The 60,948-nt window shown below is 57.2% G+C and overlaps 10 protein-coding genes and 1 long non-coding RNA gene across 17 annotated transcripts; all 11 read right to left on the bottom strand.

Annotated features, from left to right (window-relative positions):
- Nucleotides 1–1,996: 1,996 nt before the first annotated feature.
- Nucleotides 1,997–4,331, bottom strand: LOC141967831 (phosphoribosyl pyrophosphate synthase-associated protein 1-like). 3 transcript variants are annotated; one of them, XM_074921998.1, is made up of 3 exons: nucleotides 3,745–4,331; nucleotides 2,898–3,044; nucleotides 1,997–2,221 (listed from the first exon to the last, which is right to left on the bottom strand). In XM_074921998.1, the coding sequence occupies exons 1-3, from the start codon at nucleotides 3,811–3,813 to the stop codon at nucleotides 2,063–2,065; spliced, it is 375 nt and encodes a 124-aa protein (XP_074778099.1). In that variant the 5' UTR covers nucleotides 3,814–4,331; the 3' UTR covers nucleotides 1,997–2,062. The 3 variants fall into 3 exon arrangements, 2 of the variants coding, with proteins under 2 accessions (XP_074778099.1, XP_074778100.1); XM_074921999.1 differs by lacking the exon at nucleotides 1,997–2,221 and adding an exon at nucleotides 2,500–2,655; XR_012634764.1 differs by lacking the exon at nucleotides 1,997–2,221 and having other exon boundaries at nucleotides 2,500–3,044; nucleotides 3,743–3,816.
- A 3,430-nt stretch (nucleotides 4,332–7,761) lies between these two features.
- LOC141968056 (glutamine-rich protein 2-like) lies at nucleotides 7,762–13,862 on the bottom strand. The gene is made up of 13 exons (XM_074922391.1): nucleotides 13,616–13,862; nucleotides 13,397–13,488; nucleotides 13,166–13,280; nucleotides 12,794–12,997; nucleotides 12,398–12,523; nucleotides 12,096–12,170; nucleotides 11,618–11,782; nucleotides 11,342–11,463; nucleotides 10,386–10,451; nucleotides 10,058–10,159; nucleotides 9,320–9,473; nucleotides 8,787–9,120; nucleotides 7,762–8,453 (listed from the first exon to the last, which is right to left on the bottom strand). The coding sequence occupies exons 1-13, from the start codon at nucleotides 13,805–13,807 to the stop codon at nucleotides 8,254–8,256; spliced, it is 1,947 nt and encodes a 648-aa protein (XP_074778492.1). The 5' UTR covers nucleotides 13,808–13,862; the 3' UTR covers nucleotides 7,762–8,253.
- A 2,122-nt stretch (nucleotides 13,863–15,984) lies between these two features.
- LOC141968055 (uncharacterized) lies at nucleotides 15,985–18,118 on the bottom strand. Its single transcript, XM_074922390.1, has 3 exons — nucleotides 17,575–18,118; nucleotides 16,554–16,658; nucleotides 15,985–16,209 (listed from the first exon to the last, which is right to left on the bottom strand). Exons 1-3 carry the CDS (start codon nucleotides 17,902–17,904, stop codon nucleotides 15,985–15,987), a joined length of 660 nt encoding a protein of 219 aa, XP_074778491.1. The 5' UTR covers nucleotides 17,905–18,118.
- Nucleotides 18,119–28,403: 10,285 nt separating this feature from the next.
- On the bottom strand, nucleotides 28,404–31,521 carry LOC141967856 (phosphoribosyl pyrophosphate synthase-associated protein 1-like). Of its 2 annotated transcripts, XM_074922053.1 has the most exons (3): nucleotides 30,086–31,521; nucleotides 29,238–29,384; nucleotides 28,404–28,562 (listed from the first exon to the last, which is right to left on the bottom strand). In XM_074922053.1, exons 1-3 carry the CDS (start codon nucleotides 30,152–30,154, stop codon nucleotides 28,404–28,406), a joined length of 375 nt encoding a protein of 124 aa, XP_074778154.1. In that variant the 5' UTR covers nucleotides 30,155–31,521. The 2 variants fall into 2 exon arrangements, 1 of the variants encoding a protein (XP_074778154.1); XR_012634772.1 differs by lacking the exon at nucleotides 28,404–28,562 and having other exon boundaries at nucleotides 28,968–29,384; nucleotides 30,084–30,157.
- A 2,794-nt stretch (nucleotides 31,522–34,315) lies between these two features.
- On the bottom strand, nucleotides 34,316–38,089 carry LOC141967895 (glutamine-rich protein 2-like). Its single transcript, XM_074922119.1, has 7 exons — nucleotides 37,955–38,089; nucleotides 37,679–37,800; nucleotides 36,723–36,788; nucleotides 36,395–36,496; nucleotides 35,656–35,809; nucleotides 35,127–35,460; nucleotides 34,316–34,793 (listed from the first exon to the last, which is right to left on the bottom strand). Exons 1-7 carry the CDS (start codon nucleotides 38,060–38,062, stop codon nucleotides 34,594–34,596), a joined length of 1,086 nt encoding a protein of 361 aa, XP_074778220.1. The 5' UTR covers nucleotides 38,063–38,089; the 3' UTR covers nucleotides 34,316–34,593.
- A 161-nt stretch (nucleotides 38,090–38,250) lies between these two features.
- On the bottom strand, nucleotides 38,251–40,199 carry LOC141968054 (glutamine-rich protein 2-like). The gene is made up of 7 exons (XM_074922389.1): nucleotides 39,953–40,199; nucleotides 39,734–39,825; nucleotides 39,503–39,617; nucleotides 39,131–39,334; nucleotides 38,735–38,860; nucleotides 38,433–38,507; nucleotides 38,251–38,259 (listed from the first exon to the last, which is right to left on the bottom strand). Exons 1-7 carry the CDS (start codon nucleotides 40,142–40,144, stop codon nucleotides 38,251–38,253), a joined length of 813 nt encoding a protein of 270 aa, XP_074778490.1. The 5' UTR covers nucleotides 40,145–40,199.
- A 2,164-nt stretch (nucleotides 40,200–42,363) lies between these two features.
- LOC141968053 (uncharacterized) lies at nucleotides 42,364–44,523 on the bottom strand. Its single transcript, XM_074922388.1, has 3 exons — nucleotides 43,980–44,523; nucleotides 42,959–43,063; nucleotides 42,364–42,588 (listed from the first exon to the last, which is right to left on the bottom strand). The coding sequence occupies exons 1-3, from the start codon at nucleotides 44,307–44,309 to the stop codon at nucleotides 42,364–42,366; spliced, it is 660 nt and encodes a 219-aa protein (XP_074778489.1). The 5' UTR covers nucleotides 44,310–44,523.
- Nucleotides 44,524–48,277: 3,754 nt separating this feature from the next.
- On the bottom strand, nucleotides 48,278–50,641 carry LOC141967870 (phosphoribosyl pyrophosphate synthase-associated protein 1-like). 4 transcript variants are annotated; one of them, XR_012634776.1, is made up of 4 exons: nucleotides 49,961–50,641; nucleotides 49,114–49,260; nucleotides 48,537–48,872; nucleotides 48,351–48,438 (listed from the first exon to the last, which is right to left on the bottom strand). XR_012634776.1 is itself a non-coding variant. In XM_074922070.1 (3 exons), the coding sequence occupies exons 1-3, from the start codon at nucleotides 50,027–50,029 to the stop codon at nucleotides 48,280–48,282; spliced, it is 375 nt and encodes a 124-aa protein (XP_074778171.1). In that variant the 5' UTR covers nucleotides 50,030–50,641; the 3' UTR covers nucleotides 48,278–48,279. The 4 variants fall into 4 exon arrangements, 2 of the variants coding, with proteins under 2 accessions (XP_074778171.1, XP_074778172.1); XM_074922070.1 differs by lacking the exon at nucleotides 48,537–48,872 and having other exon boundaries at nucleotides 48,278–48,438; XM_074922071.1 differs by having other exon boundaries at nucleotides 48,329–48,872.
- Nucleotides 50,642–54,346: 3,705 nt separating this feature from the next.
- On the bottom strand, nucleotides 54,347–57,577 carry LOC141968052 (uncharacterized). The gene is made up of 7 exons (XM_074922387.1): nucleotides 57,559–57,577; nucleotides 56,866–56,872; nucleotides 56,602–56,667; nucleotides 56,274–56,375; nucleotides 55,535–55,688; nucleotides 55,008–55,341; nucleotides 54,347–54,674 (listed from the first exon to the last, which is right to left on the bottom strand). The coding sequence occupies exons 1-7, from the start codon at nucleotides 57,575–57,577 to the stop codon at nucleotides 54,475–54,477; spliced, it is 882 nt and encodes a 293-aa protein (XP_074778488.1). The 3' UTR covers nucleotides 54,347–54,474.
- Nucleotides 57,578–57,595: 18 nt separating this feature from the next.
- On the bottom strand, nucleotides 57,596–58,389 carry LOC141967690 (uncharacterized). The gene is made up of 3 exons (XR_012634732.1): nucleotides 58,313–58,389; nucleotides 57,835–57,999; nucleotides 57,596–57,680 (listed from the first exon to the last, which is right to left on the bottom strand). It is a non-coding gene; the product is annotated as an uncharacterized LOC141967690 (long non-coding RNA).
- An 84-nt stretch (nucleotides 58,390–58,473) lies between these two features.
- On the bottom strand, nucleotides 58,474–60,079 carry LOC141968051 (glutamine-rich protein 2-like). Its single transcript, XM_074922385.1, has 6 exons — nucleotides 59,833–60,079; nucleotides 59,614–59,705; nucleotides 59,383–59,497; nucleotides 59,011–59,214; nucleotides 58,615–58,740; nucleotides 58,474–58,515 (listed from the first exon to the last, which is right to left on the bottom strand). Exons 1-6 carry the CDS (start codon nucleotides 60,022–60,024, stop codon nucleotides 58,474–58,476), a joined length of 771 nt encoding a protein of 256 aa, XP_074778486.1. The 5' UTR covers nucleotides 60,025–60,079.
- Nucleotides 60,080–60,948: the final 869 nt, after the last annotated feature.

Below are 60,948 nucleotides of genomic sequence, written 5' to 3'. Positions count from 1 at the left end.
ACTGCTTTTTTGGCTTCTAGTCAGGGTTATAAGGTTTGAAGCAAAGCCTGAGAATAATTCAGGTTGTGGTCCCAAGCATAACTCTCTGCACGCCTGTGCTGTGGTTTCAGTTTCCACACAAATACAGCCCAGTACAAGCAAGCCTGACTGGGGCAAGAGCACTCAGCAAGCCCTGACCGTGCTTCTGGCCGGTCTGACAAGCAGTTTGAGGGGAGAAAAGAGCAACACTGCTCACAGTGTAAGCCAACGTTAAAAGTGTGAAGAGTATGATCCAGTACTGGCTCCGAACAAGGGGACATGCAGACACCTGCAAGGGCTTCACACACTTCAGCACAGAACTGTGTTCCTCCACCCAGCTGAGGACCCACGCTGTGGTCACAAAGTACAGCTGTGATTTGTTCACAGTGCTTTGAAAACGCAGGAAAACAATCAACAGCATCAAGAGCTCATTCAGCCCCAAGCATCCCTCATGGGATCAGGCTCGGAGGTTTAACCCATGCTGGATACTGGAGATGACCCAAGAGCTCTGGGCTTTTGTGTACCCTCACCAGCTACGAGACAAGGCGCTATGCTGCAGAACCAGCTCCCCCAGGCCGAGGCACGCTTGTGTGTCCAGTGTTCAAGGCTTGTCCTTCTCCCAGAGTCGCTGCCTGCTCCTTGGCACTGCGCACACTTTAGATGCTGGAGTGGAAGAGAAGGATGTAGGCAGAAGTTGAAGGATAAGCAAAAAGAAAACAACTGCCTGCTAGAGACAGCCCGTTAGCAGCAGTGCTCTTTTAAAGCTACTGCCTCCAAGCAGGATTTGTTCCACACATCAGCAGGCTACAAAGTGGCATACATTTTACTGAAGTGTGTTTGTCAGCCTCATCAAGGGGGAAGATCACAGTTTGGGAATTTATCCTTGTTTCATCCTGGAGATGAAAGCTTTCACAAGCACCTTGTGCAACTTTCTCAAGTGCCCCTCTAGCCAAGGATTAGTGTCACTCAAGAAAGGAGCAAGCAGCGAGTCCTGCTTCCCCATGGAAGCTCCAAGTGAGCCTGGTGACAGCAACAGCCCCACGGTACAGACAGAGCAGCTGTTCAGGGGGTACAAGGTTCAGGGCAACCACCAAAAACGAAAAATTCTATGCTTTTTGTTGCAGGTTCATTGTTAGTGTTTTGGAGAGCACAGCTGCATTAGAGGCAGATATTGTTCCAACTCCCCTTCCCCGTGAGAGTGCCACAATTCATCAGCTCCATGCTACTCCAGAAACTGCGCCTTGTTTTGCAGTGCAGACAAGTTTCAAGTGAGGACTTAAGACTCTCATGTGACTTGCCACTGAAGAACAATAATGATCCAAGGCTCGTAAAATGAAAAGGCCAGCACATTAACTAGCACCCCTTGCCCTGCTGGGAGACACATGTGAGCTTGTTCCCAGAGCCCCGACACAAGGATGTGAGCAGCCCTGCGAATGGGTTGCCCTAAGCTGCCCTGTCTGGATATTCCGCTAACTTAGTTCTGATGAAAGTCCTTGCTATGCTGTGCAGGAGATGAGAGGCCACTCGGTTGGCAAGGAGCTGCTCTGCTGATCAGCCCTGCCAGCAGCGAGCAGTCCTGCCCAGCTGTCTGAATAAAGCACTCCCTTCTGCGCTCTCTCAGGCGAGTCACAGTCAGAAACAGAAACCCAAAGGCTGTCTCCTCTTGCTGCCCACACGCAGCAACGAGCAGTCTCTATTCCCTTCTCATAAGCTGACAGCTACTTCTTTTTGCTTTGCTTTCCACCCCTATAGGGCAAGAGATAACAACAAAAAAAAAAAAAAAAAAGAGGAACTTAAAAATTCAACACCACCTCATTTCTCCATCTCTCTCACGATATAATCCTCCCCACTGCCAGTGGCCTCTTCTGTTCACCTGTAAAGTGCTGGCCAGGTTGATGTTTTCTATTAGATCTCATGGCTCAAGACTGAAAACCTTCACGCTCCTACAAGAATAAACAGTTGTGTTATGCCTATAATTTATGGTATTGCCGTTTCCTGCGTATTTCCTTCTCTTGTGGAAGCCGGGACGGGGGCAGCGCCAGGTCTAGTCATCGACAGTGATGTTGCGAAAGAGATAGGCCATGGACTCGCCATTGTGGATTCGTCGGATGGCTTCAGAGAGAATCAAACTGATATCCACCGTCTTTATCTTGGGGCACTGCAGCTTCTGTACCTCGTGAGGAACTGTGTTGGTCACTACCACCTATGGAGTGACAAAAAGAAAAGATGGTTAGCTGTGCTGCTGATACGCTTGCTCTCACTGAACAGCCACCCTAGATTAACTCCACGAGAGGTGTGTACCTGCTGTTTCCCAGTTCAGGGGGAGAAATCCTTGTACGTTAGGAACAAAAGATGAAAATAAATGGTCTCCCCCACATGACAGTCAATCTGTTGAGGGGCCCGGCGTAACCAGCACTCTACAACAGCCACATCCACACAGGCTGACGGGTGCGTTTAGAGCGCAGGATCTGACATGTTTGTTCCTAAGGGCGAGGTTTGAAATCTTATCCTCTTAAGGCATCCAACAGCTCGTCATCAGCTGGGGGAGAGGGGCAGGTAGAAGGTCTGTGCAGTGAGAAAGCGATCACATGCACTCAGCTGTGGGAAGGGAAGTGTCCAGGCAGGGATGACTAATATCTGTGCATTAAGGAGAAAATATACACAGAGAAGCATGATCTGAACACGTATTAATCACACACGCTTTTTTTTTTTTTTTTTTTCAGTGAAGAACCAGCTAACTGAAAGCATCTGATGAAACCAGTCGTTTCAGAGATGAGCTACGTGGCAGGGGAAGAACATCAGTTTGTGGGTTTTGGTGCCTTAAATCAACCCAGTTACCAGAGCCAGCCCTTCCCCAGCAGCCCAGAAAGCAGATGCACCTCATCGATGGAGGATTCCTCTATGAGACGGGGGGCATCTGCTGACAGGAGCCCGTGAGTAGCCATCACAAAAATCTTGTAGGCTCCACGCTCTTTCAGGATCTCTGCAGCAGCTACAAAGCTTTCCACATCATCGATGATGTCATCCTGAGAAGAGACAGAAATAACATCAAAACCAGAAGTTTATTGTGCCTGCAGGGCAGGAGTGGATCCGCAAGGTACTGCAGCTTTGGCCACAAACACAGCCAAAAAGAATATAATCTCTGGCTACTTCAGCTGCTGTTGAGATTCAAGCACAGCCACGTGCACAACTTAAATCTGTGGACACCATTTCCCTAATTTACACACCCTTTTGCTAGTGTGCAGAACAAATATTGTGTCTTGGAAACAAATTAGTCCCTGCACATGCTCACAGGCAAACAGAGTTTATCTTCAGCAAGCGTTTTTGTTTTTTTTTTCCACAGTGATAGTAGCTGCATGTTGATTACTTATACTGCAGCATGGCACAGCATGTAAGAAAAGCTCAGCGAGTACTTTGGTTGGTTGGCGGTTTTTTTAAATACTTCAGGAGATTTCTCTGCATGCCCTGGATTTGTTGAGTATTTGCACACATCTGGTATTTGTAGATTCAAGGGAGCAAGGAGATTTCAGGGCTTAAAGCACTGAAATACAAAGGATTTTCAGTGAAAGCTGAAGTAACCAAAGCCACCAGCAAAACTGGAAAAAACAGTGGTGACAATCCTGTTACCACCCCTACATGAGCAGTCCCTCCTACCCTCTGGGATAAAGCAGCTCAAGGAAAGATGCTGGGAGGAAGCCACCCCCCTCCTCTCCATCACACTCACACCACAACGATGGCAATTCTTCCTCCAACGTCTCCAACCACAGTTATTGGCGGTTTCTCCTTGGCCATCATCACTAAAGAAGAAAAAAAAAAAAGCCCAGGTCAGTTAGCCTTGAGTCAAACCACAACAGCTTCACCACACAAGAGGCCCTTAACTGTGTCTTACTGGTGCACAGATACAGGCACGTGCTTTCCATTATCCTGACACCCACCTAAGTGGGGAACCACTCGTTTAACCATTGTTTTCCTCCTTAAATGAATAGCACTGCTGCATGAAAGATGAAACTCAGTTTCTGTGGGGACCTTGTACTGACCTCAGAGACAGTAAGCAAATCCAAATAGTTCACAGATACCTGTGCAAGGAGAGCTACAAAGCAGCACCTAGTTTATGGGAAACATCAGTGACTTTTTATGCTCCAGAACAGGACTTGGAATTTAAAAAAAGAGGGTATTTCATGGCTGGGAACAACAAAGGGACTTCTCTGAGCAGCACCTCTCAAAGGGCATATGCTTTACCAGGTGCAGTTTTTCACCTGCTGGACTCACTAATTCATCTGAAGGATCTGAGACTCACACTGCAGCTTGCTTGCTTTCTCTCACATCACCAAACACAAGGCTCTTTCGGAGGGCATAAGCACCTTCATAATATCTGCTCAGGCAAAGAAAGCTTAAGGAAGCTTACAGGAGCAAATTTGCTAATTTTTTAATTTTTTAATTTTTTTTTTTTAAAGTGGATTAATGGAAAGAGCAGGACAAAATCCAGTTCAAACTCAGTTCTACAAGCTCAGGGCAATCAGCAATTTGAAGCAAAAGGATACCTGGATGAGCTGTGCTATCTGACACACAGTGATGTACTGCGAAATAAGGTTCCACTCCCTCCTGACTCTACTTTTGCACTGACACGGTTCATAGAAAAACTACATGTGTAGCAGCCTTTGTCCTTTATCCTGAAAAACTTCCAGCAGCACTATAAAAAGTAACAGAGAGATGAACTAGGATGCACTGAGAGTGTCCAGACATAACAGAGTCTTCAGGCTTGAACCAAACAGCAACCAGCCTCTGATATGGGCCAGGGACTTGCTGTCCATAAGCCAAACCTCTCGCCTGCCAGAGGTGCTGGTTTATACAGGGAATGCAGTACAAAAACTCCAGCATGGAAATGACACAGTGAAGGGCATGCCCGCGTCATGAGGCGATAATCTGCGCTGATCTAACCACTGAAGCAAAGAGGAACATCCAGCATTTTGGAACACTTACCTGGCCTAAGTGGGGGGGGATGACACACGCTGCCGGGGAGGGCACCAGCCCACGAGAGCCTCTGCAAGAGTCACTAGCTGGTCTTTTCTCCCCCCATTTTTTTAAAAAAAAATATATAATATATAAATATATCTAATGTATATAAATCCAGAGAGAAGGAGCAGCAGCACGGAGGTGGCTGCTGGGGGGGGGGGGGGGGGCGGTTCCCTGTGGCTCCCCGTCCCAGCAGGAGAAGGAAGAGGGCGGGGCAGGGGGGGAGGAAATAAAAAATAAACGGATGGAGGCAGCTGTTGGCACCCCAGATCTTGGCCACGGGCACGGAGCTGCTGGTCCCCCCATCCCTGGCTCTGGATTTCCTGGACACTTGTTGCAGCGCCCAGAGCAAACATGCCTCTTCTCTGGCTTCTGAAATTCAGCTCAGCTTCTTACACAGACCCCCCCCGGACCCCCCCCCCCAACCCCATCCTCCCTCCCTTGGCACCCCCAGGGCATAGGGGGATTTATCAAGGTGATGCCCCCACCCTCTCCCTGCAACTGCCATTCATGGCCCTTCCCCAGAGAGGGAGGAGCTGGGGGGAGGATTTTTTAGTTTTCAAATCAATCTTGCTAAAAAAAAAAACCACAAACCCAAACAAAAAAACAACAACAAAAAACAGGCTGAAGGTTTTTAATTAATTTAAAAATAATTAAAAACAAAAAAATCACTTTTTTAACACCAGCTGTCCCTGCCTTTTCTCTTTGCTGGGAGAACATCCCTGGGACTGAGAATGGGCTTGAGCACCCCCCCAGGAGGCTGCGCCAAGTCCCATGTGCTGCCTGCACCCTGCCCGCACCCTGCCCGCACCCTGCCCGCACCCTGCCCGCAACGCCACCGCTGCCATCCCCAAAGAGGGGGCGGAGGGAAGGGGAGACCCCGGAGCCATGGGGGGGCCATGTGAGCACAGCAAGGACCCCCATGTCCTGGGCTGCAGCGCAGCCCCCATCCTGCACCCTCACAAAACACTGCGGTTTGCAACCCACCCCCCTCCCCAGCCCCATCACCCAGCCATGTGATGAGCCCCCCAGGCCTCAGCCCTGCAGGGACCCCTGCCATAGGAGGGCTGCCAGGCCTTTAGGCAAACCCTGCTTGGGGGGAGGGAGGTGAGCATGATCTTTTTTCAGTGTCCCCCACGGCCCGAGGACATGGGTGGGGGCTCGCTGGCCACCAACTCCTTCCCCCCCTCCCCGGGCCCAGGCGCTGCTCAGCCCCAGGCCCCGACCTCCACCCCCCTTCTAACGGCTCCAAACAACACAGCAGCCCCGGGTTTGTGCTGAAGTATCCAAACGGGATTAAAATTGAGTCAGAACACGGCACCTCCCCCATCGCCACACCGCACACACACCAAGCGACTGGGGTAAAAAACCCCAAAAACCAGAAGGGGAATGCAGCAGCTCCGGAGATGGCAGCAAGGGCTGGGGGGGGGCTCAAGGCACAGCAGCAAATCATCCCCCAGGGAAAGGGGAGACCCCCAACACGGCCCAACCTCAGAAGAAAAAAGGAAAAAAAATGCCCCAGCTGGGGCTACTCTCCTGCTCCAGCAGCGCAGGCAGCACCCAAAAAGGGACATGGGGCTGGGTGCTCATGTGGGGGGGTGGGGGGTGTTTATAGGGCACAGCGGGGTCCCAGCAGCAGCGAATGGGACAGTGGGTGGGAGAGGGGCTGAGCTGGGGGACACACAGACACACACACGTGCACGCAGCAAAGGGCTCAGCCCCAGCTGGGCCAAATCCTGCAAATGCGTTTTTAAGCCCATCAGTGCCTGACCCCCCCTCCTGGGGTGCGGGATGGTCCTTTGCTGGCTCTACTCCAGTGCCCACCAGTTTGCTCTGAGTGCTCCCAGTTATCCCACTGGAGGTGGCACTGAGGGAATCCCAGATCCTGATGGAACCACCTGGGCACCCAAAGCAGGTATTCAGCACCTAGTTTTCCCCTGAAAAACCAAACCCACCAGGGGAAACATCCCCGGCCGGGGGGGGGGGCCTCAGGTGCCAGGAGACTGCAGTGGGGTGGGCAGGGATGGGGTCTGCCATTGTTGGGGGGAGGTTTGGGTGCTTCCTCGCCCCAATTTAGGGAGACGTAGGGGAGCAGTTTTTCCACAGGGCAGCCCCCAGCACACACCATGGCGGGGTGAGGGGATGCTCCCCGGGTGCCTGGGTCCCCCCAGGCTGCCTCTGGGGTTCCCCTCAGGGTTTCCCACCCTCCCACTCACCTGAGAGGTGCCACCCGCTTGGTGTCTGTCCCCCCCCCTCCATGTCACTGCGTGTGTGCATGGGGGAGTTGGGGCTGTCCCCGGCACTTGACACTTTGTGCTGGGACAGCCCCGGCTCCCCCATACACGCAGCCACATGTCCCCAGCTGTGACACCCCCAGGTCCCCCCACCATGTTGCTTCCAGGGACTGCAGTTTCCCTGCCCGGTACCTCTCCATTTGTGACATGACTTATGCCAGGTCTCAGCATGCCATGGGCCTTTCTCCCATCTGATGGTGAGGGGTGGCAGAAAGGGGCTGGGGAAAAGTAGCCCCCAGCAATGGGGGTGGCATCAGAGAAAGGAGGGGATGTGTGTCCCCAGGGCTGGGGGCACAGAGGGGTTATGGTGCTTCACTCCGGAGGTGGGAATCATCAGCTGCCCCGAGCCCGGCAGCAGTGGGGTCAGTGCCTTCCTCCTTCCATCAATGGCAGCATTGGAAGAGGGACGAGGGGGTGACAATCCACGAGCAGATAAGGAAACCTGCTCAGTGATGCTCATCGTGCAGGATAAGCATAGCAAACCAGCGGGCTTGGGGTGGGATTGGCTTTTGGCGTGAAGCCCTGTCCTGCTGCCACCCTTCCCACCGCGGTCCCCATCTCCCACTGTGGTCACCGTATCCAACCACAGTCCCCATCTCCCACCACCTTCAGCAGCAACGGAGCGTAATCCTCCTCCTGCTTTAGTGTGGGCTCCCCCAGACCCTTTTGGGGGCCACGAGCTCCCTGCCAGGGGCTATCAGGGCCAGAAAGGGGTTCATGGAGGCCAGGGGGTGTCAGGGGGAGTGTGGCAGCACGGGGCTGGCACAGACGCCGGGATGGGGGTTGGACAGGGGCTGGTTTCGGCTCCTCTGGCCTCCTGTGGCTGCAGGACAAGGGATGCTGCGACCCCTCCTTATGCATGAAGGGAAGATCCCGGCCCAGGGCCACCCCACTCAGGCCACACAGGTGCTTGGCTGCCCATCGCCCTTTATTGCTGCTGGCCAGAGATGCCTGCTCTCCTGCTTGGTGGCGGAGGTGGTGGGGGTTCGGTCGGGGACCCCCAGTCCTGCCTGGCTTCCGAGGTGCTGGATCTGTCCCACAAGGGCCGGAGGGGCGGGAGGAGCCCCCGTGCCTGGGAGAGGTGGCCGTGGGAGGAGGCTGTCCTGGTCTCTGGCGAGGCGGGGGTGCCTGGGGGCGAGGGGTAGGGGTTAGCCCCCCTGCAGCCCCTGGGGCAGGCACCACCCATGCGCACCTGCCCGGCCAGAGACACCCAGAAACAGGGTCCTGGTCCCCACCCTGAAGCAAACAGGCTGTTGTCCCAGAGCGGCCAGGACCACCCTGCCACATCCCCCCACCTTGCTCTGGCTCCAACATGGGGATCTGGTGACCCGTCTCCCAGTCCTCCCCCTCCAGCCTCCTTCCACCCCACCCCAAACCCCCATCCCACCCTGCTTTCCCCCACCCACTGGGACACAGCAGGGTGTCCTCTCCCCCCACCCCGGTGCCCTGGCAGGGCTGTACCTGGCTGGCTGAGCGAGGACACAGCACTCTGGGGCCGGGAGAGCAGGCGGCCGGTGTCCCTGGCGTCCCGCTGCCTCGGGGACAGGTTGGGCTTGGCCCTGGGGAAGTTCGGCAGGAGGGAGCAGAGGGAGCTGGGCTGGGGGGAGCCAGGGGGAACATGTGGGGGGGGAAAACTGGGCACCCTGCCCACTCCACTGCCCCCTTCACCCCCGCTGGATCCTCTCCCTGAGGGTGGCCCAGCCGTACCCTCCTTGCCCACGAGCACAGACAGCTGCCTGCCCCGCCGGCCCCTGTAGACGTGGCCATCCTGGCCCAACAGCTCCATCTCGTCGTGCTGGGAAGGAGAGAGGGGGCTGGCTGAAACACAGCGCCCAAATCAGCATCCCCAGGCAAACCCCCCCCCAGCTCTCCCTGAGGAAAATGAATCACAGATCATTCCCCGCCCCCCCCCCCCCCCCCCCCCCCCCCCGATGCTCAGCATCACCCTCCCAGCCGCGCTCGCCCCGCCGTATCCCTACCTTCGTCATCCCTACCTTGGTGGGGAGCAGGGTTTGGGGCTGGAGCGGCCGCAGGGCGCCGGGCGGGAGGGGCTGGGGGCACGGGCAGCGCTGCAGCGGGTGGGTGAGGGTGTGCCGGCCCCCGCAGCGCCGTGGCACGCTGGGGTACCCACACTCAGCCGCCAGCTCCCTGTGGGACAGAGCACAGGGATGCTGAGTGCCCAGCACTGTGGCACCCTGTGCGTCACCCTACTACGCCGGGGAGGGGGCCGCGGGTGCTCCCCAGTGGGGTATGTCCCTCCCGGGTCCCCTCCGACTGCTGAAGGAGGCCCACACCCATCCAGCCGTGCTGGATCTGCTCTTTCCCCATGGCCCTGGTAAGCTGGTCATGGCCATGGCAGGTCCCTGCACCCTACGCAAGGGACATCAGGAGGCAGGAGCTGGGCTGTCCCAGCTGCAGTGCTTAATTTCGGCGACTTGTTTCACAGGAGGCAGCTGACTCCCCCCCCAAGCCTGAAGTCAGGCTAAGACCAGACACAACTCATCACATGTGGCTTCAGCACCACTGAGACACAGACCTGGGCTAGACAGGGCAGCGCCGGAAGGGCTGCAAAACCCCACAGACCTGGGACAAGCACAGCTGACCCCTCTGCAGCACTCCCCTGCCCTGCCCAGGCCCCCCCTGCATCCCTTCACACCCACCCTGGGAAGAGCTCTCCCTCGCCAGGGCAGGGCCAACCTGCACCCCAGGGGCCGGGTGCCCACGTCCCCTACCTGTGGCTGTGCTGTGGTGTTTGCTCCACCTCAGGGACAGCATGGGAGCGCCCGGCAAAGTTGGGGGGCAGCGGTGGCATGTATGGGTTGGCCACGATGTGCCTGGGGAGGGCAGGAGATGTGCGTGAGTGACAGGGGACACACAACCCAGCCCAGCTCGGGGCAGTGCCCCAAAACCCACAGGCTTGTACCCCATTCCCATCCCGCTGCCCTCAGGGAGGGGCTCAGGAGGGCTGCACCCCCCAGGCAGACACCCTAACCCCCGTGCCGGGCACAGCGGGGCACCACCAGCACCCATCTCTCCTCCAAATCGCCGGGCGCTACTCACTGGGCAGGCACCAGCACGCTGAGGGGCCGGTCGCAGGACAAGCAGTGGAAATGGGCCAGCACCTGCCTGGGGGGGGAAGAAAAGGGCTGGGTGAGTTCCTGGGGGGGGATTCAGCCCTGCCTGCACACAGGCAGGCAGCTGGCAGGCAGCAGCAAGGTGCTGGGCACTTTATGGTAATGAGTTATGGTATTTGAGGGTGGAACCGCAGGGGTTTGAGCCTGGTTTACTCACCCCCGCCCCCCCCCAACAAGGTCACAACCCACCGGCTGGCTACAAAATCAAGGGGGTACAATGTGGGACAGCGGTTGGTTGTGGGCTCCTGCTTGGGAAAAATCTCCACCTCATCTTAGGCACTGGAGAATCCACTGAGGGGAGCACCCAAAAACCACCATTATGGGAACTACTCCCACGGGCACCCACATGGGAACTGGGGGTGCCGGCAAGGACAAAACGGCGGTGTTGCTGTACCTCTTGCTGGGGTGCAAATGCCGGGCCTGGGGGATGCAGGATTACCACGTTTTTCGGGATGAGTTTTGTCACAGCTGCCCCGAGGACAGGGACACGCTCGCCTTGGCCCTGCGGCCGCCTCCGAAACCTGGCAGCTGCCTGTGGCTGCCCAGGGCGAGCAGGGATGGGAGGTGAAGGGCACAGGCGCCCATAGCTGCCATCCCAACCAGCCCTCACACTGGTTTCATCACTTTGTCGGTGCTAATAACCCCCCTGCACCTTGCCAGGGGGGCAGGTCAAAACGCAGCTCTGTGATGCCGCGTGTCACACCCCTGCCCAGGGGGACGAGTCGCCGTCCCTCACCCTTGCTCCAGAAAACCTTTGCACCCACATCCCCGTTTTGGTTCGGGAGGGCTCCATCCTGCAGGTCCCCCTCCTCGTGCCTTCTTTAACTTCAGGAACCTACTACTGGTGGGAGGAGAAGCCACCGCCACCCCCATCACACTCACTTCTTCGTCCCAGCTGCATCGTCAGCCTCCGTCAGCGGCGCCTTCTCCTCGAGCTGCTCCAGGATGCTCCTGCAGTGCTCCTCCAGCTGCTGCCGGAAAGGGCCCAGCTCCAGGCGGTCCAGCTACGGACAGACACACACCCTCAGCCACTGCCCCGGGTGGGACATCGTGTTCCCCATGAAAAGCCAGGAGGGGGGATCCTCAGAGAGATGCTGCCTCAGGCTGCCAAGCCCCGAAGGCGCCAGTTTGGCGCAGCAGGGACGTGCCACCCCTCACCTTGGAGTCCATCTCTTCACTGAGCTGCTGCTGGACCTGGTGCCAGCCCTGCTCCTGCCCCGTCACCCGGCTCAGCATCTCCTGGATCATCTCACGCTGCCGCTCCATGCTTGCCTCAAACTGGGCGCGACTCACTTTGCCGGCCAGGGCGGTTTTGACTGCCTTCTAGCAGCAGGGAAAGGCAGGAGAAAGGTGAGGAAAGGATGGAGGTATGATGGGCAGGGCCAGCTCGTGGCGGGAGGAGAGGGAGAAGTGGCTACATGGCCCCACTCGCCCCATCACACCCGTGGGGTTGGTCACAGTAGCTGAAGGGACCCGGGAGGAGACAGAGGGACCTGGGGAAGGAGCCACAGCCAGTCTGGAAATCCTCCCTCCCTCCCCCAGGCCAGTTCTGCCACCGAGCCCCCAAGAGACAAGGGGTGTTTGCCACCCTGCCCAGCACCCCCTTGGCTGGTGCCAGGACCCCCCACGGCCATACCACGTCAATTCCCAGCACAAGGTCTTCCTTGTCGGCTTTCTCCTTCTCCAGCCTCTCCAGGGACCGGAACAGAGCCTTCCAACACAGAAAAGCATCCCGTGACACCACGGCAGGGTTGGAGCTGCTTCCTGGCCAGCCGAGCAACCCCCACTCCCCCCACCTCACCCAAACTTCCAGGAAAGGTACACTGAACTTCCACAGGGCTGCAAGGTTTGGGGGGGTGCAGACAAATCCCTTGTGGTTCCCAGCCTGGGGTCTGCCTGGAGGATGCTCTGACCCCGGGGGGGGTTTCTGTCACCTACCTCGATATCTTTCTGCTTCTGGTGCCGGTCATTCAGGAGGCTCTCGGTGACAGAGCTGAGCTTCTCATAGTCCCCTTGCACCTGCGTGATGGTGGCCTGGATGCGCTTCAGCAGCTCCTCGTCCTGCTTCAGGGAGGAAGATGACAAGGTGGTGCCGTGCAAGGGGGGGCTGGCTGCCCCCGTGGGGACAGACCCAGGTTACTCGCCCGGTGACCATGGGCTCAGTGCCAGCAGGACATTTGCATCAAGGCTTTAATTTCCTTCCACGCTGCTCACTTGTATGAACCAATCTGGGGGGCAGCGAGGGGCTCCCCCACATTACAGTAAGTGAGGCACAACCAGCTGTGGGGGTGCTGGCAACCCCCTCCCAAGCCCCCCATGCCGGTATCTCCCTACCTGGCTCCTCCCTGGCAGCTGCCTCACCACCTTGCCCACCGCCTGCCGCGACATGAAGTCGTCCACCAGGTCCTGGAGCTTCTCGTAGCGCTGGAGGAGCTGCCCCACCTGCTTGCTGAGGTCTGTGCTGCAGACGGGGCACGCTGCCTGCACCTCTGCCTGCTCCTGCCCCGTGCTTGACACGGTCGCCCTCAGCTCACCCAGCTGCAGGAAGGGGAGAAGGAATCAGCTCTGAGATGAGGTGGATGCAGTCAACAAGTCTGGGTGCCGTGGAGGCTTGATGGCCCCAGCCAGCCAGGGGATGTGGCTGGGAACCCCTCCAGAACCACCCCACCGAGCTGCAGCGGTGGGAGCGCTGCCCCCAGACCTCACCTGCTCCTGCGGCTTGTCAGCTGTCTTGGCCACCAACTGCTCCAGCGTGGCCTTGGTCATCTGCTGCTGTTCTTCCAGCTCCTTCAGCTTATACTTTATCTCCTGCAGTGTGGACCTGGTCAGTGAGACAGAGGCACAGGCAGGCTTAGCCTCCACAGGGACACTCAGGGGGTGTCCCTTGTCCCCCCAAGCTCCTCCTGCAGGGTAGGAAACCCTGTCCCATCCTTTTACCCCAGTTGCAGGGTGATCTGGTTGCTGACGTCCCCTTTCCAGGTGGCTCCAGCTACCTCCAGCTTTCCAAGGGCATCTTCCAGCTGCCTGATCTGGGAAAGGCAGTGGTGGATGAGTCAGGGCACAGCTCCTTGTGTTGTCCCAGCCCAGGGGCCCTTCAGCTGCCTCCTCCCTGCCCAACTCCCCCGCTGGCAACCCCGCAGCCCCCCAGGGACTCACCTTCCCTTTCTCGCCCTGCAGGTCGCTGGTCAGGCCCTGAAGCGAGGACACCCGGCCCTGGAGGTCGGCCAGGATGCTGGCGATGCTCTCCTTGTCTAGATGTGGTCCAAGGGGACACGCTGTCAGTGAGGGGGTCTCACCTTTGAGGCCAGGCTCTGAGTACAACGAGCCTCCAGCCCAGGGTGTCCCCATGCCTACCCCCCGCCCCGGCCGTCCCCCCACGGGGTCCCCCCTCCCCCTGAGAAGAGTAGGCGCAGCTTCTCAAGCTCAGCGTGGTCTGACTTGGTGGCTTCCAGCTGGGCCACCTGCTGCTTCAGGGTGGCACAGAGGTGGCTGAGCTGCCCGATCTGGCGGAGAGCCTCCACCGTCTCTGCGTAGCGGTCGGGGACACTGCTGGAGCCCGAGGACCCGCAGGGCACGGGAGGCTCTTGTGAAGGGGACGTGGCCCTGGGATCAGCGTCAAGGGGGATCTCTAGCCCCTGGGATGTGGGCAAGGTCCCCACCGCCGGGTGGCCTGTCCAGGCAAGCTGTGTGGTGGATAAAGCCTTGCCTTCCTCCTTGGGACTTGTATCATCCATCTGTGTCCCCAGAGCATCAAGGATCGCTTCACCAGGGATTTTCTCAGCACCAGAAAGGCTGGAGTCCATGCAGAAGGGGCTTGGCTGAACCCCTGCTCCTCCTCCTTGGGTCCCTGGAGGTGTTGGCTGCACCCCTGGGATGGTGGTTTGGGTGCTGGGGGCCCCTCTCTGCACCCCTGCGGTGGTGGTTTGGGTGCTCGGGATCTCTGGCTGCACCCCTGGCGCGGTGGTTTGGGTGCTGGGGGCCCCTGGCTGCACCCCTGGCGCGGTGGTTTGGGTGCTGGGGGCCCCTGGCTGCACCCCTGGCGCGGTGGTTTGGGTGCTGGGGGCCCCTGGCTGCACCCCTGGCGCGGTGGTTTGGGTGCTGGGGGCCCCTGGCTGCACCCCTGGCGCGGTGGTTTGGGTGCTGGGGGCCCCTGGCTGCACCCCTGGCGCGGTGGTTTGGGTGCAGGGGGCCATTGGCTGCACCCCTGGAGTGGAGATCTGGGTGTCAGGGGCCCCTGACTCTGTCCCCAGTTTGGTCGTCTTGATGCCAGGGGATTCTATCTGTGTCCCCACGGTGGTGGCACGGGCATCAGAAGACTTTTTCTCGTCTGAGGAAGTGCCTGCCCCCTTCTCAGTGGCCACTGGTGCTCTCTGTGTCCCCAGGGAGCCAGGCTGTGTCTCTGGAGTCCCCTTGCTTGTCCCTTTGCTGGTCCTGGGTACAGGCTGTGTCCCTGGTCCCTTCAGTCCCAGCACTGAGCTTGCCCCGTGCGGGGTGTCCATGTCTGCAGTGGGAGGCTCGGCGGGGACAGCCTGACCTGCACTGCCATCCTGGGAAGAGGAGGCAAAGGGGAGCAGGTTTATGGGCAGAAGTGCAGCAGCAAGGGCCACCCGCCCTGTCCCCAAACCCCCCAGCTCATGGAGCCAAACTCAAGTACCCCAAAGGCAGAGACTGCCCAGCCCACAGAGACCCCAGAGCACCCACAGCCACCCGGCCCCTCCCCAGCCTCCTTATAGTCCTTTGGCCACATCTGTGCCTGCAGAGTCATTTTAGCAGCCGATCCAGAGGATCCGCAAAGCCCCTGCTGATGCCACCTGACACAACAGCAAGGCATTTTCCTCTCCAGCCATGGGATTCTGTACTCCAGAGCTGCTAGACTAGACCCACTTCCCAGTCTAATGGGCTGCATCTTCCTTTCAGGAGCAGCAGCCCCAGGTAGGATTTGGAAACCATCTCATGGTGGGGTTCACCCCAGAATGTCCCTCCGCTGTCCCCAGCTCCCACCCACCAGCTCCAGAGAGACTATGAGGGCAGGGAGCCATGGTCCTGCCCAACGTTGAGCAAGGACAGGGGGCTGTGCGGCCACTCCAGGGTTTTGGGTACTCGCTTGCCCCACAGAGGGGCTGTTGGGGGCTGTCAGTGGCATAGACGATGAGGAGGTCTCTGTTGGGGCAGCCGAAGAGCTGCCCTGGCTCTGCCAGTGCCAGGTCCTGCCTCCCGGCGGGATGCACAAGGAAGACAAGTGCTGAGTAAACCTCCGCTGAGGGCCCGGGGTGCGCAGCAGCTGGAGGTGCTGGGGGCTGCGGTCCTGCTCAGTCCTGCTCCCACAGCTGGGATGCCCCAGCACTCACCACCGACAGACCTCGACCTTCTCCTTCTCCTCCTCCTTCTCCTACTCCTCCTGCTTTGCTGCCCACCAGGCAATCCTCCAGCACCTCCCAGCGCACCATGTTGCTCACCTCCTCCGGGGCCGGGTAGAGGCTCAGCCTTTCCTTCAGATTTTGCTGGGGAAAAAAGGGATCAGAGGGTCAACCCTGGCCACGTAGCCAGGTGGGGTGGGACCCACAGGAGCACTGACCCCCCCCGGGCCCATGACTTGACACGGAGGGACTGCGTGCACTGGTGCCTCGGGGATGCAGCTGCCTCCATCCTGGAGCAGGATCCGGGTGTGCGTGGGGCCGTACCACGTCACTGTCCAACGCTGTCTGGTCACGGAGGGCCGGCAGCTGGCCGGCAGCATCCTGGAGATTCCCCTGGAGTGGGACAAGGAGAGGGATTTAAAAGGAGCATCCAGGAATCAACTTGGGCACAGGACAGAGGGATGCCAGGCAGGGCTGTGGCTGTGTTGCATCAGTAGATCTTTATCTCCACTCCTTCTCAGCACCCATGTTTCTTTTTTTACAGCTGTTCAAAAATGTCTTAGCTTCTCTTTGGTTGGTGCATGCAGTCACCTCTTCAGCCTTGGGACACCCTTCTTGCTCTTCCCTCCTGGCACCCTTGACACCCAGGGCCGCGGGGCAGGGGCAGCAGGGTGACACAGGGGCAGGGAGGGGGGTGAGGGCCCAGCTGCCTCCCGGGGACAGTGGCAGCAGCTCACCATGCCAAGCGTCTCCTGGATCGTCCGGATGTCCTCTTCCGTGCGGGACTGCGCCGCCTTCATCCTGCCGATCTCCTCGAGGAGATCCTGGGAAAGAGCTACGGCCTGAGAGAGGAGGGTGGCAGGGGTGAGTCCTGGGGGCACTGCGGGCAGCACTTACCATTCATCACGCCTTCAGCAGCTCCCCAGAGACCCCCCCACCCCTGCCCAAGGGGCGTCCACTGTACAGCCCGATTCAGCAGGGACAGATCCATCCCCGCCTGTCCACGTCGGCCGATTCAAAGGGCAAAGAGCTGCTGCCACCCTGTCAACCGCAGCCTGGCCTGGGAGGGCACCGGCAATCGCCGCTAACAAAGCGAGGAGTGATCAAGCAGGGGCCTGCCCCGGGGAGGGTGAGCTCACCCGGCCGGGAAACTCTCCCTGCTGCCTTCTTCCTACGTGTCCCAGCCTCAGCAGGATCCAGCCCTGCAGTGCTGAAGGTGGCCATTTCCTTGAACCTGAGCTTATTTCTTCCCACTGGGGATGTGCGCGGCTGCAAGTGGCTCAGCACTGTGCAGGATGAGGCCCCTCTCCATCCCCACCAGTGCTGGGTTTAGTGCTTGGGCGAGCCAAGGGGATTTAGGGTGGGAGATGAGGCCCAGGAGATGCTGATGGAGCCTCTCAGCTGCCTGAGGAGCAGAGGCGGTACCCAGCTGTGGGTCAGGAGTAGGGAAGGAAGGGATGGATAGTGGTGGGGCAGGACCTCCACAGGTGCTGAGCTTCTGACTGGTGGAGCTGAGGGCACCGGGTGCTGTATTGGACCAACAACTTGATGGAAACTTGGGGAGAACCCAGAGCAACTGGAGCAGCATTTCAGCCCCAGCACTTTCTCCCCAAAACTCCATCCCTTTCCCACAGTGAAGCTCCACACACCACCTCGAGCTTAGGCTTAAACCAGACCTAAGGGCAGACAATGGTGGTGCAGACCCCAGAGGAGGGGGTGTCTCACGGGGGCACCCAGGGAACTGGGAGTAGCCTCTACCTTGGAGATGCTGCTCTTGTTCTCTTCAATCTTTGTTTTCATCTGTCCCATGTCGGCAGCCGTGGAGGCATCACATGGGGTGCTCACGGTCCCCTGCAGCGGGTCCCTCGAGGGGGTCAGCAGCTCTGTGCCTGGGCCTCTGCCCTGTGCCCCTTCTGCTCTGAGGGGTGCCTCGGGGGGCTGATCGCACCCCAGGGCAGGCAGGTCCTCCAGGCCCAGGTGCCCCAGCACAGCCTGCAGCAGGCTGTACAGCGCCGTGAAGTTGACGGCCCCGACCTCGGGCGTCCCGATGGCGACGTCCAGCAGCTGGGACAGGCTGAGCGGGGCCATGGCTGCTGCCCTGCCCAAAAACACGAAGCCTCACCTAGGGGGGACACACAGCACTCCTTTTGCCTGGAGGGGACCTGGGCAGGTGGGAGGGATGGGCAGCCGGCAGCCGCCCGCCTCCTCCTCACCACAGAAAGTGGCCGAAGCAGCGGGTGACCCGGTGACCCCCCGAGGGCAGGGCTGTCTGGGGGAGAGGGGGGGTGTCTCCTTCCTCGGCCACCCCCAGCCCCATACCCGGCTCTGCCTCACCCCCAGCGCCCCGAACCGCCCGGGCCCCCCGCCCCGCCAACCTCTGCCCCCCGCCAACCTCTGCGCTCTGCCGCCAAGCTGCGCTCCCCTAGCCCCTACCCTCACCCTGAGCCCGCCCCTCCCCTCTTCTTATTGGCCAGCAGCCGCCGCTGCCCACCGCCCATTGGCCGAGCCCGCTGCCCACGTGCCCGTGTTTCCATGGCAGGACACAGCAGCGCCTCCCGTTGCTAGGCGACGCGGCGGCCCCGGCGGCGGGCAGGGCCCAGGCTCCCCGCTGCCTTCTCCGCGGCAATAACCCAAAATGCAAACGATGACGGCTAATTTTGACGCAGCTCCCTGCAGCCCGTGGCTGCGCCATGCACAGAGACCGTCCTGCCCGTCCGGCACCCTGCTCCCCCCGGAAAATCTCCCAGACAAGCCCAGTCCCGGCAAGGAAGCACCTCCGTTTATTTATTGGTTATCAAAAGCATGACAGATTTCACCCTCTCCCTCAGACGCGGGAATGGTGGAAGGCTGCTGCTGATTGCATCGACACCGCCCCTTGCAGCAAAGTAAAGGGCCGTGTTAGCGGGAAAAAAGAAACGCAGCTAAACACAGGCACCCAGACAGCCCCAGCAAGTGTTCAAACACTGGGAAAAATCTTCGAGCCTGAGGGATCCATCGAAGGACTTACAAAAATAATCAACAAGAATTTCTTTTCCCTTAGAAACCTCCGGCTCAGACCATCACAGGGTCAGAGCACCCCCTTGGCTGAGGCACTCAAAGACCATTTCCAAGAAAGGATGAGGGTGGGCAGGCAGGAAGCGGAACAGACACCTCGTGTTTTTAAATGACACCCGATACCTGTTTTCAGACATTAAAATCAAAGCATCTAGATCTGCTCTGTATTCTTCTTTTTTCAGACTGGGAGGACTAAATTCCAAGAGGGAGTAGAAAGATTAACAGATGGGAACAAGATGCACAGAGGCAAGAAGCAAACCCTCCTCTGAGTGCCCCTCTTACCTCCAAGTCAGCGTCAGACCTGCAGGCTCAGGAGTGCGAAAGCTACACCCAGGGGCTGCTCAAGCTGTCTAGACAGCACTCGGGACTGGCAGGAAAAGATGTAAGACCCCCTAAAAGAGCACAGGCTCCATCAGCACAGCGGCGCAGCAACAGCAAGGGGAGGATCTTGGGGCTGGAGAGAAAATGCTGGTTTGATGCTGATGGGACAGCAACCTAGGTCTGGGCTGGTCAGGTCGGGCAGATGCTGTGTCCCCAACCCATATCCCGCTGCCACCCTTATGGGCCCAGGGAATACAGGGTACCAGTTTTCCTAAAGCAGTTAAGGATTTTGAGATGTGAACATCTCCTGGCTTCAGTTTAGCCAACTGCTTTTTTGGCTTCTAGTCAGGGTAAGGTTTGAAGCAAAGCCTGAGAATAATTCAGGTTGTGGTCCCATGTAGGGGGAGGCGCTCGGAAGATCTCGCAATGTACGGGAAAAACAGAGGCACATGAAAAGATCTCGTGATGCATGGAAAGAACAGGGAACTTAAGATCTCGCGATGTACAGAAAGGGGTATATAAAGCAATTGCGCAGTTAATAAATCGAACAGATAGCATCCACCATAGTGGCGTTTGTGCTCTCTTTTCCCGCGGTGGTTAACCTCCTGCAAGGGTTTGCTGTGATCTGAGCGCCGCACCCCTGTGGCTAAGCAGATGGAAAAACCAGCTAATACCTTACCACAACAAGTGGCGACCCCGGTGTACGGACGGTGGCTGTCGGCGGTACACGGCAGGAGGCAAAGGAGCTTCACGCAGGACGGGAGACTCCAAGGCGTGCCATGCAGGCCACAATAAAGGTAATAAAAATATGGACCAGAAAATAAAAGACTTCTGTGGAGTTGAGCGCTTTAATGAGATGCTACAAAGATTATTAAAGCTCGGTATTCTGCCTGAGCCGATGGATTGTATGAAGCTTGAGCTGTGGCCCCTGATTAGAGGTGATTTAAAAGAGCAAGCAAGAAAGAGAAATCCGCAGCACTTGATGACTTGGGATAAAGTAAATGCATTGATGAAAATTGCCCAAGCCGAACAGCACGCATCTAAGGATGCACGTAGAGGGTTGCAAGGTTTCTCAGAGAAAATGACTCAGACAAAGAACCTTGCAGATATTTCCTCTAAGGAGGAAGCTATCAAGCTAGGGGCGGCGTGGCCTACAGAAGGCAAACCCCCTGAAGAGAACAAAGGGAGCGGAAGTGGCACTAAGCCCTTCCAGTTCGCCCGCACACCCCCCCCCCCCCCCCGTATGCCCTCGGGGAACATCACAAAAAACAGAAGCCGCAATACAACTGGCTGACTTAGAGGATGAGGAGTGGAGAAAACAAATGCAAGAATGTAAACAAGAAATGCAGGCACTTCAAAAACAGCAGGAGAGCAAAAAAGGGGCGGCTCCGGCCGGATCCCCTGCTCGATTGGCTTGCGGGGGCACCCCCTCCTCCGGAGGAAGTGAAACCTTGGATTGTAGCGGAGCCTCCTGACCCCTCCGATATAAAACAATCAGGCAGTCAGTTTGCTCATTGCCGAGATCAAAAAACTCAGGCGGAGTCAGATGACGAATCAGCCGACAGCGGTCCGACATCCAATGACAGGGGAAAGGGAGGGGCGCTGCCGGAAGGGGAGGAGGAGAACCCGGGGGAGGAAGTGACGAAATGGCTAGCGGCACTGACGGCAGCGGTGCGCACACCGGCAGCCTCCACCCAAGAAAACAGACGTCTGATCCTGGGCGGGGCTGCTTCCTCTTGTTTACAAAAACCCCCTACTGATCGGCAGCTCGTAGCGAAAGACTGTGTAATGTCAGGAGTGAAGCTTCAACCTACAACCGTAGATGCTTACCCAGTTAGGTTACTCCCAGGAGGACAGCAAGAATGGCATCCCCTTGGTGCCAAAACAGTACAAACATTGTTTAAAGCAGTGAACGAACATGGGCTGAGACATCCGGGAACGGCCTTATTATCAGATACTATCTTAGCTCTACCACTAACCCCAGCTGATCTAGGACAGTTAGCAAAAGCAAGATTAAAACCAGCTATGTTTTTGTTTTGGAAGGAAGCATGGGGCAATCGTATTAATAACCGTGTACAAGCAGCCGTAGATCTACAACACCCCTCACGTGGAGACTGCTTTCGACCGCCTTACAGGACGGGGAGCATTTTCAACAACCCCTGCTCAATTACAACTCAGACCCAGGGAATTTACCGCCACTACCGAAGCTCCTAAAAAAGCTTTCATGGATATAGCTAAGTTAGAAAAGGCAGAACCCCCGTGGACCTCTATTAGGCAAGAACAAAATGAACCGTTCTTGAAATGTGTTAATAAGCTCCACGCTGCGGTCACAGAATCAGACTTACCTGATGGTGCTAAGGAAGCTGTAATAATAGAATGTATGCGACAGCAATCTAATCTAATGATCAAGGATATTGTAAAGGATATTCCTTTGAATACACCTATAGCCACCCTCTTATGACAAGTGGTGCAAAAGGAGGCAATGATCCATGCCCCAGGTGACATCCATCTTGCAGAAAAACCTATATCATATAGGAAAAACAACCTCTCTGGTGTTCGTAGAAGATCTCATCGGATGAAGCGACAAGAACCACGTTCCTTGCTAACTGCACCTTGCTGGGTATGTGGCAAAACAGGTCATTGGGCACGTGATTGTTGGTATAAGTATCAGGGAAACGAAAGGGGAGGAGCCAGGAATGGGGGCCGGGCTCCTCCAATGCCCCGCAAGCAACCCCCAGAAATCAGAGACAACTTCTCCTATACTCCCCGAGTGACAGTCAAGTATGCCCACAATTTTCCACAAGATGTCCCTCAGGGACAGGAACCGTGGCTCTCGTTTTAGATTGTAGCGATAAGCCCACGGTCACCGTGTGGATGAGCCAGCTTCGCCCAGGAAGAACAGAAGAAATAGTGCTGCAGGCCATGACTGATTCAGGAGCTGATACAGCAGTAGTGGGCAAACAATGGTGGCCAGGACAGTGGCAGACTACATTTGGGGGATTTGTGGCAGGTGTCAGAGGAGAAAACCAGTGTACAAAGCAATCACCGACACAACATTTAAAATCCAAGAGCAGAAGAAAGGGGCCTTGATTGCAATACTCAAGCCTATAGTATTAGCAAATTTCCAGGGAGTTTTGTTGGGCCTTGACTGCATGCAACAAATGAAAACTGGCATTACAAATTTAGATTAGAGGCCACTGCCGAACACATACCAGCCCTAAAACTTACATGGTTAACTTCTTCACCGCTGTGGGTCGAGCAGTGGTCGCTTAATTCAGTAAAACTAAGTGCACTTCAACAATTAGTAGAAAGAGACGTACAGGTGGGTCATTTGGAACCCTCTACAAGCCCTTGGAATACTCCTGTGTTCGTTATCCAAAGAAAGATAAGACTAAGTGGCGCTTACTCCATGACCTCAGGGCTGTAAATCAACAGATGCAGGCAATGGGCGCCCTGCAACCTGGATTGCCCTGGGGTTCCGCCATACCAAAAGATTGGTCCATTGTGATTATTGATATTAAAGATTGTTTATTCAGCATCCCTTTACATCCCGCTGACAAACAAAGATTTGCCTTTACTGTGCCTTCTGTGAACCTTGCTCAACCAGCTCAGCGTTGGCAATGGACTGTACTACCTCAAGGTGTGAAAAACTCACCTGTCATTTGTTAGCTATATGTGGCCAAAGCCATTGCACCCTTGAGAGAAGGTAAGACTGACCATTATGTGATACACTATATGGATGACATTATTAGCAGCACCTACAGAGCAGCAAGTGGAACACCTGTTCCAGCGTGCCAAAGCCTTGTTGCAACAACATAATTTGAGTATTGCCGAGGCAAAGATCCAGCGAGGTACGCAATTACAATATCTGGGTATGACTTTAGCTGGGAACAATAGAAGTCCACAACCAATAGCTCTTGCTCCACACATTGCCACTCTACATGATGTTCAGAAATTAGTAGGAGCCTTACAGTGGCTCCACAGCTTTGTCTGTATTCCCTTGGGACTTATGCAACCCTTTTACGAATTGCTGAAAGGGGAACACTTGTGGGAACCAAAAAAACTCACAAAAGAATGCCAGGACAATGTAGCACTTACACAAGATATTTTACAACAACAGAGACCTTTGCAGCAATGGGATTCAAAACCGCCAATCATAGCAGGGTGCTTTATTTCTGACCATGGCACAATAGGCATCCTGTTTCAAGGCACGGACGGCAAGCCTGCGCCTTTAGCCTGGGCTTACCAAAATACCAACAAGGCCGCCTTTGTTACCATAGTTGCTGTTATAGCAGACCTTATCGGACGCCTACGTAATATGACCCTTCAACACTTTGGGAAGGAACCTGACACAATACTCATCCCCTGGAAGCAACAAGTATGGGATGACATAGTTATGCGTTCAGAAGATTTACAATGTGCCATCTTTGACTTTCTGAGCACCATAGTAACTGGAAAGGGTCTACAATGGGTTTCACACTTGAAAACACTTCACCTACAACTTACACTACCTCTAGTCATGCGCCCTCTTATTGGCACAACATACTTTACAGATGCCTCATCACAATCCCAAACAGCTGCAGTCGTATGGAAAGCTGAGGAACGCCGGCAAAAGAAGTTGTGGACTCAGATTGACAAATCAGTACAATGGTTGGAAGCCAAAGCGGTCCAGACGGCACTTCAGCAGGAAACAGAAAATCCAATTAATATTGTTACAGACTCTTTATATGTTTATAAACTTGTACACAAAATGACAACAGTAGGATTTGTACAGACAGAAGCATCAACTTTACTTTATGATGCTCTACAACAAGGCATAGGGCAGGTCTTTCTTACACATGTGAACAGTCATCAATCCCTACCTGGTCTAATTGCAGAAGGCAATCATCATGCTGACCAGGCGGCTCAGGGCGTATGGTCACTAGATGCTGCAAAGCATTTGCATGCCTTTCTACACCTCGGAGCAAAAGCCTGAGCGAAAACATGTCATATTTCTCTGTCACAAGCAAAAAACATAGTAGCACTTTGCCCCTACTGTCAAAAGGGCCCATTGTGGGAAGCAGGTGTCAATCCAACGGTTCTCTCTTCCAATCAGATATGGCAAACTGACATAACAGAATGTGACCTATTAAAACCAAATAAATACCTCATAGTAACTATCGACACCTTTAGCTCTACAATATTAGCCACAATGGCTCGCAAACAAACAGCCAGACACATTACTGCTCATTGGGAGGGCGTCATTGCCTTATTAGGGAAGCCCCAAGAAATCAAAACAGATGACGGCCCTTGTTTCATTGCTAAACGTGCTAAAGAACGGTGTGCATTATGGGACATCAAGTTAGTACACGGCCTCCCTTACAACAGTCAAGGACAAGCAATAGTAGAACGTGCGCATCGCACCCTAAAAGCAAAACTACAACAGCTTGGGGAGGGGGAAGGTCATAAGGGGACAACACCCATAGACCGGCAGCAGACTCTTTTGTCCCGCGCCCTTTATGCTCTAAATCACTTTGTTAGAGGCGACGAGTCCACACCTCCCCTACGGAAACACTTTATGCCAACCAGGTGACAAGAAATTATCCTTTGGTTCAGATCAAGGAACCGGGAGCGATGACATGGGAATCGGGCTGGTCACTGAGAGTGTTCGGACGTGGGTATGCAGCAGTGGAAAAGGATGGTTTAATTAAATGGATACCTGCACGATGTATAAAACCTGAAATAACCACTTCTTCTTAAAAGTTTTGTAGATTTTCTGTGGCCTCTGGCTACTTAAATCCTTTGCGAGACGAATTCTCTCGCCCAGACCTAACATATGGGTAACTATAGCAAATGAGACGGGAAAAGAACTCTTTTATTTATCACAGGTCAACACCACTGCCCAAAATATTAATTTTGGTGGCAACACCACAAACATTTGGTAAGGTTAAATTAACGGATGGTGGAAAGGTGTGGTGCAAATAGAACTATTTTCTTTAATAACCTGGAGAAGAGGTTACGCTTGTGTGTTCACAGGTCACAGTCCCTGGTGATTACTGACAAGGTGTGTGCAACCCCACCTGAGGCGTGAGAGGCAGCCAGCACTCAGGATCCAGCTGTGGGTGCTGTGGATGCCCCTGTCCCAACTGTTTGTAATCTCTTCGACTGATCTTTTTAAGCAGAATGTCTGGGTAAATTTTGCTACTGCGACAGAACGAACCACAATACAGTTGCCTTAATGAAATATTTAGATTTATTAGTCAATAGTGGAAGATGTAGTTTAGATGAAATGTAGTTATTAACAGGGATGAAATGCTGTAAGAATGCATGTATTCAACTTTCTTTGCTTAGGAATATTAAGAATTAAGAACTCAAGTGTTTAACCCTATTTAGAAACTCCCTTGGTTTTTCCCCTGGAGTTCTGGCCAGACTCTGGGTGGAACCCAACAGGAGGATGAAATCAGATGTTCCCGCTCAAAGAAAACTGCCAGCTGTTTTGGCCTGTTGATTTAGAGGCTGGACCTGCTTGCAGCGACGTTGGACGCCTCACCTACGGATGGACGCATCGCGTAGGATTTCCGGTTTGTGAGGAAGGGCACTCTGAACTCTCGCTGCATCCAGGGTTCCCTAGGAATTGCGGCTCTGAACATTAGTATTTTATTAATTAAGTGTGCTACTTCATATTTTCCTCACTGTTTCACATCCCTTAATTATAAGTAGTGAACTTAGCTTATCTTTTAGTTAGTAATCATAACTGCTGTATTGTTTTCGCCTTTTGTGGAATTATTCTAAGTGTGCTCTGTTTTTGAAGTTTGACTAACCCTTGATTGAGACAGCTCCCGGACGGGTCTTGTGGGCGCCGCTGCAGAACAAAGAAAGGGAAGATCCGGAAGGCATCGGTCTGATACAACTTCTGACGCATGGTCAATAAAGCATGGGGAGGGGAAAGTGTAGGGGGAGGCGCTCGGAAGATCTCGCAATGTATGGGAAAAGCAGAGGCACATGAAAAGATCTCGTGATGCATGGAAAGAACAGGGAACTAAAGATCTCGCGATGTACAGAAAGGGGTATATAAAGCAATTGCGCAGTTAATAAATCGAACAGATAGCATCCACCATAGTGGCGTTTGTGCTCTCTTTTCCCGTGGAGGTTAACCTCCTGCAAGGGTTTGCTGTGATCTGAGCGCCGCACCCCTGTGGCTAAGCAGATGAAAAAAACAGCTAATACCTTACCACAACAGTCCCAAGCATAACTCTCTGCTCACCAGTGCTGTGGTTTCAGTTTCCACACAAATACAGCCCAGTACAAGCAAGCCTGACTGGGGCAAGAGCACTCAGCAAGCCCTGACCGTGCTTCTGGCCGGTCTGACAAGCAGTTTGAGGGGAGAAAAGAGCGACACTGCTCACAGTGTAAGCCAACGTTAAAAGTGTGAAGAGTATGATCCAGTACTGGCTCAGAACAAGGGGACATGCAGACACCTGCAAGGGCTTCACACACTTCAGCACAGAACTGTGCTCCTCCACCCAGCTGAGGACCCACGCTGTGGTCACAAAGTACAGCTGTGATTTGTTCACAGTGCTTTGAAAACGCAGGAAAACAATCAACAGCATCAAGAGCTCATTCAGCCCCAAGCATCCCTCATGGGATCAGGCTCGGAGGTTTAACCCATGCTGGATACTGGAGATGACCCAAGAGCTCTGGGCTTTTGTGTACCCTCACCAGCTACGAGACAAGGCGCTATGCTGCAGAACCAGCTCCCCCAGGCCGAGGCACGCTTGTGTGCCCAGTGTTCAAGGCTTGTCCTTCTCCCAGAGTCGCTGCCTGCTCCTTGGCACTGCGCACACTTTAGATGCTGGAGTGGAAGAGAAGGATGTAGGCAGAAGTTGAAGGATAAGCAAAAAGAAAACAACTGCCTGCTAGAGACAGCCCGTTAGCAGCAGTGCTCTTTTAAAGCTACTGCCTCCAAGCAGGATTTGTTCCACACATCAGCAGGCTACAAAGTGGCATACATTTTACTGAAGTGTGTTTGTCAGCCTCATCAAGGGGGAAGATCACAGTTTGGGAATTTATCCTTGTTTCATCCTGGAGATGAAAGCTTTCACAAGCACCTTGTGCAACTTTCTCAAGTGCCCCTCCAGCCAAGGATTAGTGTCACTCAAGAAAGGAGCAAGCAGCGAGTCCTGCTTCCCCATGGAAGCTCCAGGTGAGCCTGGTGACAGCAACAGCCCCACGGTACAGACAGAGCAGCTGTTCGGGGGGTACAAGGTTCAGGGCAACCACCAAAAATGAAAAATTCTATGCTTTTTGTTGCAGGTTCAGTGTTAGTGTTTTGGAGAGCACAGCTGCATTAGAGGCAGATATTGTTCCAACTCCCCTTCCCCGTGAGAGTGCCACAATTCATCAGCTCCATGCTACTCCAGAAACTGCGCCTTGTTTTGCAGTGCAGACAAGTTTCAAGTGAGGACTTAAGACTCTCATGTGACTTGCCACTGAAGAACAATAATGATCCAAGGCTCGTAAAATGAAAAGGCCAGCACATTAACTAGCACCCCTTGCCCTGCTGGGAGACACATGTGAGCTTGTTCCCAGAGCCCCGACACAAGGATGTGAGCAGCCCTGCGAATGGGTTGCCCTAAGCTGCCCTGTCTGGATATTCCGCTAACTTAGTTCTGATGAAAGTCCTTGCTATGCTGTGCAGGAGATGAGAGGCCACTCGGTTGGCAAGGAGCTGCTCTGCTGATCAGCCCTGCCAGCAGCGAGCAGTCCTGCCCAGCTGTCTGAATAAAGCACTCCCTTCTGCGCTCTCTCAGGCGAGTCACAGTCAGAAACAGAAACCCAAAGGCTGTCTCCTCTTGCTGCCCACACGCAGCAACGAGCAGTCTCTATTCCCTTCTCATAAGCTGACAGCTACTTCTTTTTGCTTTGCTTTCCACCCCTATAGGGCAAGAGATAACAACAAAAAAAAAAAAAAAAAAGAGGAACTTAAAAATTCAACACCACCTCATTTCTCCATCTCTCTCACGATATAATCCTCCCCACTGCCAGTGGCCTCTTCTGTTCACCTGTAAAGTGCTGGCCAGGTTGATGTTTTCTATTAGATCTCATGGCTCAAGACTGAAAACCTTCACGCTCCTACAAGAATAAACAGTTGTGTTATGCCTATAATTTATGGTATTGCCATTTCATGCGTATTTCCTTCTCTTGTGGAAGCCGGGACGGGGGCAGCGCCAGGTCTAGTCATCGCCAGTGATGTTGCGAAAGAGATAGGCCATGGACTCGCCATTGTGGATTCGTCGGATGGCTTCAGAGAGAATCAAACTGATATCCACCGTCTTTATCTTGGGGCACTGCAGCTTCTGTACCTCGTGAGGAACTGTGTTGGTCACTACCACCTATGGAGTGACAAAAAGAAAAGATGGTTAGCTGTGCTGCTGATACGCTTGCTCTCACTGAACAGCCACCCTAGATTAACTCCACGAGAGGTGTGTACCTGCTGTTTCCCAGTTCAGGGGGAGAAATCCTTGTACGTTAGGAACAAAAGATGAAAATAAATGGTCTCCCCCACATGACAGTCAATCTGTTGAGGGGCCCGGCGTAACCAGCACTCTACAACAGCCACCTCCACACAGGCTGACGGGTGCGTTTAGAGCGCAGGATCTGACATGTTTGTTCCTAAGGGCGAGGTTTGAAATCTTATCCTCTTAAGGCATCCAACAGCTCGTCATCAGCTGGGGGAGAGGGGCAGGTAGAAGGTCTGTGCAGTGAGAAAGCGATCACATGCACTCAGCTGAGGGAAGGGAAGTGTCCAGGCAGGGATGACTAATATCTGTGCATTAAGGAGAAAATATACACAGAGAAGCATGATCTGAACACGTATTAATCACACACGCTTTTTTTTTTTTTTTTCTCAGTGAAGAACCAGCTAACTGAAAGCATCTGATGAAACCAGTCGTTTCAGAGATGAGCTACGTGGCAGGGGAAGAACATCAGTTTGTGGGTTTTGGTGCCTTAAATCAACCCAGTTACCAGAGCCAGCCCTTCCCCAGCAGCCCAGAAAGCAGATGCACCTCATCGATGGAGGATTCCTCTATGAGACGGGGGGCATCTGCTGACAGGAGCCCGTGAGTAGCCATCACAAAAATCTTGTAGGCTCCACGCTCTTTCAGGATCTCTGCAGCAGCTACAAAGCTTTCCACATCATCGATGATGTCATCCTGAGAAGAGACAGAAATAACATCAAAAACAGAAGTTTATTGTGCCTGCAGGGCAGGAGTGGATCCGCAAGGTACTGCAGCTTTGGCCACAAACACAGCCAAAAAGAATATAATCTCTGGCTACTTCAGCTGCTGTTGAGATTCAAGCACAGCCACGTGCACAACTTAAATCTGTGGACGCCATTTCCCTAATTTACACACCCTTTTGCTAGTGTGCAGAACAAATATTGTGTCTTGGAAACAAATTAGTCCCTGCACATGCTCACAGGCAAACAGAGCTTATCTTCAGCAAGCGTTTTTGGGTTTTTTTTCCACAGTGATAGTAGCTGCATGTTGATTACTTATACTGCAGCATGGCACAGCATGTAAGAAAAGCTCAGCGAGTACTTTGGTTGGTTGGCAGTTTTTTTAAATACTTCAGGAGATTTCTCTGCATGTCCTGGATTTGTTGAGTATTTGCACACATCTGGTATTTGTAGATTCAAGGGAGCAAGGAGATTTCAGGGCTTAAAGCACTGAAATACAAAGGATTTTCAGTGAAAGCTGAAGTAACCAAAGCCACCAGCAAAACTGGAAAAAACAGTGGTGACAATCCTGTTACCACCCCTACATGAGCAGTCCCTCCTACCCTCTGGGATAAAGCAGCTCAAGGAAAGATGCTGGGAGGAAGCCACCCCCCCTCCTCTCGATCACACTCACACCACAACGATGGCAATTCTTCCTCCAACGTCTCCAACCACAGTTATTGGCGGTTTCTCCTTGGCCATCATCACTAAAGAAGAAAAAAAAAAAAGCCCAGGTCAGTTAGCCTTGAGTCAAACCACAACAGCTTCACCACACAAGAGGCCCTTAACTGTGTCTTACTGGTGCACAGATACAGGCACGTGCTTTCCATTATCCTGACACCCACCTAAGTGGGGAACCACTCGTTTAACCATTGTTTTCCTCCTTAAATGAATAGCACTGCTGCATGAAAGATGAAACTCAGTTTCTGTGGGGACCTTGTACTGACCTCAGAGACAGTAAGCAAATCCAAATAGTTCACAGATACCTGTGCAAGGAGAGCTACAAAGCAGCACCTAGTTTATGGGAAACATCAGTGACTTTTTATGCTCCAGAACAGGACTTGGAATTTAAAAAAAAGAGGGTATTTCATGGCTGGGAACAACAAAGGGACTTCTCTGAGCAGCACCTCTCAAAGGGCATATGCTTTACCAGGTGCAGTTTTTCACCTGCTGGACTCACTAATTCATCTGAAGGATCTGAGACTCACACTGCAGCTTGCTTGCTTTCTCTCACATCACCAAACACACAAGGCTCTTTCGGAGGGCATAAGCACCTTCATAATATCTGCTCAGGCAAAGAAAGCTTAAGGAAGCTTACAGGAGCAAATTTGCTAATTTTTTAATTTTTTTTTTTTTTTTTTTTAAAGTGGATTAATGGAAAGAGCAGGACAAAATCCAGTTCAAACTCAGTTCTACAAGCTCAGGGCAATCAGCAATTTGAAGCAAAAGGATACCTGGATGAGCTGTGCTATCTGACACACAGTGATGTACTGCGAAATAAGGTTCCACTCCCTCCTGACTCTACTTTTGCACTGACACGGTTCATAGAAAAACTACATGTGTAGCAGCCTTTGTCCTTTATCCTGAAAAACTTCCAGCAGCACTATAAAAAGTAACAGAGAGATGAACTAGGATGCACTGAGAGTGTCCAGACATAACAGAGTCTTCAGGCTTGAACCAAACAGCAACCAGCCTCTGATATGGGCCAGGGACTTGCTGTCCATAAGCCAAACCTCTCGCCTGCCAGAGGTGCTGGTTTATACAGGGAATGCAGTACAAAAACTCCAGCATGGAAATGACACAGTGAAGGGCATGCCCGCGTCATGAGGCGATAATCTGCGCTGATCTAACCACTGAAGCAAAGAGGAACATCCAGCATTTTGGAACACTTACCTGGCCTAAGTGGGGGGGGATGACACACGCTGCCGGGGAGGGCACCAGCCCACGAGAGCCTCTGCAAGAGTCACTAGCTGGTCTTTTCTCCCCCCATTTTTTTAAAAAAATATATAACTATAATATATAAATATATCTAATGTATATAAATCCAGAGAGAAGGAGCAGCAGCACGGAGGTGGCTGCTGGGGGGGGGGGGTTCCCTGTGGCTCCCCGTCCCAGCATCCCTGCAGCAGGGCAGGAGAAGGAAGAGGGCGGGGCAGGGGGGGAGGAAATAAAAAAATAAACGGATGGAGGCAGCTGTAGGCACCCCAGATCATGGCCACGGGCACGGAGCCGCTGGTCCCCCCATCCCTGGCTCTGGATTTCCTGGACACTTGTTGCAGCGCCCAGAGCAAACATGCCTCTTCTCTGGCTTCTGAAATTCAGCCCAGCTTCTTACACAGACCCCCCCGGACCGCCCCCCAACCCCATCCTCCCTCCCTTGGCACCCCCAGGGCATAGGGGGATTTATCAAGGTGATGCCCCCACCCTCTCCCTGCAACTGCCATTCATGGCCCTTCCCCAGAGAGGGGGGAGCTGGGGGGAGGATTTTTTAGTTTTCAAATCAATCTTGCTAAAAAAAAAAAAAACAAACCCAAACAAAAAAACAACAAAAAACAGGTTGAAGGTTTTTTATTAATTTAAAAATAATTAAAAACAAAAAAATCACTTTTTTAACACCAGCTGTCCCTGCCTTTTCTCTTTGCTGGGAGAACATCCCTGGGACTGAGAATGGGCTTGAGCACCCCCCCAGGAGGCTGCGCCAAGTCCCACGTGCTGCCCGCACCCTGCCCGCACCCTGCCCGCACCCTGCCCGCAACGCCACCGCTGCCATCCCCAAAGAGGGGGCGGAGGGAAGGGGAGACCCCGGAGCCATGGGGGGGCCATGTGAGCACAGCAAGGACCCCCATGTCCTGGGCTGCAGCGCAGCCCCCATCCTGCACCCTCACAAAACACTGCGGTTTGCAACCCACCCCCCTCCCCAGCCCCATCACCCAGCCATGTGATGAGCCCCCCAGGCCTCAGCCCTGCAGGGACCCCTGCCATAGGAGGGCTGCCAGGCCTTTAGGCAAACCCTGCTTGGGGGGAGGGAGGTGAGCATGATCTTTTTTCAGTGTCCCCCACGGCCCGAGGACATGGGTGGGGGCTCGCTGGCCACCAACTCCTTCCCCCCCTCCCCGGGCCCAGGCGCTGCTCAGCCCCAGGCCCCGACCTCCACCCCCCTTCTAACGGCTCCAAACAACACAGCAGCCCCGGGTTTGTGCTGAAGTATCCAAACGGGATTAAAATTGAGTCAGAACACGGCACCTCCCCCATCGCCACACCGCACACACACCAAGCGACTGGGGTAAAAAACCCCAAAAACCAGAAGGGGAATGCAGCAGCTCCGGAGATGGCAGCAAGGGCTGGGGGGGGGCTCAAGGCACAGCAGCAAATCATCCCCCAGGGAAAGGGGAGACCCCCAACACGGCCCAACCTCAGAAGAAAAAAGGAAAAAAAATGCCCCAGCTGGGGCTACTCTCCTGCTCCAGCAGCGCAGGCAGCACCCAAAAAGGGACATGGGGCTGGGTGCTCATGTGGGGGGGTGGGGGGTGTTTATAGGGCACAGCGGGGTCCCAGCAGCAGCGAATGGGACAGTGGGTGGGAGAGGGGCTGAGCTGGGGGACACACAGACACACACACGTGCACGCAGCAAAGGGCTCAGCCCCAGCTGGGCCAAATCCTGCAAATGCGTTTTTAAGCCCATCAGTGCCTGACCCCCCCTCCTGGGGTGCGGGATGGTCCTTTGCTGGCTCTACTCCAGTGCCCACCAGTTTGCTCTGAGTGCTCCCAGTTATCCCACTGGAGGTGGCACTGAGGGAATCCCAGATCCTGATGGAACCACCTGGGCACCCAAAGCAGGTATTCAGCACCTAGTTTTCCCCTGAAAAACCAAACCCACCAGGGGAAACATCCCCGGCCGGGGGGGGGGGCCTCAGGTGCCTGGAGACTGCAGTGGGGTGGGCAGGGATGGGGTCTGCCATTGTTGGGGGGAGGTTTGGGTGCTTCCTCGCCCCAATTTAGGGAGACGTAGGGGAGCAGTTTTTCCACAGGGCAGCCCCCAGCACACACCATGGCGGGGTGAGGGGATGCTCCCCGGGTGCCTGGGTCCCCCCAGGCTGCCTCTGGGGTTCCCCTCAGGGTTTCCCACCCTCCCACTCACCTGAGAGGTGCCACCCGCTTGGTGTCTGTCCCCCCCCCTCCATGTCACTGCGTGTGTGCATGGGGGAGTTGGGGCTGTCCCCGGCACTTGACACTTTGTGCTGGGACAGCCCCGGCTCCCCCATACACGCAGCCACATGTCCCCAGCTGTGACACCCCCAGGTCCCCCCACCATGTTGCTTCCAGGGACTGCAGTTTCCCTGCCCGGTACCTCTCCATTTGTGACATGACTTATGCCAGGTCTCAGCATGCCATGGGCCTTTCTCCCATCTGATGGTGAGGGGTGGCAGAAAGGGGCTGGGGAAAAGTAGCCCCCAGCAATGGGGGTGGCATCAGAGAAAGGAGGGGATGTGTGTCCCCAGGGCTGGGGGCACAGAGGGGTTATGGTGCTTCACTCCGGAGGTGGGAATCATCAGCTGCCCCGAGCCCGGCAGCAGTGGGGTCAGTGCCTTCCTCCTTCCATCAATGGCAGCATTGGAAGAGGGACGAGGGGGTGACAATCCACGAGCAGATAAGGAAACCTGCTCAGTGATGCTCATCGCGCAGGATAAGAATAGCAAACCAGCGGGCTTGGGGTGGGATTGGCTTTTGGCGTGAAGCCCTGTCCTGCTGCCACCCTTCCCACCGCGGTCCCCATCTCCCACTGTGGTCACCGTATCCAACCACAGTCCCCATCTCCCACCACCTTCAGCAGCAACGGAGCGTAACCCTCCTCCTGCTTTAGTGTGGGCTCCCCCAGACCCTTTTGGGGGCCACGAGCTCCCTGCCAGGGGCTATCAGGGCCAGAAAGGGGTTCATGGAGGCCAGGGGGTGTCAGGGGGAGTGTGGCAGCACGGGGCTGGCACAGACGCCGGGATGGGGGCTGGACAGGGGCTGGTTTCGGCTCCTCTGGCCTCCTGTGGCTGCAGGACAAGGGATGCTGCGACCCCTCCTTATGCATGAAGGGAAGATCCCGGCCCAGGGCCACCCCACTCAGGCCACACAGGTGCTTGGCTGCCCATCGCCCTTTATTGCTGCTGGCCAGAGATGCCTGCTCTCCTGCTTGGTGGCGGAGGTGGTGGGGGTTCGGTCGGGGACCCCCAGTCCTGCCTGGCTTCCGAGGTGCTGGATCTGTCCCACAAGGGCCGGAGGGGCGGGAGGAGCCCCCGTGCCTGGGAGAGGTGGCCGTGGGAGGAGGCTGTCCTGGTCTCTGGCGAGGCGGGGGTGCCTGGGGGCGAGGGGTAGGGGTTAGCCCCCCTGCAGCCCCTGGGGCAGGCACCACCCATGCGCACCTGCCCGGCCAGAGACACCCAGAAACAGGGTCCTGGTCCCCACCCTGAAGCAAACAGGCTGTTGTCCCAGAGCGGCCAGGACCACCCTGCCACATCCCCCCACCTTGCTCTGGCTCCAACATGGGGATCTGGTGACCCGTCTCCCAGTCCTCCCCCTCCAGCCTCCTTCCACCCCACCCCAAACCCCCATCCCACCCTGCTTTCCCCCACCCACTGGGACACAGCAGGGTGTCCTCTCCCCCCACCCCGGTGCCCTGGCAGGGCTGTACCTGGCTGGCTGAGCGAGGACACAGCACTCTGGGGCCGGGAGAGCAGGCGGCCGGTGTCCCTGGCGTCCCGCTGCCTCGGGGACAGGTTGGGCTTGGCCCTGGGGAAGTTCGGCAGGAGGGAGCAGAGGGAGCTGGGCTGGGGGGAGCCAGGGGGAACATGTGGGGGGGGAAAACTGGGCACCCTGCCCACTCCACTGCCCCCTTCACCCCCGCTGGATCCTCTCCTTGAGGGTGGCCCAGCCGTACCCTCCTTGCCCACGAGCACAGACAGCTGCCTGCCCCGCCGGCCCCTGTAGACGTGGCCATCCTGGCCCAACAGCTCCATCTCGTCGTGCTGGGAAGGAGAGAGGGGGCTGGCTGAAACACAGCGCCCAAATCAGCATCCCCAGGCAAACCCCCCCCCAGCTCTCCCTGAGGAAAATGAATCACAGATCATTCCCCGCCCCACCCCCCCCACCCCCCCCGGATGCTCAGCATCACCCTCCCAGCCGCGCTCGCCCCGCCGTATCCCTACCTTCGTCATCCCTACCTTGGTGGGGAGCAGGGTTTGGGGCTGGAGCGGCCGCAGGGCGCCGGGCGGGAGGGGCTGGGGGCACGGGCAGCGCTGCAGCGGGTGGGTGAGGGTGTGCCGGCCCCCGCAGCGCCGTGGCACGCTGGGGTACCCACACTCAGCCGCCCGCTCCCTGTGGGACAGAGCACAGGGATGCTGAGTGCCCAGCACTGTGGCACCCCGTGCGTCACCCTACTACGCCGGGGAGGGGGCCGCGGGTGCTCCCCAGTGGGGTATGTCCCTCCCGGGTCCCCTCCGACTGCTGAAGGAGGCCCACACCCATCCAGCCGTGCTGGATCTGCTCTTTCCCCATGGCCCTGGTAAGCTCCCCCATGGCCATGGCAGGTCCCTGCACCCTACGCAAGGGACATCAGGAGGCAGGAGCTGGGCTGTCCCAGCTGCAGTGCTTAATTTCGGCGACTTGTTTCACAGGAGGCAGCTGACTCCGCCCGCAAGCCTGAAGTCAGGCTGAGACCAGACACAACTCATCACATGTGGCTTCAGCACCACTGAGACACAGACCTGGGCTAGACAGGGCAGCGCCGGAAGGGCTGTAAAACCCCACAGACCTGGGACAAGCACAGCTGACCCCTCTGCAGCACTCCCCTGCCCTGCCCAGGCCCCCCCTGCATCCCTTCACACCCACCCTGGGAAGAGCTCTCCCTCGCCAGGGCAGGGCCAGCCTGCACCCCAGGGGCCGGGTGCCCACGTCCCCTACCTGTGGCTGTGCTGTGGTGTTTGCTCCACCTCAGGGACAGCATGGGAGCGCCCGGCAAAGTTGGGGGGCAGCGGTGGCATGTATGGGTTGGCCACGATGTGCCTGGGGAGGGCAGGAGATGTGCGTGAGTGACAGGGGACACACAACCCAGCCCAGCTCGGGGCAGTGCCCCAAAACCCACAGGCTTGTACCCCATTCCCATCCCGCTGCCCTCAGGGAGGGGCTCAGGAGGGCTGCACCCCCCAGGCAGACACCCTAACCCCCGTGCCGGGCACAGCGGGGCACCACCAGCACCCATCTCTCCTCCAAATCGCCGGGCGCTACTCACGGGGCAGGCACCAGCACGCTGAGGGGCCGGTCGCAGGACAAGCAGTGGAAATGGGCCAGCACCTGCCTGGGGGGGGAAGAAAAGGGCTGGGTGAGTTCCTGGGGGGGGATTCAGCCCTGCCTGCACACAGGCAGGCAGCTGGCAGGCAGCAGCAAGGTGCTGGGCACTTTATGGTAATGAGTTATGGTATTTGAGGGTGGAACCGCAGGGGTTTGAGCCTGGTTTACTCACCCCCCCCCACCCCCAACAAGGTCACAACCCACCGGCTGGCTACAAAATCAAGGGGGTACAATGTGGGACAGCGGTTGGTTGTGGGCTCCTGCTTGGGAAAAATCTCCACCTCATCTTAGGCACTGGAGAATCCACTGAGGGGAGCACCCAAAAACCACCATTATGGGAACTACTCCCACGGGCACCCACATGGGAACTGGGGGTGCCGGCAAGGACAAAACGGCGGTGTTGCTGTACCTCTTGCTGGGGTGCAAATGCCGGGCCTGGGGGATGCAGGATTACCACGTTTTTCGGGATGAGTTTTGTCACAGCTGCCCCGAGGACAGGGACACGCTCGCCTTGGCCCTGCGGCCGCCTCCGAAACCTGGCAGCTGCCTGTGGCTGCCCAGGGCGAGCAGGGATGGGAGGTGAAGGGCACAGGCGCCCATAGCTGCCATCCCAACCAGCCCTCACACTGGTTTCATCACTTTGTCGGTGCTAATAACCCCCCTGCACCTTGCCAGGGGGGCAGGTCAAAACGCAGCTCTGTGATGCCGCGTGTCACACCCCTGCCCAGGGGGACGAGTCGCCGTCCCTCACCCTTGCTCCAGAAAACCTTTGCACCCACATCCCCGTTTTGGTTCGGGAGGGCTCCATCCTGCAGGTCCCCCTCCTCGTGCCTTCTTTAACTTCAGGAACCTACTACTGGTGGGAGGAGAAGCCACCGCCACCCCCATCACACTCACTTCTTCGTCCCAGCTGCATCGTCAGCCTCCGTCAGCGGCGCCTTCTCCTCGAGCTGCTCCAGGATGCTCCTGCAGTGCTCCTCCAGCTGCTGCCGGAAAGGGCCCAGCTCCAGGCGGTCCAGCTACGGACAGACACACACCCTCAGCCACTGCCCCGGGTGGGACATCGTGTTCCCCATGAAAAGCCAGGAGGGGGGATCCTCAGAGAGATGCTGCCTCAGGCTGCCAAGCCCCGAAGGCGCCAGTTTGGCGCAGCAGGGACGTGCCACCCCTCACCTTGGAGTCCATCTCTTCACTGAGCTGCTGCTGGACCTGGTGCCAGCCCTGCTCCTGCCCCGTCACCCGGCTCAGCATCTCCTGGATCATCTCACGCTGCCGCTCCATGCTTGCCTCAAACTGGGCGAGACTCACTTTGCCGGCCAGGGCGGTTTTGACTGCCTTCTAGCAGCAGGGAAAGGCAGGAGAAAGGTGAGGAAAGGATGGAGGTATGATGGGCAGGGCCAGCTCGTGGCGGGAGGAGAGGGAGAAGTGGCTACATGGCCCCACTCGCCCCATCACACCCGTGGGGTTGGTCACAGTAGCTGAAGGGACCCAGGAGGAGACAGAGGGACCTGGGGAAGGAGCCACAGCCAGTCTGGAAATCCTCCCTCCCTCCCCCAGGCCAGTTCTGCCACCGAGCCCCCAAGAGACAAGGGGTGTTTGCCACCCTGCCCAGCACCCCCTTGGCTGGTGCCAGGACCCCCCACGGCCATACCACGTCAATTCCCAGCACAAGGTCTTCCTTGTCGGCTTTCTCCTTCTCCAGCCTCTCCAGGGACCGGAACAGAGCCTTCCAACACAGAAAAGCATCCCGTGACACCACGGCAGGGTTGGAGCTGCTTCCTGGCCAGCCGAGCAACCCCCACTCCCCCCACCTCACCCAAACTTCCAGGAAAGGTACACTGAACTTCCACAGGGCTGCAAGGTTTGGGGGGGTGCAGACAAATCCCTTGTGGTTCCCAGCCTGGGGTCTGCCTGGAGGATGCTCTGACCCCGGGGGGGGTTTCTGTCACCTACCTCGATATCTTTCTGCTTCTGGTGCCGGTCATTCAGGAGGCTCTCGGTGACAGAGCTGAGCTTCTCGTAGTCCCCTTGCACCTGCGTGATGGTGGCCTGGATGCGCTTCAGCAGCTCCTCGTCCTGCTTCAGGGAGGAAGATGACAAGGTGGTGCCGTGCAAGGGGGGGCTGGCTGCCCCCGTGGGGACAGACCCAGGTTACTCGCCCGGTGACCATGGGCTCAGTGCCAGCAGGACATTTGCATCAAGGCTTTAATTTCCTTCCACGCTGCTCACTTGTATGAACCAATCTGGGGGGCAGCGAGGGGCTCCCCCACATTACAGTAAGTGAGGCACAACCAGCTGTGGGGGTGCTGGCAACCCCCTCCCAAGCCCCCCATGCCGGTATCTCCCTACCTGGCTCCTCCCTGGCAGCTGCCTCACCACCTTGCCCACCGCCTGCCGCGACATGAAGTCGTCCACCAGGTCCTGGAGCTTCTCGTAGCGCTGGAGGAGCTGCCCCACCTGCTTGCTGAGGTCTGTGCTGCAGACGGGGCACGCTGCCTGCACCTCTGCCTGCTCCTGCCCCGTGCTTGACACGGTCGCCCTCAGCTCACCCAGCTGCAGGAAGGGGAGAAGGAATCAGCTCTGAGATGAGGTGGATGCAGTCAACAAGTCTGGGTGCCGTGGAGGCTTGATGGCCCCAGCCAGCCAGGGGATGTGGCTGGGAACCCCTCCAGAACCACCCCACCGAGCTGCAGCGGTGGGAGCGCTGCCCCCAGACCTCACCTGCTCCTGCGGCTTGTCAGCTGTCTTGGCCACCAACTGCTCCAGCGTGGCCTTGGTCATCTGCTGCTGTTCTTCCAGCTCCTTCAGCTTATACTTTATCTCCTGCAGTGTGGACCTGGTCAGTGAGACAGAGGCACAGGCAGGCTTAGCCTCCACAGGGACACTCAGGGGGTGTCCCTTGTCCCCCCAAGCTCCTCCTGCAGGGTAGGAAACCCTGTCCCATCCTTTTACCCCAGTTGCAGGGTGATCTGGTTGCTGACGTCCCCTTTCCAGGTGGCTCCAGCTACCTCCAGCTTTCCAAGGGCATCTTCCAGCTGCCTGATCTGGGAAAGGCAGTGGTGGATGAGTCAGGGCACAGCTCCTTGTGTTGTCCCAGCCCAGGGGCCCTTCAGCTGCCTCCTCCCTGCCCAACTCCCCCGCTGGCAACCCCGCAGCCCCCCAGGGACTCACCTTCCCTTTCTCGCCCTGCAGGTCGCTGGTCAGGCCCTGAAGCGAGGACACCCGGCCCTGGAGGTCGGCCAGGATGCTGGCGATGCTCTCCTTGTCTAGATGTGGTCCAAGGGGACACGCTGTCAGTGAGGGGGTCTCACCTTTGAGGCCAGGCTCTGAGTACAACGAGCCTCCAGCCCAGGGTGTCCCCATGCCTACCCCCCGCCCCGGCCGTCCCCCCACGGGGTCCCCCCTCCCCCTGAGAAGAGTAGGCGCAGCTTCTCAAGCTCAGCGTGGTCTGACTTGGTGGCTTCCAGCTGGGCCACCTGCTGCTTCAGGGTGGCACAGAGGTGGCTGAGCTGCCCGATCTGGCGGAGAGCCTCCACCGTCTCTGCGTAGCGGTCGGGGACACTGCTGGAGCCCGAGGACCCGCAGGGCACGGGAGGCTCTTGTGAAGGGGACGTGGCCCTGGGATCAGCGTCAAGGGGGATCTCTAGCCCCTGGGATGTGGGCAAGGTCCCCACCGCCGGGTGGCCTGTCCAGGCAAGCTGTGTGGTGGATAAAGCCTTGCCTTCCTCCTTGGGACTTGTATCATCCATCTGTGTCCCCAGAGCATCAAGGATCGCTTCACCAGGGATTTTCTCAGCACCAGAAAGGCTGGAGTCCATGCAGAAGGGGCTTGGCTGAACCCCTGCTCCTCCTCCTTGGGTCCCTGGAGGTGTTGGCTGCACCCCTGGGACGGTGGTTTGGGTGCTGGGGGCCCCTCTCTGCACCCCTGCGGTGGTGGTTTGGGTGCTCGGGATCTCTGGCTGCACCCCTGGGGTGGTGGTTTGGGTGCTGGGGGCTCCTGGCTGCACCCCTGGCGTGGTGGTTTGGGTGCTGGGGGCCCCTGGCTGCACCCCTGGCGCGGTGGTTTGGGTGCTGGGGGCCCCTGGCTGCACCCCTGGCGCGGTGGTTTGGGTGCTGGGGGCCCCTGGCTGCACCCCTGGCGCGGTGGTTTGGGTGCTGGGGGCCCCTGGCTGCACCCCTGGCGCGGTGGTTTGGGTGCTGGGGGCCCCTGGCTGCACCCCTGGCGCGGTGGTTTGGGTGCTGGGGGCCCCTGGCTGCACCCCTGGAGTGGAGATCTGGGTGTCAGGGGCCCCTGACTCTGTCCCCAGTTTGGTCGTCTTGATGCCAGGGGATTCTATCTGTGTCCCCACGGTGGTGGCACGGGCATCAGAAGTCTTTTTCTCGTCTGAGGAAGTGCCTGCCCCCTTCTCAGTGGCCACTGGTGCTCTCTGTGTCCCCAGGGAGCCAGGCTGTGTCTCTGGAGTCCCCTTGCTTGTCCCTTTGCTGGTCCTGGGTACAGGCTGTGTCCCTGGTCCCTTCAGTCCCAGCACTGAGCTTGCCCCGTGCGGGGTGTCCATGTCTGCAGTGGGAGGCTCGGCGGGGACAGCCTGACCTGCACTGCCATCCTGGGAAGAGGAGGCAAAGGGGAGCAGGTTTATGGGCAGAAGTGCAGCAGCAAGGGCCACCCGCCCTGTCCCCAAACCCCCCAGCTCATGGAGCCAAACTCAAGTACCCCAAAGGCAGAGACTGCCCAGCCCACAGAGACCCCAGAGCACCCACAGCCACCCGGCCCCTCCCCAGCCTCCTTATAGTCCTTTGGCCACATCTGTGCCTGCAGAGTCATTTTAGCAGCCGATCCAGAGGATCAGCAAAGCCCCTGCTGATGCCACCTGACACAACAGCAAGGCATTTTCCTCTCCAGCCATGGGATTCTGTACTCCAGAGCTGCTAGACTAGACCCACTTCCCAGTCTAATGGGCTGCATCTTCCTTTCAGGAGCAGCAGCCCCAGGTAGGATTTGGAAACCATCTCATGGTGGGGTTCACCCCAGAATGTCCCTCCGCTGTCCCCAGCTCCCACCCACCAGCTCCAGAGAGACTATGAGGGCAGGGAGCCATGGTCCTGCCCAACGTTGAGCAAGGACAGGGGGCTGTGCGGCCACTCCAGGGTTTTGGGTACTCGCTTGCCCCACAGAGGGGCTGTTGGGGGCTGTCAGTGGCATAGACGATGAGGAGGTCTCTGTTGGGGCAGCCGAAGAGCTGCCCTGGCTCTGCCAGTGCCAGGTCCTGCCTCCCGGCGGGATGCACAAGGAAGACAAGTGCTGAGTAAACCTCCGCTGAGGGCCCGGGGTGCGCAGCAGCTGGAGGTGCTGGGGGCTGCGGTCCTGCTCAGTCCTGCTCCCACAGCTGGGATGCCCCAGCACTCACCACCGACAGACCTCGACCTTCTCCTTCTCCTCCTCCTTCTCCTACTCCTCCTGCTTTGCTGCCCACCAGGCAATCCTCCAGCACCTCCCAGCGCACCATGTTGCTCACCTCCTCCGGGGCCGGGTAGAGGCTCAGCCTTTCCTTCAGATTTTGCTGGGGAAAAAAGGGATCGGAGGGTCAACCCTGGCCACGTAGCCAGGTGGGGTGGGACCCACAGGAGCACTGACCCCCCCCGGGCCCATGACTTGACACGGAGGGACTGCGTGCACTGGTGCCTCGGGGATGCAGCTGCCTCCATCCTGGAGCAGGATCCGGGTGTGCGTGGGGCCGTACCACGTCACTGTCCAACGCTGTCTGGTCACGGAGGGCCGGCAGCTGGCCGGCAGCATCCTGGAGATTCCCCTGGAGTGGGACAAGGAGAGGGATGGCAGCCCGGACACAGGAGCGGGATTTAAAAGGAGCATCCAGGAATCAACTTGGGCACAGGACAGAGGGATGCCAGGCAGGGCTGTGGCTGTGTTGCATCAGTAGATCTTTATCTCCACTCCTTCTCAGCACCCATGTTTCTTTTTTTACAGCTGTTCAAAAATGTCTTAGCTTCTCTTTGGTTGGTGCATGCAGTCACCTCTTCAGCCTTGGGACACCCTTCTTGCTCTTCCCTCCTGGCACCCTTGACACCCAAGGGCCGCGGGGCAGGGGCAGCAGGGTGACACAGGGGCAGGGAGGGGGGTGAGGGCCCAGCTGCCTCCCGGGGACAGTGGCAGCAGCTCACCATGCCAAGCGTCTCCTGGATCGTCCGGATGTCCTCTTCCGTGCGGGACTGCGCCGCCTTCATCCTGCCGATCTCCTCGAGGAGATCCTGGGAAAGAGCTACGGCCTGAGAGAGGGGGGTGGCAGGGGTGAGTCCTGGGGGCACTGCGGGCAGCACTTACCATTCATCACGCCTTCAGCAGCTCCCCAGAGACCCCCCCACCCCTGCCCAAGGGGCGTCCACTGTACAGCCCGATTCAGCAGGGACAGATCCATCCCCGCCTGTCCACGTCGGCCGATTCAAAGGGCAAAGAGCTGCTGCCACCCTGTCAACCGCAGCCTGGCCTGGGAGGGCACCGGCAATCGCCGCTAACAAAGCGAGGAGTGATCAAGCAGGGGCCTGCCCCGGGGAGGGTGAGCTCACCCGGCCGGGAAACTCTCCCTGCTGCCTTCTTCCTACGTGTCCCAGCCTCAGCAGGATCCAGCCCTGCAGTGCTGAAGGTGGCCATTTCCTTGAACCTGAGCTTATTTCTTCCCACTGGGGATGTGCGCGGCTGCAAGTGGCTCAGCACTGTGCAGGATGAGGCCCCTCTCCATCCCCACCAGTGCTGGGTTTAGTGCTTGGGCGAGCCAAGGGGATTTAGGGTGGGAGATGAGGCCCAGGAGATGCTGATGGAGCCTCTCAGCTGCCTGAGGAGCAGAGGCGGTACCCAGCTGTGGGTCAGGAGTAGGGAAGGAAGGGATGGATAGTGGTGGGGCAGGACCTCCACAGGTGCTGAGCTTCTGACTGGTGGAGCTGAGGGCACCGGGTGCTGTATTGGACCAACAACTTGATGGAAACTTGGGGAGAACCCAGAGCAACTGGAGCAGCATTTCAGCCCCAGCACTTTCTCCCCAAAACTCCATCCCTTTCCCACAGTGAAGCTCCACACACCACCTCGAGCTTAGGCTTAAACCAGACCTAAGGGCAGACAATGGTGGTGCAGACCCCAGAGGAGGGGGTGTCTCACGGGGGCACCCAGGGAACTGGGAGTAGCCTCTACCTTGGAGATGCTGCTCTTGTTCTCTTCAATCTTTGTTTTCATCTGTCCCATGTCGGCAGCCGTGGAGGCATCACATGGGGTGCTCACGGTCCCCTGCAGCGGGTCCCTCGAGGGGGTCAGCAGCTCTGTGCCTGGGCCTCTGCCCTGTGCCCCTTCTGCTCTGAGGGGTGCCTCGGGGGGCTGATCGCACCCCAGGGCAGGCAGGTCCTCCAGGCCCAGGTGCCCCAGCACAGCCTGCAGCAGGCTGTACAGCGCCGTGAAGTTGACGGCCCCGACCTCGGGCGTCCCGATGGCGACGTCCAGCAGCTGGGACAGGCTGAGCGGGGCCATGGCTGCTGCCCTGCCCAAAAACACGAAGCCTCACCTAGGGGGGACACACAGCACTCCTTTTGCCTGGAGGGGACCTGGGCAGGTGGGAGGGATGGGCAGCCGGCAGCCGCCCGCCTCCTCCTCACCACAGAAAGTGGCCGAAGCAGCGGGTGACCCGGTGACCCCCCGAGGGCAGGGCTGTCTGGGGGAGAGGGGGGGTGTCTCCTTCCTCGGCCACCCCCAGCCCCATACCCGGCTCTGCCTCACCCCCAGCGCCCCGAACCGCCCGGGCCCCCCGCCCCGCCAACCTCTGCCCCCCGCCAACCTCTGCGCTCTGCCGCCAAGCTGCGCTCCCCTAGCCCCTACCCTCACCCTGAGCCCGCCCCTCCCCTCTTCTTATTGGCCAGCAGCCGCCGCTGCCCACCGCCCATTGGCCGAGCCCGCTGCCCACGTGCCCGTGTTTCCATGGCAGGACACAGCAGCGCCTCCCGTTGCTAGGCGACGCGGCGGCCCCGGCGGCGGGCAGGGCCCAGGCTCCCCGCTGCCTTCTCCGCGGCAATAACCCAAAATGCAAACGATGACGGCTAATTTTGACGCAGCTCCCTGCAGCCCGTGGCTGCGCCATGCACAGAGACCGTCCTGCCCGTCCGGCACCCTGCTCCCCCCGGAAAATCTCCCAGACAAGCCCAGTCCCGGCAAGGAAGCACCTCCGTTTATTTATTGGTTATCAAAAGCATGACAGATTTCACCCTCTCCCTCAGACGCGGGAATGGTGGAAGGCTGCTGCTGATTGCATCGACACCGCCCCTTGCAGCAAAGTAAAGGGCCGTGTAAGCGGGAAAAAAGAAACGCAGCTAAACACAGGCACCCAGACAGCCCCAGCAAGTGTTCAAACACTGGGAAAAATCTTCGAGCCTGAGGGATCCATCGAAGGACTTACAAAAATCATCAACAAGAATTTCTTTTCCCTTAGAAACCTCCGGCTCAGACCATCACAGGGTCAGAGCACCCCCTTGGCTGAGGCACTCAAAGACCATTTCCAAGAAAGGATGAGGGTGGGCAGGCAGGAAGCGGAACAGACACCTCGTGTTTTTAAATGACACCCGATACCTGTTTTCAGACATTAAAATCAAAGCATCTAGATCTGCTCTGTATTCTTCTTTTTTCAGACTGGGAGGACTAAATTCCAAGAGGGAGTAGAAAGATTAACAGATGGGAACAAGATGCACAGAGGCAAGAAGCAAACCCTCCTCTGAGTGCCCCTCTTACCTCCAAGTCAGCGTCAGACCTGCAGGCTCAGGAGTGCGAAAGCTACACCCAGGGGCTGCTCAAGCTGTCTAGACAGCACTCGGGACTGGCAGGAAAAGATGTAAGACCCCCTAAAAGAGCACAGGCTCCATCAGCACAGCGGCGCAGCAACAGCAAGGGGAGGATCTTGGGGCTGGAGAGAAAATGCTGGTTTGATGCTGATGGGACAGCAGCCTAGGTCTGGGCTGGTCAGGTCGGGCAGATGCTGTGTCCCCAACCCATATCCCGCTGCCACCCTTATGGGCCCAGGGAATACAGGGTACCAGTTTTCCTAAAGCAGTTAAGGATTTTGAGATGTGAACATCTCCTGGCTTCAGTTTAGCCAACTGCTTTTTTGGCTTCTAGTCAGGGTTATAAGGTTTGAAGCAAAGCCTGAGAATAATTCAGGTTGTGGTCCCATGTAGGGGGAGGCGCTCGGAAGATCTCGCAATGTACGGGAAAAACAGAGGCACATGAAAAGATCTCGTGATGCATGGAAAGAACAGGGAACTAAAGATCTCGCGATGTACAGAAAGGGGTATATAAAGCAATTGCGCAGTTAATAAATCGAACAGATAGCATCCACCATAGTGGCGTTTGTGCTCTCTTTTCCCGCGGAGGTTAACCTCCTGCAAGGGTTTGCTGTGATCTGAGCGCCGCACCCCTGTGGCTAAGCAGATGAAAAAAACAGCTAATACCTTACCACAACAGTCCCAAGCATAACTCTCTGCTCACCAGTGCTGTGGTTTCAGTTTCCACACAAATACAGCCCAGTACAAGCAAGCCTGACTGGGGCAAGAGCACTCAGCAAGCCCTGACCGTGCTTCTGGCCGGTCTGACAAGCAGTTTGAGGGGAGAAAAGAGCAACACTGCTCACAGTGTAAGCCAACGTTAAAAGTGTGAAGAGTATGATCCAGTACTGGCTCAGAACAAGGGGACATGCAGACACCTGCAAGGGCTTCACACACTTCAGCACAGAACTGTGTTCCTCCACCCAGCTGAGGACCCACGCTGTGGTCACAAAGTACAGCTGTGATTTGTTCACAGTGCTTTGAAAACGCAGGAAAACAATCAACAGCATCAAGAGCTCATTCAGCCCCAAGCATCCCTCATGGGATCAGGCTCGGAGGTTTAACCCATGCTGGATACTGGAGATGACCCAAGAGCTCTGGGCTTTTGTGTACCCTCACCAGCTACGAGACAAGGCGCTATGCTGCAGAACCAGCTCCCCCAGGCCGAGGCACGCTTGTGTGCCCAGTGTTCAAGGCTTGTCCTTCTCCCAGAGTCGCTGCCTGCTCCTTGGCACTGCGCACACTTTAGATGCTGGAGTGGAAGAGAAGGATGTAGGCAGAAGTTGAAGGATAAGCAAAAAGAAAACAACTGCCTGCTAGAGACAGCCCGTTAGCAGCAGTGCTCTTTTAAAGCTACTGCCTCCAAGCAGGATTTGTTCCACACATCAGCCGGCTACAAAGTGGCATACATTTTACTGAAGTGTGTTTGTCAGCCTCATCAAGGGGGAAGATCACAGTTTGGGAATTTATCCTTGTTTCATCCTGGAGATGAAAGCTTTCACAAGCACCTTGTGCAACTTTCTCAAGTGCCCCTCCAGCCAAGGATTAGTGTCACTCAAGAAAGGAGCAAGCAGCGAGTCCTGCTTCCCCATGGAAGCTCCAGGTGAGCCTGGTGACAGCAACAGCCCCACGGTACAGACAGAGCAGCTGTTCAGGGGGTACAAGGTTCAGGGCAACCACCAAAACCGAAAAATTCTATGCTTTTTGTTGCAGGTTCAGTGTTAGCGTTTTGGAGAGCACAGCTGCATTAGAGGCAGATATTGTTCCAACTCCCCTTCCCCGTGAGAGTGCCACAATTCATCAGCTCCATGCTACTCCAGAAACTGCGCCTTGTTTTGCAGTGCAGACAAGTTTCAAGTGAGGACTTAAGACTCTCATGTGACTTGCCACTGAAGAACAATAATGATCCAAGGCTCGTAAAATGAAAAGGCCAGCACATTAACTAGCACCCCTTGCCCTGCTGGGAGACACATGTGAGCTTGTTCCCAGAGCCCCGACACAAGGATGTGAGCAGCCCTGCGAATGGGTTGCCCTAAGCTGCCCTGTCTGGATATTCCGCTAACTTAGTTCTGATGAAAGTCCTTGCTATGCTGTGCAGGAGATGAGAGGCCACTCGGTTGGCAAGGAGCTGCTCTGCTGATCAGCCCTGCCAGCAGCGAGCAGTCCTGCCCAGCTGTCTGAATAAAGCACTCCCTTCTGCGCTCTCTCAGGCGAGTCACAGTCAGAAACAGAAACCCAAAGGCTGTCTCCTCTTGCTGCCCACACGCAGCAACGAGCAGTCTCTATTCCCTTCTCATAAGCTGACAGCTACTTCTTTTTGCTTTGCTTTCCACCCCTATAGGGCAAGAGATAACAACTAAAAAAAAAAAAAAAAAGAGGAACTTAAAAATTCAACACCACCTCATTTCTCCATCTCTCTCACGATATAATCCTCCCCACTGCCAGTGGCCTCTTCTGTTCACCTGTAAAGTGCTGGCCAGGTTGATGTTTTCTATTAGATCTCATGGCTCAAGACTGAAAACCTTCACGCTCCTACAAGAATAAACTGTTGTGTTATGCCTATAATTTATGGTATTGCCATTTCATGCGTATTTCCTTCTCTTGTGGAAGCCGGGACGGGAGCAGCGCCAGGTCTAGTCATCGACAGTGATGTTGCGAAAGAGATAGGCCATGGACTCGCCATTGTGGATTCGTCGGATGGCTTCAGAGAGAATCAAACTGATATCCACCGTCTTTATCTTGGGGCACTGCAGCTTCTGTACCTCGTGAGGAACTGTGTTGGTCACTACCACCTATGGAGTGACAAAAAGAAAAGATGGTTAGCTGTGCTGCTGATACGCTTGCTCTCACTGAACAGCCACCCTAGATTAACTCCACGAGAGGTGTGTACCTGCTGTTTCCCAGTTCAGGGGGAGAAATCCTTGTACGTTAGGAACAAAAGATGAAAATAAATGGTCTCCCCCACATGACAGTCAATCTGTTGAGGGGCCCGGCGTAACCAGCACTCTACAACAGCCACCTCCACACAGGCTGACGGGTGCGTTTAGAGCGCAGGATCTGACATGTTTGTTCCTAAGGGCGAGGTTTGAAATCTTATCCTCTTAAGGCATCCAACAGCTCGTCATCAGCTGGGGGAGAGGGGCAGGTAGAAGGTCTGTGCAGTGAGAAAGCGATCACATGCACTCAGCTGTGGGAAGGGAAGTGTCCAGGCAGGGATGACTAATATCTGTGCATTAAGGAGAAAATATACACAGAGAAGCATGATCTGAACACGTATTAATCACACACGCTTTTTTTTTTTTTTTTCTCAGTGAAGAACCAGCTAACTGAAAGCATCTGATGAAACCAGTCGTTTCAGAGATGAGCTACGTGGCAGGGGAAGAACATCAGTTTGTGGGTTTTGGTGCCTTAAATCAACCCAGTTACCAGAGCCAGCCCTTCCCCAGCAGCCCAGAAAGCAGATGCACCTCATCGATGGAGGATTCCTCTATGAGACGGGGGGCATCTGCTGACAGGAGCCCGTGAGTAGCCATCACAAAAATCTTGTAGGCTCCACGCTCTTTCAGGATCTCTGCAGCAGCTACAAAGCTTTCCACATCATCGATGATGTCATCCTGAGAAGAGACAGAAATAACATCAAAAACAGAAGTTTATTGTGCCTGCAGGGCAGGAGTGGATCCGCAAGGTACTGCAGCTTTGGCCACAAACACAGCCAAAAAGAATATAATCTCTGGCCACTTCAGCTGCTGTTGAGATTCAAGCACAGCCACGTGCACAACTTAAATCTGTGGACACCATTTCCCTAATTTACACACCCTTTTGCTAGTGTGCAGAACAAATATTGTGTCTTGGAAACAAATTAGTCCCTGCACATGCTCACAGGCAAACAGAGCTTATCTTCAGCAAGCGTTTTTGGGTTTTTTTTCCACAGTGATAGTAGCTGCATGTTGATTACTTATACTGCAGCATGGCACAGCATGTAAGAAAAGCTCAGCGAGTACTTTGGTTGGTTGGCGGTTTTTTTTAATACTTCAGGAGATTTCTCTGCATGTCCTGGATTTGTTGAGTATTTGCACACATCTGGTATTTGTAGATTCAAGGGAGCAAGGAGATTTCAGGGCTTAAAGCACTGAAATACAAAGGATTTTCAGTGAAAGCTGAAGTAACCAAAGCCACCAGCAAAACTGGAAAAAACAGTGGTGACAATCCTGTTACCACCCCTACATGAGCAGTCCCTCCTACCCTCTGGGATAAAGCAGCTCAAGGAAAGATGCTGGGAGGAAGCCACCCCCCTCCTCTCCATCACACTCACACCACAACGATGGCAATTCTTCCTCCAACGTCTCCAACCACAGTTATTGGCGGTTTCTCCTTGGCCATCATCACTAAAGAAGAAAAAAAAAAAAGCCCAGGTCAGTTAGCCTTGAGTCAAACCACAACAGCTTCACCACACAAGAGGCCCTTAACTGTGTCTTACTGGTGCACAGATACAGGCACGTGCTTTCCATTATCCTGACACCCACCTAAGTGGGGAACCACTCGTTTAACCATTGTTTTCCTCCTTAAATGAATAGCACTGCTGCATGAAAGATGAAACTCAGTTTCTGTGGGGACCTTGTACTGACCTCAGAGACAGTAAGCAAATCCAAATAGTTCACAGATACCTGTGCAAGGAGAGCTACAAAGCAGCACCTAGTTTATGGGAAACATCAGTGACTTTTTATGCTCCAGAACAGGACTTGGAATTTAAAAAAAAGAGGGTATTTCATGGCTGGGAACAACAAAGGGACTTCTCTGAGCAGCACCTCTCAAAGGGCATATGCTTTACCAGGTGCAGTTTTTCACCTGCTGGACTCACTAATTCATCTGAAGGATCTGAGACTCACACTGCAGCTTGCTTGCTTTCTCTCACATCACCAAACACACAAGGCTCTTTCGGAGGGCATAAGCACCTTCATAATATCTGCTCAGGCAAAGAAAGCTTAAGGAAGCTTACAGGAGCAAATTTGCTAATTTTTTAATTTTTTTTTTTTTTTTTTTTAAGTGGATTAATGGAAAGAGCAGGACAAAATCCAGTTCAAACTCAGTTCTACAAGCTCAGGGCAATCAGCAATTTGAAGCAAAAGGATACCTGGATGAGCTGTGCTATCTGACACACAGTGATGTACTGCGAAATAAGGTTCCACTCCCTCCTGACTCTACTTTTGCACTGACACGGTTCATAGAAAAACTACATGTGTAGCAGCCTTTGTCCTTTATCCTGAAAAACTTCCAGCAGCACTATAAAAAGTAACAGAGAGATGAACTAGGATGCACTGAGAGTGTCCAGACATAACAGAGTCTTCAGGCTTGAACCAAACAGCAACCAGCCTCTGATATGGGCCAGGGACTTGCTGTCCATAAGCCAAACCTCTCGCCTGCCAGAGGTGCTGGTTTATACAGGGAATGCAGTACAAAAACTCCAGCATGGAAATGACACAGTGAAGGGCATGCCCGCGTCATGAGGCGATAATCTGCGCTGATCTAACCACTGAAGCAAAGAGGAACATCCAGCATTTTGGAACACTTACCTGGCCTAAGTGGGGGGGGATGACACACGCTGCCGGGGAGGGCACCAGCCCACGAGAGCCTCTGCAAGAGTCACTAGCTGGTCTTTCCTCCCCCCATTTTTTTAAAAAAATATATAACTATAATATATAAATATATCTAATGTATATAAATCCAGAGAGAAGGAGCAGCAGCACGGAGGTGGCTGCTGGGGGGGGGGGGGGGGTTTCCCTGTGGCTCCCCGTCCCAGCATCCCTGCAGCAGGGCAGGAGAAGGAAGAGGGCGGGGCAGGGGGGGAGGAAATAAAAAATAAACGGATGGAGGCAGCTGTTGGCACCCCAGATCATGGCCACGGGCACGGAGCCGCTGGTCCCCCCATCCCTGGCTCTGGATTTCCTGGACACTTGTTGCAGCGCCCAGAGCAAACATGCCTCTTCTCTGGCTTCTGAAATTCAGCCCAGCTTCTTACACAGACCCCCCCGGACCGCCCCCCAACCCCATCCTCCCTCCCTTGGCACCCCCAGGGCATAGGGGGATTTATCAAGGTGATGCCCCCACCCTCTCCCTGCAACTGCCATTCATGGCCCTTCCCCAGAGAGGGGGGAGCTGGGGGGAGGATTTTTTAGTTTTCAAATCAATCTTGCTAAAAAAAAAAAAAACAAACCCAAACAAAAAAACAACAACAAAAAACAGGCTGAAGGTTTTTTATTAATTTAAAAATAATTAAAAACAAAAAAATCACTTTTTTAACACCAGCTGTCCCTGCCTTTTCTCTTTGCTGGGAGAACATCCCTGGGACTGAGAATGGGCTTGAGCACCCCCCCAGGAGGCTGCGCCAAGTCCCATGTGCTGCCCGCACCCTGCCCGCACCCTGCCCGCACCCTGCCCGCAACGCCACCGCTGCCATCCCCAAAGAGGGGGCGGAGGGAAGGGGAGACCCCGGAGCCATGGGGGGGCCATGTGAGCACAGCAAGGACCCCCATGTCCTGGGCTGCAGCGCAGCCCCCATCCTGCACCCTCACAAAACACTGCGGTTTGCAACCCACCCCCCTCCCCAGCCCCATCACCCAGCCATGTGATGAGCCCCCCAGGCCTCAGCCCTGCAGGGACCCCTGCCATAGGAGGGCTGCCAGGCCTTTAGGCAAACCCTGCTTGGGGGGAGGGAGGTGAGCATGATCTTTTTTCAGTGTCCCCCACGGCCCGAGGACATGGGTGGGGGCTCGCTGGCCACCAACTCCTTCCCCCCCTCCCGGGGCCCAGGCGCTGCTCAGCCCCAGGCCCCGACCTCCACCCCCCTTCTAACGGCTCCAAACAACACAGCAGCCCCGGGTTTGTGCTGAAGTATCCAAACGGGATTAAAATTGAGTCAGAACACGGCACCTCCCCCATCGCCACACCGCACACACACCAAGCGACTGGGGTAAAAAACCCCAAAAACCAGAAGGGGAATGCAGCAGCTCCGGAGATGGCAGCAAGGGCTGGGGGGGGGCTCAAGGCACAGCAGCAAATCATCCCCCAGGGAAAGGGGAGACCCCCAACACGGCCCAACCTCAGAAGAAAAAAGGAAAAAAAATGCCCCAGCTGGGGCTACTCTCCTGCTCCAGCAGCGCAGGCAGCACCCAAAAAGGGACATGGGGCTGGGTGCTCATGTGGGGGGGTGGGGGGTGTTTATAGGGCACAGCGGGGTCCCAGCAGCAGCGAATGGGACAGTGGGTGGGAGAGGGGCTGAGCTGGGGGACACACAGACACACACACGTGCACGCAGCAAAGGGCTCAGCCCCAGCTGGGCCAAATCCTGCAAATGCGTTTTTAAGCCCATCAGTGCCTGACCCCCCCTCCTGGGGTGCGGGATGGTCCTTTGCTGGCTCTACTCCAGTGCCCACCAGTTTGCTCTGAGTGCTCCCAGTTATCCCACTGGAGGTGGCACTGAGGGAATCCCAGATCCTGATGGAACCACCTGGGCACCCAAAGCAGGTATTCAGCACCTAGTTTTCCCCTGAAAAACCAAACCCACCAGGGGAAACATCCCCGGCCGGGGGGGGGGGCCTCAGGTGCCTGGAGACTGCAGTGGGGTGGGCAGGGATGGGGTCTGCCATTGTTGGGGGGAGGTTTGGGTGCTTCCTCGCCCCAATTTAGGGAGACGTAGGGGAGCAGTTTTTCCACAGGGCAGCCCCCAGCACACACCATGGCGGGGTGAGGGGATGCTCCCCGGGTGCCTGGGTCCCCCCAGGCTGCCTCTGGGGTTCCCCTCAGGGTTTCCCACCCTCCCACTCACCTGAGAGGTGCCACCCGCTTGGTGTCTGTCCCCCCCCCTCCATGTCACTGCGTGTGTGCATGGGGGAGTTGGGGCTGTCCCCGGCACTTGACACTTTGTGCTGGGACAGCCCCGGCTCCCCCATACACGCAGCCACATGTCCCCAGCTGTGACACCCCCAGGTCCCCCCACCATGTTGCTTCCAGGGACTGCAGTTTCCCTGCCCGGTACCTCTCCATTTGTGACATGACTTATGCCAGGTCTCAGCATGCCATGGGCCTTTCTCCCATCTGATGGTGAGGGGTGGCAGAAAGGGGCTGGGGAAAAGTAGCCCCCAGCAATGGGGGTGGCATGAGAGAAAGGAGGGGATGTGTGTCCCCAGGGCTGGGGGCACAGAGGGGTTATGGTGCTTCACTCCGGAGGTGGGAATCATCAGCTGCCCCGAGCCCGGCAGCAGTGGGGTCAGTGCCTTCCTCCTTCCATCAATGGCAGCATTGGAAGAGGGACGAGGGGGTGACAATCCACGAGCAGATAAGGAAACCTGCTCAGTGATGCTCATCGTGCAGGATAAGCATAGCAAACCAGCGGGCTTGGGGTGGGATTGGCTTTTGGCGTGAAGCCCTGTCCTGCTGCCACCCTTCCCACCGCGGTCCCCATCTCCCACTGTGGTCACCGTATCCAACCACAGTCCCCATCTCCCACCACCTTCAGCAGCAACGGAGCGTAATCCTCCTCCTGCTTTAGTGTGGGCTCCCCCAGACCCTTTTGGGGGCCACGAGCTCCCTGCCAGGGGCTATCAGGGCCAGAAAGGGGTTCATGGAGGCCAGGGGGTGTCAGGGGGAGTGTGGCAGCACGGGGCTGGCACAGACGCCGGGATGGGGGTTAGACAGGGGCTGGTTTCGGCTCCTCTGGCCTCCTGTGGCTGCAGGACAAGGGATGCTGCGACCCCTCCTTATGCATGAAGGGAAGATCCCGGCCCAGGGCCACCCCACTCAGGCCACACAGGTGCTTGGCTGCCCATCGCCCTTTATTGCTGCTGGCCAGAGATGCCTGCTCTCCTGCTTGGTGGCGGAGGTGGTGGGGGTTCGGTCGGGGACCCCCAGTCCTGCCTGGCTTCCGAGGTGCTGGATCTGTCCCACAAGGGCCGGAGGGGCGGGAGGAGCCCCCGTGCCTGGGAGAGGTGGCCGTGGGAGGAGGCTGTCCTGGTCTCTGGCGAGGCGGGGGTGCCTGGGGGCGAGGGGTAGGGGTTAGCCCCCCTGCAGCCCCTGGGGCAGGCACCACCCATGCGCACCTGCCCGGCCAGAGACACCCAGAAACAGGGTCCTGGTCCCCACCCTGAAGCAAACAGGCTGTTGTCCCAGAGCGGCCAGGACCACCCTGCCACATCCCCCCACCTTGCTCTGGCTCCAACATGGGGATCTGGTGACCCGTCTCCCAGTCCTCCCCCTCCAGCCTCCTTCCACCCCACCCCAAACCCCCATCCCACCCTGCTTTCCCCCACCCACTGGGACACAGCAGGGTGTCCTCTCCCCCCACCCCGGTGCCCTGGCAGGGCTGTACCTGGCTGGCTGAGCGAGGACACAGCACTCTGGGGCCGGGAGAGCAGGCGGCCGGTGTCCCTGGCGTCCCGCTGCCTCGGGGACAGGTTGGGCTTGGCCCTGGGGAAGTTCGGCAGGAGGGAGCAGAGGGAGCTGGGCTGGGGGGAGCCAGGGGGAACATGTGGGGGGGGAAAACTGGGCACCCTGCCCACTCCACTGCCCCCTTCACCCCCGCTGGATCCTCTCCCTGAGGGTGGCCCAGCCGTACCCTCCTTGCCCACGAGCACAGACAGCTGCCTGCCCCGCCGGCCCCTGTAGACGTGGCCATCCTGGCCCAACAGCTCCATCTCGTCGTGCTGGGAAGGAGAGAGGGGGCTGGCTGAAGCACAGCGCCCAAATCAGCATCCCCAGGCAAACCCCCCCCCAGCTCTCCCTGAGGAAAATGAATCACAGATCATTCCCCGCCCCACCCCCCCCCCCACCCGGATGCTCAGCATCACCCTCCCAGCTGCGCTCGCCCCGCCGTATCCCTACCTTCGTCATCCCTACCTTGGTGGGGAGCAGGGTTTGGGGCTGGAGCGGCCGCAGGGCGCCGGGCGGGAGGGGCTGGGGGCACGGGCAGCGCTGCAGCGGGTGGGTGAGGGTGTGCCGGCCCCCGCAGCGCCGTGGCACGCTGGGGTACCCACACTCAGCCGCCAGCTCCCTGTGGGACAGAGCACAGGGATGCTGAGTGCCCAGCACTGTGGCACCCCGTGCGTCACCCTACTACGCCGGGGAGGGGGCCGCGGGTGCTCCCCAGTGGGGTATGTCCCTCCCGGGTCCCCTCCGACTGCTGAAGGAGGCCCACACCCATCCAGCCGTGCTGGATCTGCTCTTTCCCCATGGCCCTGGTAAGCTGGTCATGGCCATGGCAGGTCCCTGCACCCTACGCAAGGGACATCAGGAGGCAGGAGCTGGGCTGTCCCAGCTGCAGTGCTTAATTTCGGCGACTTGTTTCACAGGAGGCAGCTGACTCCCCCCCCCAAGCCTGAAGTCAGGCTGAGACCAGACACAACTCATCACATGTGGCTTCAGCACCACTGAGACACAGACCTGGGCTAGACAGGGCAGCGCCGGAAGGGCTGTAAAACCCCACAGACCTGGGACAAGCACAGCTGACCCCCCTGCAGCACTCCCCTGCCCTGCCCAGGCCCCCCCTGCATCCCTTCACACCCACCCTGGGAAGAGCTCTCCCTCGCCAGGGCAGGGCCAACCTGCACCCCAGGGGCCGGGTGCCCACGTCCCCTACCTGTGGCTGTGCTGTGGTGTTTGCTCCACCTCAGGGACAGCATGGGAGCGCCCGGCAAAGTTGGGGGGCAGCGGTGGCATGTATGGGTTGGCCACGATGTGCCTGGGGAGGGCAGGAGATGTGCGTGAGTGACAGGGGACACACAACCCAGCCCAGCTCGGGGCAGTGCCCCAAAACCCACAGGCTTGTACCCCATTCCCATCCCGCTGCCCTCAGGGAGGGGCTCAGGAGGGCTGCACCCCCCAGGCAGACACCCTAACCCCCGTGCCGGGCACAGCGGGGCACCACCAGCACCCATCTCTCCTCCAAATCGCCGGGCGCTACTCACGGGGCAGGCACCAGCACGCTGAGGGGCCGGTCGCAGGACAAGCAGTGGAAATGGGCCAGCACCTGCCTGGGGGGGGAAGAAAAGGGCTGGGTGAGTTCCTGGGGGGGGATTCAGCCCTGCCTGCACACAGGCAGGCAGCTGGCAGGCAGCAGCAAGGTGCTGGGCACTTTATGGTAATGAGTTATGGTATTTGAGGGTGGAACCGCAGGGGTTTGAGCCTGGTTTACTCACCCCCCCCCCACCCCCAACAAGGTCACAACCCACCGGCTGGCTACAAAATCAAGGGGGTACAATGTGGGACAGCGGTTGGTTGTGGGCTCCTGCTTGGGAAAAATCTCCACCTCATCTTAGGCACTGGAGAATCCACTGAGGGGAGCACCCAAAAACCACCATTATGGGAACTACTCCCACGGGCACCCACATGGGAACTGGGGGTGCCGGCAAGGACAAAACGGCGGTGTTGCTGTACCTCTTGCTGGGGTGCAAATGCCGGGCCTGGGGGATGCAGGATTACCACGTTTTTCGGGATGAGTTTTGTCACAGCTGCCCCGCGGACAGGGACACGCTCGCCTTGGCCCTGCGGCCGCCTCCGAAACCTGGCAGCTGCCTGTGGCTGCCCAGGGCGAGCAGGGATGGGAGGTGAAGGGCACAGGCGCCCATAGCTGCCATCCCAACCAGCCCTCACACTGGTTTCATCACTTTGTCGGTGCTAATAACCCCCCTGCACCTTGCCAGGGGGGCAGGTCAAAACGCAGCTCTGTGATGCCGCGTGTCACACCCCTGCCCAGGGGGACGAGTCGCCGTCCCTCACCCTTGCTCCAGAAAACCTTTGCACCCACATCCCAGTTGTGGTTCGGGAGGGCTCCATCCTGCAGGTCCCCCTCCTCGTGCCTTCTTTAACTTCAGGAACCTACTACTGGTGGGAGGAGAAGCCACCGCCACCCCCATCACACTCACTTCTTCGTCCCAGCTGCATCGTCAGCCTCCGTCAGCGGCACCTTCTCCTCGAGCTGCTCCAGGATGCTCCTGCAGTGCTCCTCCAGCTGCTGCCGGAAAGGGCCCAGCTCCAGGCGGTCCAGCTACGGACAGACACACACCCTCAGCCACTGCCCCGGGTGGGACATCGTGTTCCCCATGAAAAGCCAGGAGGGGGGATCCTCAGAGAGATGCTGCCTCAGGCTGCCAAGCCCCGAAGGCGCCAGTTTGGCGCAGCAGGGACGTGCCACCCCTCACCTTGGAGTCCATCTCTTCACTGAGCTGCTGCTGGACCTGGTGCCAGCCCTGCTCCTGCCCCGTCACCCGGCTCAGCATCTCCTGGATCATCTCACGCTGCCGCTCCATGCTTGCCTCAAACTGGGCGCGACTCACTTTGCCGGCCAGGGCGGTTTTGACTGCCTTCTAGCAGCAGGGAAAGGCAGGAGAAAGGTGAGGAAAGGATGGAGGTATGATGGGCAGGGCCAGCTCGTGGCGGGAGGAGAAGGAGAAGTGGCTACATGGCCCCACTCGCCCCATCACACCCGTGGGGTTGGTCACAGTAGCTGAAGGGACCCGGGAGGAGACAGAGGGACCTGGGGAAGGAGCCACAGCCAGTCTGGAAATCCTCCCTCCCTCCCCCAGGCCAGTTCTGCCACCGAGCCCCCAAGAGACAAGGGGTGTTTGCCACCCTGCCCAGCACCCCCTTGGCTGGTGCCAGGACCCCCCACGGCCATACCACGTCAATTCCCAGCACAAGGTCTTCCTTGTCGGCTTTCTCCTTCTCCAGCCTCTCCAGGGACCGGAACAGAGCCTTCCAACACAGAAAAGCATCCCGTGACACCACGGCAGGGTTGGAGCTGCTTCCTGGCCAGCCGAGCAACCCCCACTCCCCCCACCTCACCCAAACTTCCAGGAAAGGTACACTGAACTTCCACAGGGCTGCAAGGTTTGGGGGGGTGCAGACAAATCCCTTGTGGTTCCCAGCCTGGGGTCTGCCTGGAGGATGCTCTGACCCCGGGGGGGGTTTCTGTCACCTACCTCGATATCTTTCTGCTTCTGGTGCCGGTCATTCAGGAGGCTCTCGGTGACAGAGCTGAGCTTCTCATAGTCCCCTTGCACCTGCGTGATGGTGGCCTGGATGCGCTTCAGCAGCTCCTCGTCCTGCTTCAGGGAGGAAGATGACAAGGTGGTGCCGTGCAAGGGGGGGCTGGCTGCCCCCGTGGGGACAGACCCAGGTTACTCGCCCGGTGACCATGGGCTCAGTGCCAGCAGGACATTTGCATCAAGGCTTTAATTTCCTTCCACGCTGCTCACTTGTATGAACCAATCTGGGGGGCAGCGAGGGGCTCCCCCACATTACAGTAAGTGAGGCACAACCAGCTGTGGGGGTGCTGGCAACCCCCTCCCAAGCCCCCCATGCCGGTATCTCCCTACCTGGCTCCTCCCTGGCAGCTGCCTCACCACCTTGCCCACCGCCTGCCGCGACATGAAGTCGTCCACCAGGTCCTGGAGCTTCTCGTAGCGCTGGAGGAGCTGCCCCACCTGCTTGCTGAGGTCTGTGCTGCAGACGGGGCACGCTGCCTGCACCTCTGCCTGCTCCTGCCCCGTGCTTGACACGGTCGCCCTCAGCTCACCCAGCTGCAGGAAGGGGAGAAGGAATCAGCTCTGAGATGAGGTGGATGCAGTCAACAAGTCTGGGTGCCGTGGAGGCTTGATGGCCCCAGCCAGCCAGGGGATGTGGCTGGGAACCCCTCCAGAACCACCCCACCGAGCTGCAGCGGTGGGAGCGCTGCCCCCAGACCTCACCTGCTCCTGCGGCTTGTCAGCTGTCTTGGCCACCAACTGCTCCAGCGTGGCCTTGGTCATCTGCTGCTGTTCTTCCAGCTCCTTCAGCTTATACTTTATCTCCTGCAGTGTGGACCTGGTCAGTGAGACAGAGGCACAGGCAGGCTTAGCCTCCACAGGGACACTCAGGGGGTGTCCCTTGTCCCCCCAAGCTCCTCCTGCAGGGTAGGAAACCCTGTCCCATCCTTTTACCCCAGTTGCAGGGTGATCTGGTTGCTGACGTCCCCTTTCCAGGTGGCTCCAGCTACCTCCAGCTTTCCAAGGGCATCTTCCAGCTGCCTGATCTGGGAAAGGCAGTGGTGGATGAGTCAGGGCACAGCTCCTTGTGTTGTCCCAGCCCAGAGGCCCTTCAGCTGCCTCCTCCCTGCCCAACTCCCCCGCTGGCAACCCCGCAGCCCCCCAGGGACTCACCTTCCCTTTCTCGCCCTGCAGGTCGCTGGTCAGGCCCTGAAGCGAGGACACCCGGCCCTGGAGGTCGGCCAGGATGCTGGCGATGCTCTCCTTGTCTAGATGTGGTCCAAGGGGACACGCTGTCAGTGAGGGGGTCTCACCTTTGAGGCCAGGCTCTGAGTACAACGAGCCTCCAGCCCAGGGTGTCCCCATGCCTACCCCCCGCCCCGGCCGTCCCCCCACGGGGTCCCCCCTCCCCCTGAGAAGAGTAGGCGCAGCTTCTCAAGCTCAGCGTGGTCTGACTTGGTGGCTTCCAGCTGGGCCACCTGCTGCTTCAGGGTGGCACAGAGGTGGCTGAGCTGCCCGATCTGGCGGAGAGCCTCCACCGTCTCTGCGTAGCGGTCGGGGACACTGCTGGAGCCCGAGGACCCGCAGGGCACGGGAGGCTCTTGTGAAGGGGACGTGGCCCTGGGATCAGCGTCAAGGGGGATCTCTAGCCCCTGGGATGTGGGCAAGGTCCCCACCGCCGGGTGGCCTGTCCAGGCAAGCTGTGTGGTGGATAAAGCCTTGCCTTCCTCCTTGGGACTTGTATCATCCATCTGTGTCCCCAGAGCATCAAGGATCGCTTCACCAGGGATTTTCTCAGCACCAGAAAGGCTGGAGTCCATGCAGAAGGGGCTTGGCTGAACCCCTGCTCCTCCTCCTTGGGTCCCTGGAGGTGTTGGCTGCACCCCTGGGACGGTGGTTTGGGTGCTGGGGGCCCCTCTCTGCACCCCTGCGGTGGTGGTTTGGGTGCTCGGGATCTCTGGCTGCACCCCTGGGGTGGTGGTTTGGGTGCTGGGGGCCCCTGGCTGCACCCCTGGCGCGGTGGTTTGGGTGCTGGGGGCCCCTGGCTGCACCCCTGGCGCGGTGGTTTGGGTGCTGGGGGCCCCTGGCTGCACCCCTGGGGGGGTGGTTTGGGTGCTGGGGGCCCCTGGCTGCACCCCTGGCGCGGTGGTTTGGGTGCTGGGGGCCCCTCTCTGCACCCCTGCGGTGGTGGTTTGGGTGCTCGGGATCTCTGGCTGCACCCCTGGGGTGGTGGTTTGGGTGCTGGGGGCCCCTGGCTGCACCCCTGGCGCGGTGGTTTGGGTGCTGGGG

This window comes from Athene noctua, chromosome 18 (genome assembly GCF_965140245.1).
Source record: "Athene noctua chromosome 18, bAthNoc1.hap1.1, whole genome shotgun sequence".
In the NCBI taxonomy this organism is placed as follows: Eukaryota; Metazoa; Chordata; class Aves; order Strigiformes; family Strigidae; genus Athene; species Athene noctua.
This window is presented reverse-complemented; position numbering and strand designations above follow the sequence as displayed.

Coding starts and splice junctions, on each gene's coding strand:
- LOC141968053 (XM_074922388.1), bottom strand. CDS start 44,309: ATGGCCCCGCTCAGCCTGTCCCAGCTGCTGGACGTCGCCATCGGGACG. Junction 43,064..43,979: donor ACAAGAGCAGCATCTCCAAG/GTAGAGGCTACT, acceptor CCCCTCTCTCAG/GCCGTAGCTCTTTCCCAGGA. Junction 42,589..42,958: donor TCCAGGAGACGCTTGGCATG/GTGAGCTGCTGC, acceptor GTCCCACTCCAG/GGGAATCTCCAGGATGCTGC.
- LOC141968055 (XM_074922390.1), bottom strand. CDS start 17,904: ATGGCCCCGCTCAGCCTGTCCCAGCTGCTGGACGTCGCCATCGGGACG. Junction 16,659..17,574: donor ACAAGAGCAGCATCTCCAAG/GTAGAGGCTACT, acceptor CTCCTCTCTCAG/GCCGTAGCTCTTTCCCAGGA. Junction 16,210..16,553: donor TCCAGGAGACGCTTGGCATG/GTGAGCTGCTGC, acceptor GTCCCACTCCAG/GGGAATCTCCAGGATGCTGC.
- LOC141968051 (XM_074922385.1), bottom strand. CDS start 60,024: ATGGGGACACCCTGGGCTGGAGGCTCGTTGTACTCAGAGCCTGGCCTC. Junction 59,706..59,832: donor TGCAGGGCGAGAAAGGGAAG/GTGAGTCCCTGG, acceptor TGCCTTTCCCAG/ATCAGGCAGCTGGAAGATGC. Junction 59,215..59,382: donor CTGACAAGCCGCAGGAGCAG/GTGAGGTCTGGG, acceptor CCCTTCCTGCAG/CTGGGTGAGCTGAGGGCGAC.
- LOC141967856 (XM_074922053.1), bottom strand. CDS start 30,154: ATGATGGCCAAGGAGAAACCGCCAATAACTGTGGTTGGAGACGTTGGA. Junction 29,385..30,085: donor GAAGAATTGCCATCGTTGTG/GTGTGAGTGTGA, acceptor GTCTCTTCTCAG/GATGACATCATCGATGATGT. Junction 28,563..29,237: donor AGGAATCCTCCATCGATGAG/GTGCATCTGCTT, acceptor GTCACTCCATAG/GTGGTAGTGACCAACACAGT.
- LOC141968052 (XM_074922387.1), bottom strand. Junction 55,342..55,534: donor AAACCCTGCTCCCCACCAAG/GTAGGGATGACG, acceptor TCTCCTTCCCAG/CACGACGAGATGGAGCTGTT. Junction 54,675..55,007: donor GTCCTCGCTCAGCCAGCCAG/GTACAGCCCTGC, acceptor CCTCGCCCCCAG/GCACCCCCGCCTCGCCAGAG.
- LOC141967895 (XM_074922119.1), bottom strand. CDS start 38,062: ATGGAGCGGCAGCGTGAGATGATCCAGGAGATGCTGAGCCGGGTGACG. Junction 36,789..37,678: donor GATGCAGCTGGGACGAAGAA/GTGAGTGTGATG, acceptor TTCCCCCCCCAG/GCAGGTGCTGGCCCATTTCC. Junction 35,810..36,394: donor ACACCACAGCACAGCCACAG/GTAGGGGACGTG, acceptor TCTGTCCCACAG/GGAGCGGGCGGCTGAGTGTG.
- LOC141967831 (XM_074921998.1), bottom strand. CDS start 3,813: ATGATGGCCAAGGAGAAACCGCCAATAACTGTGGTTGGAGACGTTGGA. Junction 3,045..3,744: donor GAAGAATTGCCATCGTTGTG/GTGTGAGTGTGA, acceptor GTCTCTTCTCAG/GATGACATCATCGATGATGT. Junction 2,222..2,897: donor AGGAATCCTCCATCGATGAG/GTGCATCTGCTT, acceptor GTCACTCCATAG/GTGGTAGTGACCAACACAGT.
- LOC141967870 (XM_074922070.1), bottom strand. CDS start 50,029: ATGATGGCCAAGGAGAAACCGCCAATAACTGTGGTTGGAGACGTTGGA. Junction 49,261..49,960: donor GAAGAATTGCCATCGTTGTG/GTGTGAGTGTGA, acceptor GTCTCTTCTCAG/GATGACATCATCGATGATGT. Junction 48,439..49,113: donor AGGAATCCTCCATCGATGAG/GTGCATCTGCTT, acceptor GTCACTCCATAG/GTGGTAGTGACCAACACAGT.
- LOC141968056 (XM_074922391.1), bottom strand. CDS start 13,807: ATGGGGACACCCTGGGCTGGAGGCTCGTTGTACTCAGAGCCTGGCCTC. Junction 13,489..13,615: donor TGCAGGGCGAGAAAGGGAAG/GTGAGTCCCTGG, acceptor TGCCTTTCCCAG/ATCAGGCAGCTGGAAGATGC. Junction 8,454..8,786: donor GTCCTCGCTCAGCCAGCCAG/GTACAGCCCTGC, acceptor CCTCGCCCCCAG/GCACCCCCGCCTCGCCAGAG.
- LOC141968054 (XM_074922389.1), bottom strand. CDS start 40,144: ATGGGGACACCCTGGGCTGGAGGCTCGTTGTACTCAGAGCCTGGCCTC. Junction 39,335..39,502: donor CTGACAAGCCGCAGGAGCAG/GTGAGGTCTGGG, acceptor CCCTTCCTGCAG/CTGGGTGAGCTGAGGGCGAC. Junction 38,861..39,130: donor AGCTGCCAGGGAGGAGCCAG/GTAGGGAGATAC, acceptor TCCTCCCTGAAG/CAGGACGAGGAGCTGCTGAA.